This window comes from Phallusia mammillata, chromosome 3 (genome assembly GCF_965637545.1).
Source record: "Phallusia mammillata chromosome 3, kaPhaMamm4.hap1.1, whole genome shotgun sequence".
NCBI classification, from domain to species: domain Eukaryota; kingdom Metazoa; phylum Chordata; class Ascidiacea; order Phlebobranchia; family Ascidiidae; genus Phallusia; species Phallusia mammillata.
The window spans coordinates 3,738,167-3,803,327 of NC_137254.1; the positions used below are offsets into that span (position 1 = coordinate 3,738,167).

Here is a 65,161-nt window from a genome sequence, read left to right on the forward strand (position 1 = left end):
AACCATGTTTAGCATTTGTTGACAGCCATAAGCTTGTCAGTATAAAATTGTAACGTCCTATCCGCATTTTTCTTCACAGCATAGCGGGAATCGGTGATAAATGCATGAAAGGCAATGTGATTGTGATACTATTCGTTTTGACGCAACGCTTCCTTTCCAGAAATTTTTGAAAGGGCACTGGAAGTGAGAAAATTAGTAATCAAACATTTTAGGGCAAAAGAATCAAACAATTTGGCATTATAGAAATCATGCAACAAAAAACATGAATTTTAAACATTCACTTCATGTGAAAGAACATCTGACAGTTTGACATTCCATAACAAACACAAAAATAAAAAGACATAACGTGTAATAAACATTGTTTTCTTCCTTTCAGGCGGAGGAGTTCGAACGTGAAATGGAGGTAAGTAAAAATTTCACATTCTGTGGTAAAAAATGCAAAACAGTTGAGAAATAAATTTAAGTCCAAAGAAGATTGTGCTTCCGAGTAATCCGCATTTCATGCAGCATATGGGACTATTAACTGTGTTTAATAGTTGTTGACAATCGTAAGTTTGTCAGTATGAATATGTAACGCTTTATTAGCATTAACTGTTGTTAAAGAATTGTGGGAACATTTGTAATGTCAAAATGGCGATCGATTTTATGTCAAAGTGCGACAACCCAACGTGGGGGATTTGTATCCGTCATTTATATTCACATGCATTCGAATACGGGTTTTGTCGCCGTTGGTTTAAAGTGATTTTTGCTTTTAATATAGTTGAAGCCAAAAAACGTTGCGAGCTCCGAAGCAAAAAAAAGCATGAACCAGTATGAATCATTTTTTTATTCGAACGCAAGTCATATATTGATAATACCTCTTTGTATCAAAAATCAAGAACCACATTTTATGCACAATAGCTCGCTTCAATTGGAAACAACTATAACCATAACAGACCAAATTATAACATTGGCCACAAATTATATATATTATAACACTTTTATATAACACCAGGTTTCATAAAAATAAAAATTCTTTGTTAAAACAGTAAATCTATGCTGATCACTTCAATCATCGGTATTTCAATAGAAAAATCAAGTCAAAAAAACAAACATACGAAATAAGTTGGTTCTACTCTTATTAGGATTATCTCTTACAATACGATACGTATTTTTTTGTTTTCTAGCATTACGGGATTTTAGATCACACACCAATATCATTCTATAAGGTAACAACTAATATATGCATTTTTTGTGCTTAAATTTTTACTCTTATGTAAAGTTTTATGTTATTTTTGTTATTTTCGTTGGAGATCTCTAACCTTAATCTACTTATTATTTTAACTTTCTCCATTTAACTTGTTCGTTTAGATTTCAAAAAAGTTGAATGCGAAGAAGAAAATTTTAATCGAGCACCTCTCAACTTAGGCAAGAGTGTTTAAGATTTAATTTTCTGTAAATTGGAGCATGATACTGGTTTGCGATTTCAAGTATTCGTTTGTGTGTTAGACCGAATAGCCTTCGACCATTTCGACCCAGCAGAAGAACCAGCGCCAATGGATGGCGATGAGGTTCAAAACCCGGAAAACCAGTTGCAGCCGGAACGAAACCAGCCTCATAACAACTAATGTTACTGTAGATAACCTGCTACAGATGCTTATAATGTAAATATATTCGTTGAATTTTGTTGTATTGTCTAATGCACAGATTCTTATACTGGGATCTTCGATTCTTAAGCAGCCCGTAAAGCAATTCGAGGGTATTGCCAGTAGTTTAAAGTTACTATACAAGCTGTTTTTATATCTTCTAAAACTATGTATATGATGGAGTATATCAAGATACAATTTGAGGTTCGTCTTCATTAGCAGAACAATCATCCATTGCTGAAAATTTTAAATTGCGCACACTCTTCACGGTATTTTTTGTAAACTTTAGCTACCTTCGGATGAATAATATGCGTAAATTTTTTGATTCTGCGTGTTGCAGTAAAAATAATGGGCCATTGTTTATTAATTCAAGCTTGTGAAGTTTTTGAACCAAAGGCAGTGGTTCTTACCTAAAGGAAAATTATGTACATGCAGAGGGAAATCGTATTACTCAATAGTACGTAAAATGTTGTTATAAGTTTCTCCGAAAATGTAAGGTCACACATCTGCTTATTAGTCATCAAAGTAATGTATTTGTATTCAAATAAAGAACATTGTTGGTAATGTACGGAACAAAACATCATCATAAAAACTACAGAGGGTGAAATTCTAAATTGTTGATGGACTTGAGTTGGAAAATATTAAACCGGAGATTAATGGGATATAAAGTTTTCGTCGGGTTAAACGGTTCAAGGTGTGTCACCATTTTTTTATTAACCTGAAGCGAGTAAAGATCTTTATTACAGAGTTGTTTTTTATTTGACGTAAATTTAGATTTTACAGACCTTTGTTTTGCTACCCAGATGACTTGGAAAGGGTAGGTATGCTTATGACAAAACAATCTTAGTGCATGACGCACAATTGCGTTTCCGCTTTTCTGTGACGTAACATTGCGCAATGGTACAGGTATTGTTGTTTTGATTTATAGCCCTACCGAGTATTACTTATACAGTAAACTGAGAGTGTGTCGCGTTTTGCTTGTGTGTTTTCTCTTAATATCAGATATAGTTAACAGGTTCTGTTTCGTGCATTGTAGCTGGGTTTTCTTTCATTACGATACAGAACAATATGGGTGCATGTGCTTTATTATGTTTGCCAAGAAATCAAGACAGTAATAAACCGCCATCATACGTAAGGTTTTATAAGCGTTTTAATTTAGTGGTGGATAATATATCTCTGCATCACTCGACACAGATCGCTATACTATAAGAATCGATAAAAGACAATTAGAAAAACAGTGACACTCTATCTGAGCAATAGTTTAACTGAAACCTAAATGTGTTTTCAGTATTAAATCACTGGTTGTGTTTTTACTTAATCAAATTAAATACAAGTTAGGAAAAAAATGGTTTCAACCTAGCAGCATTTAACACGTATTTGTTTTTTTCCATTTGTATACTGCGAATATAGGAAACAGCTCGTCAAACACGGTAAACTTTGCGGATTTGTAAAGCCGTTGTTATTTTAAGCTTTTGATCACAGAGAACTTAATATTGCAACTGTTGAAAGTAAAGTAAAAGTATGTGTGCTTCTAAACGGTTGGTAAGAAGAAAGTAAGTCATATGCTACCATAAAACGATTTTAAAACCAGGGGCTGAAGTTTGAAAATGAGGGTTTGTCTCTGTAAAATTCTAAACCGTCACCGTAAAAATCTAAACACAGACTGCGTCTGCATACACAAGCAACGAACAAACAGCTAGTTGTAAGGTCCTCGCTTTAAAACTCCCCGAGGATAAGTGTCATATGTAAGGAGGTTTGTGAAACCTATTGTGTGCGATTTGAAAACAAAATGTTTAAAAAATCGTTCAACTTTGTTTATGTAAACTTGAACTTTCGTTTTATTACTTTACAATGTATTTATTGTAAGAGTCTATAGTGTTTGCATATCTGTCTATCTTTGACTATTATTTGAATATATATTGTCTTTGTTACCCAAGATAATAATCTTTGCAACAGCGTTATGGATCTAGAAGGTATGTCGAATTTGAATTCGAATTTTAATATTTTCTTACTGTGAGGTAATCTATCAAATAGTTATTTTTATGATGACATGAGTTTGTGTTACCTGCAGTCACTTAGTAAACAGTTGCATTTAGGCGTTTGTCAACCCATAGTTCTTACAGGCTCAACTCATTTGAGACCATTACTAAACGTGTTCGACTTCTTTTGTTTTTAGAGTGCTCGCAACAAGTCAATATAGCACTATCAGACCCGGTAATAGTGTTAGCAATTTTTTTTTGTGTGTTCGTTTTTTGCTACATTCAGTTCCAACCAAAGATGTCGCATTAATACCAATGTAGCAAATATTTAAACAAATACTAAACAATATCTAATAAATGTGGTGCCTGAATTTTTGTGCTAGTGTTTCTCTCTAGACTCCTAGATACTAAAACAGTGATTTCCAACCTTTCATATCTCTGTCCTCTTTGGGTCCCCTTCAGATCGCTTTCCTCTTTGGGTCCCCTTCAGATCGCTTTCCCCTTTAAGTCCCTTTTGTCACCTTTAGGATCCGTAGTCCCTTTTTTTATAACATTAGGATCTGTGATATTTGCAAAAAAATCTTAATGTCTTTTGGATGGAGTTTCTAGTGAGCCTACCCCCGTGGTCCTCCAGAAAACAGCACTATAAAGTTTAACCTTATCGTACTGCCACAATTCGATTTGTTATGCTTACCACTTAAGTTGAAATCAGAACAAAAGTCAATAACCTCGGTGCAGCATGCTCAGAGCGCTGTCAAAAAGAGCCGCTTTTAATAGTCGACTTGGCATTTTCACCTTGGAAAATGATAAACAGTAATACCATTAACTACCTAATATCTGCGCCTGCTGCAACAAACGTGTCATAGTAGGGTATAGCGGCACTCCGGTAGAAAACGTGAAACTTCTCAATATTGCCTGACATTTGTTTATCAAGCGCCGACTTGCTACGCGACACCAATGACGACACAGCACAGCTCAACAGCAAAACGAAGTAGAGAGGAAGTAATAAAGGGTGCAGCTAGGAAAAAGTTTAAGAACCACAGGTCTAATCACGTATGGTTGACTGCGGGATCTCTGTGTTGGTTTGTGTTTACCATGCGCCTGCAGCAAACTAGACAGCTACCTTCGTTCTCTTCTTCTCTGAAGAGTACTCGCTTATTGCGTTTCGCTTTGTGCTATCTTTACTTTTGTTTAAGCCTTAATTGTTTTTCATTTAGAGATTTGGTTCAGTCAACCACTGACTTACGTCATAATAATGACATCTAGGAGCAGTGACTTTAAGCTGTGTGCTACGAAATGTTCGTTACTTGTGCCAACATTCCCTGGAGTTTCAAGACTTCAGTTCAGTCTTTTCGTACTTGAAATAAAACCATCTTGTCATCAACAAAGCAATTGCAATTATAGACCTACCTACTTTACAAGATTTAGGTTGTTGGTGTGCAAAGAGTGCCGCTAAATTAAAACTTAGTTATTTATTGCGCCACAAACATGCTTTATAACCACGGTCTAAAAATAACAAATATACAGGGCAATGCGCAGGAAATTAGGTGTGGATTTTTTCTTTTTAACATGACCTGACCAATTTCATCGATTGCTTTTTACGTCAACACGTTGAATGAGTTGCGTTTATCTTGGTTAATCTAAATGTGGCATTGATATCAAACCGAGTTTGTCGTTTTAGTTGAATTCCATTTGCTAGTTTCAAATACGCTTTCCAATATTGTACGATGTGGAGCACACCTGTGGTACCAAGTGAGATGTAGATTAGATTTGTTGTAACGGATATTACTACGTATGTCAGTTGCACGAATAAGAAATGTTTCTGATAGATTGGATCATTGTGTGTGGTCAACATATATTTATGTACGAAGCACCTGCCATGTATATAGATATATTGTTATGTGTTGTTATTCGTTTTTTGATGATAATATTCTATACACGCCACGTAAACCACAGCAATGCGGTAACTTACGTGGGTTTAGTGACGTTCTAAATGACGCAACACAACGCACAGGAAAAGAGGCGTTGAATTCTCGCCGTTGTACGTTCCTCATTAGATAAAAAAACCAATCAGTCCAGTAACAGTAGCTGTTTGAAGTTTTACTGTATGTTATAGATGAAGAAGTTAAATTAGGGGCTAATGTCTATTTTGTAATGTAGTTTTTTGTGGCAAATAATGTCTGACATGTGTTTTGAACAAGTTTTATATTTTGTGTGCGGTATAAAAGCAATGTCGCACAGTAAAATCATGTTTTTGCTTGAACTCTGGACTTTGGCATACTTTGTAGAGTATCCCTACATTTATAGTGTAACAATCATCTATTGGATATAAACCGTTTCGTTTCAAAGTTTTGACTACTGCTTGTTTATCAACGTTTCGCCATAAAATGTTGGTGCTTCAAAAAAGTGGGATATAGGGGAATCATCAAACATAAAGGGTGAGTGATCGCGTGATTAGTTTAATTAGACCCTATTTGGTAGTTGTTACTAACGTGGTTTATGTCATACGTGTTGTAATAACGAAAGGTAGGGCTATTTTAGCCAACACAACGTGTAATTAGTTGCAGTTATTGATTTGATTTAAATTAAAAAATGCAGTAAAACCCAAGTATCACGGCTAGCATATATATATATTGGCAATTTTTCGGGTTAGCAGGCCATGGGATTTGCACAAAATCCAAGCAAAATGTGTTAAACTGCCAAAACAATCTGATACCCACCTTTGAAACAGAACCGAAAGCAAACTTTGTACTGATCAAACTATTCACGCACTAACGGCGTTGTGTTCCAGAAAGATTAAATTTATTTGCCTGTTGAGTTTATAAGAACCTTGAAAGAATTTCAAATAGCTGCGCGCATTCAAATGGAAAACCCGATGACATATTTATCTTTGGGAAAAGGTAAAATTGCAACTTAAATTGAAGGACGTGTTTCTATGACGACATATATTTTGGAAACGGCCAAATGAAAACATTTTTTTGCTGCGCGCACTTAGTGTAAGGTAAGGTTGGACCTAAATGATTAAAACCATCCCAGCTAACAATTTGACGTCGGCTCGACGTAGATTTTTGGTCAAGTTTGGTCGATAGGACGTTGCGACAAAACGTCACTTTTACGTAAAAGTGTCGACTCCAGAATACGTAGATAGGACGTTGGAAACTACGTTTTGCATAACGTAAACCCTACGTTCAGTTAACGTAACTACGAACGTTCTAAATTACGTTTCCAAAACGTAAATTTGCAACGTTATTTTTACGTAAAAATGTCGACTCCAGAAAACGTAGATAGGACGTTGTAAACAACGTAAATTCGTGATGTCTCAAAAACGTAAATCGTGACGTTTGTTTTACGTAAAAGTGTCGACTCCAGAAGACGTAGATAGGACGTTGCAGATAACGTACATTCGTGACGTCTTTAAAACGTAAATCGTGACGTTAGTTTTACGTAAAAGTGTCGACTCCAGAAAACGTAGATAGGACGTTGGAAACAACGTTTTGTCATGACGTTTGTTGCACGTCTATAGTTAAACGTCAATACGACCTCATTAAAACGCGTCTCCATGACGTTGTTGAATTACGTCAAATATGCCCTAAACCAAACGTAATAACGAACGTTCAAAATTACATTTGTATGACGTAACTCATGACGTCATTTTTACGTAAGAGCGTCTACTCCATCGAATGTATATATGACATGGTAATTTATGTCAATAATACGCACAAATAAACATGAGTACGACACCTAACAACGCTGATCCTAATTACGTGTTGAAATGTTTGCACTTTTAATTACAATGTTTAAAACGTTTGCAGCTTTCTATCTAACGCTAACAAACAAACATGCCAAGGAATTAAAGTAGGAATATAATATTGATGGTGACAAATCACAGTAGTACAGAATCAAAAAGGGTTAGCAGGAAACAGCAAAAAACGGCGAAAAAGTATGGCATTCACTGAACAATAGACAAATATGTATGACTCCTAAAGTTTTCATTGCATTGTGCTAAAACATTGCCTTATAATATCTGTTTGACATGGCTTGTTCATAATACAACACAATTATAGCAGAAACAAATAAACATTTCAAATAGTGCCAGTAAAATATAGAAAAATTCTAAATCAAAGTCCATGGCAATATCTGCCTTTAAAAACCAATCTTTACTTCTCACATCTGAAGTCAAGGATGTTGACAAAGATTTCCGCGCTTCCACTCTGCAAATCAAATTTGTCGATGAGATTAGTCCTTCAGGTATAATTTATTGCATCATATGTCAATTTTGTGAGTAAAGAACAACATGAGGTTGCAGATACAACTTTCACATTTATAACAATTTCTATGCAAAGGTATTAATATTTGACTGGTAAATGTGGTATTCAGGCAACTAGACAATCATTTGACCCATTTTGGGGATGGTGTGTCAATTGTTGTAAGGTAAACAAACAAAAACAAAATCTTATCTATTAAAGGTTTGGGTAGCAGGTGTTATCTAATTGTTTCAAACATTTTCTGCCAAAAGACCGTTTAAGGACAAACAACCAACATTTGACACTGTACACTGCGTCATATTTCAACACTCCAGCATACTAAATCAAGCAAATAGGACCAGAGCTTGGTCAGTCTTAGGGCCAGAATAAAATTAAGTTTGTACTGTTAATAAACTTACTTTGTATTCAGACTAGTTTTAGGTTTTTCTCTTCTGGTGCTTCAGGAATCCAGTGTTTTGCTTTGAACACCAGACTAAAATACAAAAAAAGTCAAATGTAAATACTCTGTACAAACTCAATAAGGTTTTGTTACACAAAATCTTCTGCAAGTAGAACTATACCTTTTGCTGTCCTTTGTTTGTTCCGATAATTTTAGTCATTTTCCAGAGAATATCGCAAGGAAACGGACCTTCCAGGTTTGCCAAGAGTATACCTAAAAATCACAAGCACTGTTGTAATTGTAATGTTCGTGCAGCAATGTTACACAGATTTTGGCTTTAGAGTGAGATTTGCACAAAAGAACTACACATAAATTAGTTTAAAACTTACTAGGATTTATTAAAAGATTTCGTCTTCAGTTTGCTTGCAGTCATAAGCCTCTAGTTTATAGTTGCCACTAGATTGGGGGCTTTAGACAGATTTTGCATTGTCACAAGTTTCCTTTTTTCTTCAACATCACTCCAAAATGTGTAACTTGTTGGCTAAAAAACAAAAACACAAGTAACTGGTAAATATAAAAAAATATTTCTATTTTTGGAAAGCAAAAGTGCCTCAATTCAAACAACTAAAATAGCAAATTAAAAAAAACTGTCTGCAACTACTCATTTATTGCACTACACTCTTTTTACTATATGACAGAATGAATTTGCAAACAGCAGCAAAATCCTTGATATACATGACCAGCATTAGATAATGATCATTTCTAACATATTTATTCTCATGCATAAAGACAAGAACAGCATGTAGGGTATTTTTTTGCATATTACAACATACATTGCATTCTGTATCATTTAGGCTAAACACTTATACAACTATTGGCTACTTAAAACTTACATAAAACTGAACTGATCCATCTGTAGGTGTTGCAGGGTCGTAAAGATACTTTTCACACATGGGTTGTTTATGTACTAATGTTAAGCAACCCTTTTGTGGTCTTCAATTATTTTGATTTTTTCTTTCCGATGACCAAAATGACAAGTATGTGTGTCTTCAGCACAAAGTAGTTTTATGACAAATTCACACAGGTTTAGAATGTACTCTGTAATGAATATTAACACTGCAATTGTAGATAAAAAATGATTTATTAATTATGATGGTACATGACCTAATTAAGTATAAGTGTATGTTAAATACAATCTATAATTTTAGTATTAAACTAAGTAATTTCAGTTGGCAACTTTTAACATAATGTATACATTATATAGCCTGCTTTCAAGAAAAGCAAACAACAGACAGACATCTAAAAAATAGTTCAACTTCAGGCAATTCAGGCCTACAGTCCTGTAAAACTAGGCGCAAAAACTAACATCTCTGGAATAACTTATACTCACACTCGAACTGCATTAATCGTGGGAATAAATAAGGAAACTAAATCAAAGTTTTACTGACTAACACGCATTATGGATTTCTGAAGTCCAAAACACGGACAACGCCTCTACACCTTTTGAACGAAGTACATCCATAACAGCGGGTTTTGAAATTTCAAAGTCCGAACCTGCGCGCCAAAATTCAAAATGTGCGCGAATATTTTGAATTTGAATGTTGCGATGTATGTCTTAACGATTTGCACATGTGTTTAAAAGAAAAATCGATCAGTCAAGTAATTATCGCACTAAAAATTAATTAAAGACTATATACAAGTTTTCTCATCAGAGCTCATATAAGAGCGGTTTGAAAACACTTTTAAACTGATCACCGAGCCCAAAATCAAACCTGTATGACGGATTTTGAAATGTAATGTTACGATCTATGGCGCAATAATTTATACATTTTCGAAAAAGAAAAGCGGTAAAAAGTTAAAAAAGACACGGAGGATCAATTGTAGAAACCTGCAATTTGGAAGTGACATTTCATAACATTGCAACATCAGTTTACTTGTCATATAACGGCAATAAAACGTTACAACTGACGTCGAAAACGGTTGCAGACAGGTTAAATTTGACGTCAGTGACAAACGTGAATTCTACGTCACGTATGACGTTTTAACATACTTGTATTGCAGTTTGTTGCAACATTACTAAACAACGTTAATAAAACGTTTGAAATGACGTCGAAAACGATTGTAAACTGGTTAAATTTGACGTCAGAGATAAACGTGAATTCTACGTGACGTATAACGTTTTAACATAGTTGTATTGCAGTTTGATACAACGTTAAGAATAAACGTAAATAAAACGTTCAAAATTACGTCAAATAAAGTTGCAGACAGGTTTTCTTGTAACGTCAATTTAAAACGTTTTTTTACGTTTCAAACCACGTCTGGAAAGGTTGTGTAAATGTTTTTGTCTGACGTTAGGTTTTACCAATCTTTAACGTCATGTATTACGTAACAAAAACTGTAGTAAGACGTGATTTGTTGACGTTCGTTGGAAAACATTCCCACAACATTTACTTTGTTCAAACAAATTGGTCCCGAACGTCGAAACTACGTTGTGTGTTAGCTGGGATGTACCTGACTGACTACACCGCTCGGGATAGATTGCCTTCTTCCCATTGTTTCTTAGTGTGTGACAAAGACGCATTCTACATTCATCTGTTCAAATGTAGCTTTAGTAAACATCTGGTCTAAATGTGTGATTGTGTTTAAATAAAACTAAAAGTAATGCGAGATTTGTTTTGACTGCTTTACGTACAGTATTGTTGACAGAGTTTTATAACGCCTTTAAATGTATATCAATGTAAAAGTTCTTGTCACACAGATATTTTATCATAAATTTACGACTTACTTCTATTATATATCTAACTTATTTACTTGATTTGAAAATAATGTTAAGTTGTTGTCATAAAGTTGTTCGTTTTTTTGGCATGTGTTAACACTGTAGAGCTGTTAAGACGATTTCTTCTGGTTTTCAACAAACAGCGTCAAAAGTTAGTTAATAATTAATCCCGGTGATACACCACTCCTCCCTCTATACTATTGTCACTGCTCCTGTATCAAGTCGTGTACAGAGTAACTAAGTAAACAAAAGCTGTGTCACCCTGCTGTGAAGCCGCCATTAAATCAAAAATAAAAGCTGATATACAGCACTATTCTCTAGGTGTTTGTAGCAAGCCAAATCTAAATCACCACAAAAATAGTTTAAAACACGACAGTTACAGTTAGTTATTATCAGCCTAGTTAATTGTTTACAAACTAAGAACTACGTTTTATTTTCATAGCAGAAATGTCGGCCCTTGCCCACACAGTCTTTCAAATTATATTTTTTGGCATTTGCTTTCAAAGCAGGCCCTTTCTGAACCTTTTTGTGAATTGAAGTCAAACGTTTACATTGCACTGTTTCAGAATTTTTTTGTCCTTTCAAAAGTAAAATATTAGGCAAGGTTAAAAAATGCAGACCGAACATATTTAAGTAAGGAAAGACTTAAATCTTTAATAAGTTTTTTATTTATTTTAAGCTTTATCCAAAGCACTTCTTATATTTTTTTGTATTTTTATACTTTTTATAACATTAAACTATTCCCATTTTGCACAGATTTTGTAAAAACAATAAAACATTGAATCACTGACATTGACTGCGAATTTTCATCTTCGAATTAAAGAAATATCAGATATGGCGTAAGTAGGCTATATGTGTCGTTACCGAATTAACAATTGGTATGTAATCAACAACTCGGTTACATAATTTATAATTTATCTTACCCGAGTAGCTTCCAAAGTAATTTATAGATATTAAGAACAATATAAGCATACAGTAGGGGTGATTATATGTTATCGCTTAAGTTCTTGTTGCTACTCTCTGCCTCATAGCAACTTACTGTCAACTGTATTTTGTATTTGTAATTTTGCGTTAATTTTTTTAAAAATTGGCAAAAAAATTTCTGATTTTTTATGTGCTTATTTACTAAAAATTGACGTCTTCGTTTTTGCTATAATGATTAATTGTTTTAAAAATACTTATACTAAACATCACTAAAAGAGTTTATTTTCAAACTCTTAGAAAAAAAAAGAAGACACCAAAGAAATCGACGAGGTACATATTCGTCGCGAAATCAAACAAAACTTTTTCCTATGTTTGAAGAAATCCGTTGATATTGCACTAGTGGTTGTTGTCATGGTATCTACATGTTCTGCACAACTAAATTTAGAAGATGTTGGTATTCCACATCAAAGCATGTCAGAAACATGTTTCGGTCCAATCATAGTGTTTGTCGCGAAGCAGGAAAAATCCAAAGGAAAGCAAATATATTGGACTAAATGTTTTCATACCAGACCCTATGGGCCTAACGGGAGTAAACATAATTAAGAATTATGCAAATTAAATAAATTTGTGAAAGTTGGTTGAATATGTTTTTGTGGTATGTGTGTTTTTGGTCATATCTTATATCTCCTATCTTATATGTGAAAACTTACTTACATTTAAAAAGTTTTTTTGTACTTTCCTGGTTGAAAGATCCGCTCAAAAGAAGACAAAAAGACCAAAGAAATCGTCCAAAGCAAGTATGTTATGAAATGATGTCTAAATTCACTATACACTCAAACTCAAATCATAAGTGTGTCAAAATATAAAATGTCCAAATAAATAAATAACGTTTAATTCTAATGGTAATATTCGATTTCACAAATTGTTTAACGCATGTGATTTTATTCTTATGTATCATAAGCTTTCAATTTTTGTCAAATTTAGCGAGAGGAATTGGTGCAGTAGTAGGGGTAAGTACAAAATTATTCGTGAAGTGAGTTTTAATATTTATCGTCATCGTCAATGAACATTGATTCCTTATTTTGTCTCATTTTTAACAATTACAAGTCAAATCTCTGCTACAAGATGCACAAACCATTTTCTTCGAACGAGTTGTTAAAACTGATTGTTTCAGGCCAAAAATGTGCCATGTGGTATGTCATAGCTCGGATAGATGCAAGGATTTGTTCAAAAACGTTTGTCTAGTTTCGTTTTAAAAAAACATTTTTTCGGTTGTCCTTATGGGGTCATGTTAGATGGCAACCCTACATATGATATAAGGTAGATGGTATTATAGAAAAAGATACGTAACTACCGGGGCATAAACGAAGCCATTTCTGGTAATATTTTTTTATAATAGTAGTAATATTTTTTTAGACGTTTATTTAACATCATTTTATTATGAATTTTAGAGTGGGATATATGTGACACCAGCTGCTCGTCGCAAGGTAAGAACAACATGGTAAATAAAACGTTTTGCGTTCAAAGATTAGGTTAAGTTTTTTTGTAAAACGGTACTCACAAAAAATTAGTGTTGCTCGTGTTTGTTAAAACAATGTATTCACTAGATAACATTTGTATTTAAATAACAACAGAACGTTTTCTATGCAAAACTTAATAGAATCTTTTTGTTTAGGCTACAAACAAAGTTAAGCAACTAGCAAATCAAAGACCACCGCCACGTGATATAGGTGGGAAAATTTGACCTCAACATAGCTGTATATGTTTGTACACACCACTTTGTTATGTTGATTTGTAATCGAAATATTTCAGCCCGAATTGCTTTTAACAATTTCAACCCAAGTGGACAACCAGCAAGATCATCGCAACAGAATGTTCAACGTAGACGAAATCAACGTAGATAAGTTCTATCTTGCACCAACTAAATCCTAATCGAATGTACAACAAAGACAATTGCATAATGTATTAATTAGAACTTTCTTATCGGAGCATTTCCAAATACATTACATAACATGTTAGCAGTGCGTTCGTGTGTTTTTAATTTGTTTTATACAGGAACATCAAACCTATTGTTCATAGTTCGCCAGGCCTATAAATCATGCCGAACTAGTCCGTGGCAAGGTGTAGGTCAAAAAACAGCCACCCGGTGGGATTCAAGCCCTAGACACGTGTCTTTAAACGCGTGTGTCCAAAATGTGGGTTGTTAATTCACCGTAGTCATACACTCCAGCGTTCGAATCCAATGCAAGAGATCGACAAAGCCACAGCGTATATGCTAAGTGGTCGGCCTGTACATTAATCATCCACTGGGTGTCCGCATTTCGCATCTATTCCGTGGTGGTCTACAGTATTATGTATTACTTTCCTATGCATATTTAACTTGTGCTAATAAAATAGATCTATGTATCATTCGACACAGAACGATTTCTGTGACAATAAACGTTAGGAAAATACTGACACTCTAGTCGACGTTTTGCAGAAAAATAAATTTGTGTCTTTCCTGATAAAAAATTATCATACCGCTGTAAATCTGAAATTGTTGTAGGGCATTTCAATCTTCGTATTGCCTCCACTTTTTCCGGCAAAGGCTTGGCCCCATAGCAGTGACTTGATGTCCATGAAAATCAATTTGTGTCTGCCCTAACCTGCAGTTAGAAGTGCTAATAACAAGACCATGGCTGTCCAATCTTTTGAATAGTTTTCGAAGATGATCGATATGATCACTTGAAGCTTTGTTGGTAAACGAGGTAAACAAACTCAAACGTCTGCTGAGTTTGCATACCACAATCCATGGCGCCTAACGTCGACAAGCAACCCGTTTGCATGCAAAAAATCAATGCCTAGGAAGGCCCGAGATTCATCGACTATTACAAATTTCCAAACAAATCTACCTATGATAAGATGAAAATTAAACTTTGAAGCCGTACGTACGTATAATGGTTCCACTGAGCGACGATCCCGTCCAGTTGCAGGTAGCACACTTATCACTGTCGATTAACAAGTTGACTCCTATGTTGCAGTCTGATACAAACAAGTTTTGGTTTTGCCTACTGACCGTCGCAGTCAATGTGGGGGGCTGGCTGGCTCGTTTCCTTGACAAATGTATGGTCGGTGGCAACGAAATGCTTTGAGTCTAAAGCACTGATGAAAAAAATACTATCTCCATGGCTTATGATCGCCTAATAAGACCAGCATTTCATCCATTAGGTCTGAGGGTTTTCGATTCCCTAAATCAGGGGAATTTAGACGACGAGCGGCTCTCTTTTGTTTTGAAAATGAATATGTTTCCAACAATTCCTGCTTAAGCGCTTTATATTTTGCGCTAAATATTTGTTACAACATATCAATCGGACTTAAAGCGTTAAATTTGAAGTCGGATGGAAGCAAATAGATTTTCACATGTCCCTTTAACAACAATCTTTAACAGTGTTTGCCTTTTGAGGATTTGTTTTACAGTTTTTATATGTTTTCAGTAGATTGGATTGAAACTGTAACAACAGCTAAATACAGGTACACTAGGTGATGCATTGAGTCGCCCATAAATTCGATTTGAACACAATATAGACACCGTTCTTCTTCATTGTAAGAAGCAATTCGAACTTGAAAACCAAATCCACCACGAATCACCTTGTTAGTTTTTGTTTTTGTTTTATGGCGTAGTAGGATAAAATAATACTGCAATAGACGACCATTTTCAATATTTTGTAAAACTTCATTATGCTTGTGACTGTTTTTACTAAACTTCTATTTAAATTTTGTCTGGTAGTTGTCATTAATTGTGGAAATTTAGCAAACGTTTTCAAAAACAGTTCATTTCAACTTGTCAGCTCAAACTTTTGGTACAAGCTAGTTTCTGTAAGTTGCTAACAATGTTTTTAACTCGTAATAATTCTTCTCAAAACTTAATTAGGAGACACATGCTACGCTAAACTCAAGTGTGCCAAGCACAAATGTGACTTTGGTGGCCATATAACCAACACACACACACACCCCACAATTTTAATTTGCATCTGATTGATTATATTGTTCTACAGTCATAGACACAAAACTCTTTGAACAGGTATTTTTCTAGCAATAATAAACATGAAATGTTGCATGTTGTGTATAGTTAGTTTTAATTTCTCAGGAACGTTTAACACCAACGTATTTCAGAATAAAACGCTACAAAATATGTTGTTTCTTGGTCAAATGCAAAACTTGGTAGTATTTTTAAGGGTTTTAATGTCAGGAGAACAATACAATGTTGAGTATTTGAGAAATTTTATCTACATACCAATTTGTTTAGATTTTTGATCTTGGGCAATTATGGCACACAGACAACCGGGTCCGAAAATGACAGCAGCAAGACGAACAAGCATTACAAGTTGGAAGATGTTTTAAGCTGCTTTATTGGCTCCATCTTTGTCTTCTGGAGTGTTTGCAATAAAACAGGTTTAACTTGGATATACATATATGTTATAAGCCAGGGGTGGGCAAACTACGGCCCGCGGGCCGCATGCGGCCCGGCAAAGGAGTTCATGCGACCCGCCAAGTGTTGGGAAATTTTAAAGAGAAAGTTGCCGAGCAACGCTGAATAGTATTATAACCACAGGCGTAGTTTTTAAAACCTACCGGGGATGTTTACGTGCTTTAACCTGTTGTTTCTGCCACGTTATCATGCACATATTCACTTAAAACAATTTCTTCGTTCGATAAAAGTAAAAGCTATTCACGTTTTTAATTACAGCCCACTTTGCATTGTTGACGCCAAAACTTTGGTCACTTTAGATCAAGTTTAGGTCGATGCAGTAAATTGCAAACAGACATTTAGAATCATTAACACAGACCACGACACTTAAGATGGATACTAAAAGCGGCTTGCTTTGTTTAATGTTGGCGCAAGGAATTTATTAACAAAAAAACGTAGTGTAGCCTATGTTGCAATAAATGCTTGTTTATTTTGAAACAATTACAAATGTAACGTTTCAACCAATGTTTGTGCAAACAAAGTCACAACAAACGTATTTCCACATAGCTGAAAATATACTATGTTAATATTTTGGGGTAAATCAGAGGTGCACAACCTGCGGCCGTACGGCCACATGCGGCCGCGGAGACGAGTTTGTGCGGCCGTGACAATGTATGTTAAAATACATGTACAGGCTGCCATGACGTAACTAAGTCTATATTGCCAAATATTTCGGTTTTCAAACTGCCAAAAACAGATTTCGTAGTGTTTTCTGTGTTTGAATATTGTAATTGAGTGTATTTAAATTGTGCAATCCATCTAGCACAGGCGACTTTTACATGTTATTGTTTCGAAAAAAATCAAAATGAATTTCGTTGCTTTCATTAGACTTAAAATTTAACGGGTTGAATTTTTGTGGTCTTATCCATTTTTACATCGTTATTAATTAAATGCTAAGGCGTTGATTTGAACCAAAGTGGCTAAACTAAACACAAAATGGCTAAACAACATCTTCGCGTTGTGAAGAAGGACACAATGTAACCAAATATTGTAAGGTACTACACGTGCGCACGGTGCTGCTGTTTTTAAATTGTATAATTGTTTAGTTTACCTGTTTAACATTTTCATAAGGCAAAAACTCAATGCAGAACATGGTTTAATTACGTTAAAGCAAACATTAGTTGTTATGAGGTTGGTTTTGTTCTGGTTGCAACTGGTGATCCGGGTTTCTACCCTCATCGCCATCCATATGCGCTGGTTCTTCTGCTGGGGGTCCATTCGGGTCGAAATTGTCAAATGCAAACAGGTCTAAAAAAGAACGGTTTCGTTTAACAAAAAATTGACAAAACAACGGTTTGGTTTAACTAAATTGGCAAAAAATTGTTTCGTTCAATTAGATTTACATGCAATCTTTAAGTAAATTATATTTCCCACCATGGTTTGGTCGGTTTTCGTTGTGAGGAGGTGGTCGGTTTACGTTTTGAAGAACTTCGACGAGATCGTGGACCTCAAAAAGAAAATTATAGGTTTTTGTGATTTATTTGTAATTCTTTAGTAAATAGGTTAGATAAACTGCCGTCCTGAAAACTGAAATAGTTTTCTATGAAGTAAGGTCATTAGAAGTTGCCTTTTCTACGGTTCAACTTCACCACCTTTATCGCCAAGACAAAATTTTACAAAAATATTATTTACAATACTAGGACTATGTTCTTTTTCTAACGATTTCACTAAATGTGTTTGGAATGATCCAAAACACAATGGCGGTTCATTGAGTTGTTTCGTGATTTATTATTATTTACGCAGGTCGTATGTTACTAGACTGATTTTAAATTTAACAGGTGGTAAAATTTTACAAATGATCAAAAGACTAAATAAGGATAAACTTTTATGCCGTATATATCCATCCATAGTTATTGGTTCGGGATGCTGCAAATAATGTGGATTAAAGGAAATTAGCACTTACAAATTTTTCCCAACGGTGTTACATTGTTTTACCACACAATGTACTTTTTACTTACTGTGCTTCCAAATGAAAAAACCTGAAAGAAATATAACACGGTGTTACGGCATTTATTACAACGTTCGGTCCTTTGCATATTGTTGGTTAATTCAGAAATTCTTTACTGGATAAATTCAATAACGTTTTCTCAAATATAAAAGTTTATTTGTTGATTGACGCAAAGTGTTTAGGTTATGAGTGATTTGTTTCAAGAATGTTGTTCGTATTATGCATTGTACCTTTTTTATCACTGATTCTGTACGGAATGGATTTTGAAACGAAATCGTGCCAATCTATAATTTGTTTAATTTAAATTACAGTATTGCGCAAAAATATCTTTATTTACACTTTTGTGTATTGGGTTCAACACCATACAAAATTGTTATGGCTGTTCTACACTATATCATTTTTACCAAAACGTACAAGCTAAACAATTTTATTACTTTGTTTGTCTGATTTTGTTGATTATTTGCAAACAATTCTAATCCATTAAAATTTTCCAACACAACATCAGTGGGAAACAAATATAAACAAATCTAAATTCTGCTGACAAACACACATCCCGAATATGAAATACAAAAGTCAATATTAAACGCTTTTTCGTTCAAGTAACATCTTAGGAAGTTACTTTTGTGATACACATTTTTTTCTTTCTAGGACCTAACACTACCATTTACGCTAAAAGTGTTTGACAAAATTCAAAATGCTTTGCTGGTTAATTCGGTTGTTTATATTTGGTTATTTACTGGAGGTCTCATGTCACCAGCTAGATTAAAATTTGAAGGGTTGGTCAACATTTTACAAATGATTAGTTAAATGAGGTATTGTTAATGGGTCGGAATGCTGCAAGTAATGCGGATAAATGGAAAGCAAAATCGTCGTTGGAATTAAAATTATGTCCTGACAGTATTGTATTTGTTATCAGAGAGTGTTAAATGTTTACTTACTGAAAGTTTTTGAAATGGCACCGAACTTCCCCGCGCCTGAAAGAAATAAAACACGGTGCTAAGGCATTTTTTACAACGCCCTGTTCCTTGCGGGTTTTAAAGCTCAGAAAAAATAAAACTTAAAAACAAACTAAATGCTCACTAAACAAAAAACAACAGACCTTTCAGTTTTTAATTTCTAAATTCATTAGATGTTAGAATTTGGGATGTCACAGATTGTTCGACTTTACATAAACCAGTCCCCAACGAGAGGGACCGCCCCATGAGGGCCCATGACAATTTACGCAACGGACATACAGCAAGACGACTTCCTAACATAAAAGACAAATACGACTTTCTCCATGTGCTTGTTGTACATGGATCGTGGCAATTTGAAACTTGTAACACCTTGAGAAGATAGGTGGATTCAATTAGAACTAAATACAAGCTTAACACAAGGTTCATACCATAGCTCTTAGTTATTATTTGTGTTATTTTTCTATCCAAACATCTCAAAAGTAATTTGTCACGCATTTGTACATTTGCATAGCCACACAATTTTTTACTGTTATTGGTTTCAAACAAGAACACAGCTAGATGAAAGAGGTGAAATATGTGTGCTTGTCAGATGTACATATTTTTTTGTTTCTGTTTACAAACAAAGTTTTATTAACGGGTTTGTCACATATTTCAATGTTTTATTTCAGTGATTCTCCACTGAATTGATTAGATAACGTTTTATTCAAATCGAAACTTTATAGGTTGAATATTTCGAAATAGTTTTAGGTGATGCGTTTTCTATTGACAAGAATGTAGCTGATATTATGTAAGAGAGTTTTTGATCACTAATTATCTACAGAATAGATTTGATAAATTTATGAAGTCCTGCAAATTTATAAGGTGTTTTGTTTAAAACAATATTTAATATTTTGCAAAAAACTAAATTTGGATAGATATTCAAGTGTCATTTGCAATTCAGTCTCAATTTGTGGTGAAAAATAACTTTTTCGAAATAGTTGTGAAAAAAAGTGTTGTACCAAAACAAATAGGATGAAAACCACCTTGTTTGCTATTTAATAAATTCCGGCAATTCCTAGACGACCTGGAGAACAATCGTACGCAAAGTAAGTGGTTCCGGTGGCTGCATAAAATGCGGATTACACGGCAGCAAAATCTTCTTTCGACTTGAATTTATTTCTCAACAGTGTTGCATTTTTACCAAATTTGTCTACAATGTAAAAATTTTTACTTACCCACTTTTTTTGTTTGAACTTCATCGCCTGAAAAAACGAAAACTGAGTAAAAATAAAAATAATGACTAAATTACCAGTAGATACCAGGGAGTCGAACCGCTTGTCATACGGGTTCAGGTTCGGTTCGGATTCACTTCGTTTTGTTTTTAGAGGTTCGGATTCGGTTCAGGTTTTTAAAAATATATATTTTCGGGTTCGGGTTTCGTTCCGGTTTGGGCAAAATTATCCGGTTCGAACTGGTTTGCGGTTTTTAAACCGGTTCAAATTTTCATTAGTTTCAATTTAATTCTACCCAAAAAATTTTTAACCATGCACTGTCATTATTGACACGCCCTATAAGTGTTATCTCGCGTATTCTTCAGTGCGTCGTTTTGAAAAAAAATCGCAAAACATGAAACATACTGGATTTTTTACTGGTTCAGTTCCGGTTCGGGTCCAACGCCAAACAAAATATGGGGCTCAACTCCAGTTCGGGTTTTTAGAAAATCGTAATTAGCGGTTCGGGTTCGGTTCGGGTTTAATGTAATTAACAGCTCAAACCGGTTCGCGGGTTCTGGTTCAGTTCCGGTTCGACTTCCTGGTAGATACCAACCCAAATCGCAATTTTAATCGCAAAAGATGTTCTAGCACATGAAGTGACAGTTCTAGTTTAAAATCGTGTTTTCTGTTGTATGGGTTTCTATTTGATAATTTTTTATATATGTCCCCACAATGATTTATTACTAATGTTTTCACTACAAATGCCTCTCAAAAAAATGAGGAAAAAAACGTTAAAACGATTAGTGTGAAAACCACCTTGCCTTTTTATGTATTTATCATCAATTCCCGCTATGCTGTGAAGAACATTAATGCGGATAGCACGTTACAGATTTAAACTAACAAGCTTATGATTGTCAATCAATGTTAAGGTTGGGGGTGTTGCAAGTAATCCGGATAAATGGAAAGCAAAATCGTCTTTGGTCGTGAAATAATCTCTTAGCAGTGTGACATTTTTACTGCATAACGTACTTTTACACTTTTACTTGCCTTCCTTTTACGTTCCAACTTAATCTTCTGAAATAACAAAATAAGGTATTAAGGTATTTTTTAACAATTTTCTGTCAATTGCAGGTTGGTAAAGTTTAGTATACATAAAACTAGTGACGAAATACCCATCATTCGTTATCCTAAAGATGTAAAACCAAAACTAAGCTTACATGTTTTGTGTTTGCTACACATTATCGAAGATGTTACCAACATGAAGCGAAAGTTCAAGACCAAACGTGTGTTTTTTTATCATAAGTTTCTTGTGTCCAATCGATTGTCTTTGACAACCTACACAAAAAGTCGAAAAAAAATCTTTTTTATTAACACGCGTATCGTTAAATTAATATGCTTGTGCTAATAATATTCTGCTGAACAATAGCCTTAAAATAAATCCACGCACAATGAATTAGTATTGAAAGCAATTCATAATATATACGTGTCAAACATGAGATATTTAATTAAACCTAGAAAGGTGGTTTTCAAATATAATTCCATATTATATATTATATACCCTATTTCCAAATTTACTATACACATCATTCGATCTACACATATGATTGTTTTTGCAAACAAAAACGAATGGGACCCCACACCCGTGTTTGTGCGGATTTACGGTAAACAAATGTTGCAGTTATTTTTGGTTCCTAGGGAGAAATTATTAGAAACCATGGATCTAACTTAAACAAAGTTTTGTCCGTATTCTTTTTGTATCATTATTGTCAAATAATTACAAAAACAGTAAAAAAGAAAAACAAACAAAAACATTCAATTTTGTCTCTTGCTTTGACCTAGATATTGTCGTCCAAGGTCAGTTTTAGAACACAGATTAAGTGTATAATAACGGTGGAATGAAAGTGTTCTGCCAAAACGAACAAGATCACATAAGAAAAAATACATGTTATTTTTTAACAATTCCCACAATGCTTTAACGAAAGTTAATGCTAATAAAGCGTTACATATTCATACTGACAAACTTACGATTGTCAAAAATTATTAAACACAGTTAATAGTCCCATATGCTGCATGAAATGCGGATTACTCGGAAGCACATTCATCTTTGGACTTAAATTTATTTCTCAACTCTTTTGAATTTATTACCACAGAATGTGAAATTTTTACTTACCTCCATTTCACGTTCGAACTCCTCCGCCTGAAAGGAAGAAAACAATGTTTATTACACGTTATGTATTTTTGTTTTTGTGTTTGTTATGGAATGTCAAACTGTCAGATGTTCTTTCACATGAAGCGAATGTTTAAAATCAAATTCATGTTTTTTGTTGCATGATTTCTATAATGCCAAATTGTTTGATTCTTTTGCCCTAACATGTTTGATTACTAATTTTCTCACTTCCAGTGCCCTTTCAAAAATTTCTGGAAAGGAAGCGTTGCGTCAAAACGAATAGTATCACAATCACATTGCCTTTCATGCATTTATCACCGATTCCCGCTATGCTGTGAAGAAATACAATTTTATACTGACAAACTGGCTGTCAACAAATGTTAAACATGGTTAATGGTTGGGAGTGCTGCAGGACATGCGGATTAGTGGAAATCAAAATTCTGTTTCGAAGTGAATTGATCTTTTAAGAGAGTGGCATGTTTACCACATAACGTAAGTGTTTTACTTACCACCCGTTTACGTTCCAACCCAATCCTCTGAAAGAAGCAAAACACGGTGTTAGGGCAGGTGCAGTTGGGACCGCGGTATGGTTTCTCGCACACCGGAAGATTTTCAGGTTCTGCAGAGAAAAGGTTTCAATTGAATGTAGGAAGTAAGCAGTGGTGGAATTTAAATTTTTGTCAGCCAGTTCTATCACAAACGTCTAATTTTCAGCCGGTTCTGTTTCAAAAAATCCATTGACAGTAACCAGTAATGCTAACCGGTTCGCTGATCTCACAAAATTTCGTGAGACGGTTCTATTGAACCGGTGCGAACCGGCCGAATCCTACCACTGGAAGTAAGTGATTAAAAGATGCAAAGAAACCTTGTGAAGTAAAACCACGAAAACGGTTAAGAATCACTGGCCTAAAGCAGGGAAACTTTCTTGCTCTGCGACCCCATTTTAGAAAAGAAATTTCCGCGCGACCCCTTGATAGGTATAGCCTATACACGTGAATGATGTTATTCGCACGTTTACCATTTATTGTCACAATGTCATAACAACGCATGATGTTTCGCGACCCGAAAATTATATTTCACGACCCCAATTTGGGTCGCGACCCACAGTTTGAGAAGCCCTGGTCAAAAGGATTGGATTGTTTTACAATGTATGAGAAAGCAGAAACTGCCGCCTTCATCGCACAGAACCTAAATCTACAATTGTAACATTATCTCGCTATTTGACAGTAATTTAATGCCGCCAATGTCACTGCAGGCCGCGACCATTTGTATATGCTATAAGATTGGAGATTGGGCCATTCAAAACAAATTATTTTGTACTCACAAGTCAATCAAGTCATCTTACTTTTATAGGGACGTGGAGCGATGCTAAAATCCTCTCCCGAACATTTACATTCCAAGCATCCGATTATACCAGACAGCATTACAAGAAATATTAGTAGCATCGTTGCTGTGATACCTGAAAAATACTGCAGTTAGTACACTTTTCTTATAACACTGCATGTTATATAGTTTTTTTAAACATCTTTATATAGTTGTTGGTTATATAGTCGTCGGTAAAAACAGACACTTATCCTAATAGTATTTCGGAACAAAAACTAGCAAACTAAATCTTAAACTTAACAGCAATGCGTTACTACCAAACAAAGTTAGCTGCAGACTGTAAGACCCTGCAAACTGTCTTACTTTAAGTGGCCAATGTCATGCCTAGGCCTTACCTTAAGTAGCCAAATGTCACAATCACTTGTGTAGTCGTCGATTTTAACAGTTCAAGTTGTAGAAAATGTAACAACGCAATAAAATTCCTGACCAAAACATTCAGAAAAATTGGGTGACAAAGTTACTAACATCTACTTGAGCAAACGAATACGCCTGCAAACAAACCCTAAACTATAAAGCTCTCACACAAAACGCTTTGTACATTGTAAGCACAAGAAATGGATTGCCGCACTGCACAAAAAGACATAAAATGTTCGCACTGTAGCGCAGAATGACACCTGGACAACGACATGTTATACCCGCGCCTTGTGAAGCATTCTGGCCTCTCATGGCTGGTTTAAAGGAATGTTTATTTTCGTTACGGTTGAGCGGGCCTTTTTTGTCCTGCCCAGGTAGGTTTGGCAGGGCTGCGTGACTTAAAAATCCGGTCAAGTTGCCGACGGGTTGACAAAACCAAACAGCTTTGTTATCTCTCTGCGCTGACCAAAATTGGTGCTCAAGATATTATTTTGGTAGAATTCGGATCTAGTTTGAAAGAACGCCTTTAGCTGAATTTTGTTGCAATCGGTCACATAACCCAATTGTCGCAATCTGTGCTGCTAATGGGAAAGGCAAATGGTTTACATTGAAACTTGAATTGTCGCCATCCTACACAAACAGTGGTATTGCGTTCTCTACAGTTGCCCGGTTAATTTTTGTTAGAATAACACTACCAAAACGGAGCGATACTTTTGTTCTCTTAATTAACTACTGTCTCGCACCAGTGATTATGACGTCGACGAGTCGCGCCTGCACATTTGTGATTGGCCGGAAAGATTATGTCACTTTTGCTGTCATATTTTGTGCTATATTTAGGACAGTGCTTGCCTGGGCCTTATGGTCATTGGAACGTTCGCATTGTAGTTGTGAAACGTGGTCGTGTCGTGTTTTGTTGTAACTTACTGAACTTTGGAGATAGCCAATTTTCTTTCCATTTTATATTTGTTATTCATATTAAACTTGTTTTAGTTGTTCGGTGTGAACATTACACCTTTGTCCTTAGCAGTAAGCCGTCAGTGCAGGAGAAATCTAGTAAGTTAAGGACCGTGATCCCGCTATAATCGTGGGTACGTTTGAGTAAGCTTAGTTAGTTCTGTGAAAGTTAACCACCTCGCCTTTTCCTAAAATCCTAGGCCAAATCCGGGATCATTCAACTCATTTCGGTCACAATTATATAAATTTTTAATATTTTCAGCTGAATCAAATGGCATCTCGGTGGCGTTGTGAATAACCAACATGTCTGCTTGTGCTGAAAGAGTCTCTGACATGTTCGACCGAACGTCAATTCACCAGTTTGATTACTTCCTCTTGTTGTTGACTTGTGTCTGTCTCCTCATTGGCGCCGCGTCGCAAGCTTGGCGCTTGATAAATAAATGTCAGGCAATAATGAGAAGTTTCAGGTTTCCAACCGGAGTGCCGCTGTACCCCAATATGACATGTTTATTGCAGGGGGAACAGATTTTAGGTAGTTAATGGTATTACTATTTATAATTTTCCAAGGTAAAATGTCAAGTCGACTATTAAAAGCGGCGCTTTTTGTCAGCACGCTGAATATGCTGCCCCGAGGTTTGTGACTTTATTGATTTTTTTGGTGATTTCAAATTGAGTGGTATGCATAATAAATCAAATCGTGGCAGTACGATAAGAACTTTATAGTGCTGTTTTCTGGAGGACCACGGGTGTAGGCTCACTAGAAAAATCCTCCAAGAGACATTCTGTTTGGGTTGCAAATATCACGGATCGTAATGTTACAAAAAGGGGGGCTACGGACCCTGAGGGTTATATAAAGAGGGAAGCGGTGTATAAAAGGTTAGGGATCACTGTTCTAGTATCTAGAAGTCTAGAAAGTAACACTAGTACAAAAATTTAAGTTTCACATTTATTAGATACATTTTAGTACTTTATTTTAAACTATTTTTTTTTAGTATTAATGCGACACCTTTGCGAGTTACTTTTTTGCTAATACGTTTATATCCACTAAAATATTGGTTGTGGCCAGCAAATGTGGTGCAAAGCATCGTTTAAATCTTGATATATATTTTCGTTTCTTTTTAATCATTTATAAGAAAGTAAACTGATTTTCAGATAATAATAGCGCTTTTTTTGCAGCTGAAACTGTTTCCTGGAATAATAAACAGAGTATCCATATCCATCTTTGCACTTCTTTTATTTTGTATGTTGTTTAGTTGTACACCAACCGAGTAGCATCCCAAAATTCCTTTGTGTTACATGACAATACGTTGTCATACGGCACAACGGGAGATGTTGCGTTATATTTTCGAAAATCAAACGATATATTTTCTTAATTTGGAATATGTTGGTTTAAACCAACAAATTGGGCGAAAGACGCGATGGTGGCAACACTGAACAAACGAACAAATACTGACAGTAACAACAAACGAATAATACCGACATGTGACATACAACAATAAGTTCCTTATATGATTGAATCGAAGAATAGTGAACTTTTGACCACAGCAGTGGAAACACGTTAAAGGAAGGTTAAATTAAAATGAAAAATCATGTACAAGAACTAATAATGTTTTCCCTCACACTTTTTGTTTATATTTCACGTTATTGCACTTCATAAGATTTAATTTGTATATACTTTGTCTACACGCACACTTTGTCTATATTTAACTTTAATTATGTTTTAATTTTTTTATAATAACACTTCCAAAATGTACGGCTACTTTTGTTCACTTAATTAACTACTGTCTCGCACCAGTGATTTAGACGTCGACGAGTCGCGCCTGCACATTTGTGATTGGCCGGAAAGATCATGTTACTGTTGAGCTGCCATATTGTGTGCTATATTTAGGGTTGTGCTTGTCTGGGCCTCGTGGTGTTTGGAACGTTCGCGTTGTAGTTGTGATACGTCGTCGTATTGTGTTGTAACTTGTTGAAACTTTGGAGATAGCCAACGTTCTTGCCATTTTATATTCATTATTCATATTAAACTCGTATTAGTTGTTCGGTGTGAACATTACACCTTTGTCTTTAGCAGTAAGCCGTCAATGCAAGGGAAATCTAGTAAGTTAAAGGCGGTTATCCGCTATAATAGTGGATAGTGTTGGGTAAGCTTACTTTGTTCAGTCAAAGTTAACCACCTCGCCTTTCCCAAAAATCCTAGGCCAAATCCGGGTTCACTTAAATGATTTCGGTTACAATTATACCGATTTTTAATATTTTTACCTGAATCAAATAGTATTTCTGTGGCGTTGTAAATGACCAAAATGTTTGCTTGTGCTGGGAAAGTCTCTGGCATGTTGACCGAACGTCAGTTCACCAGTTTGATTGCTTCCTCTTACTTTTGAGCTGTACTGTATCGTCATTGGCTTCGCGACGCAAATCGACCCTTAGGAAAAAAAATTTTTTTTTGGTAGTTAATGGTATTACTGTTTATAATTTTCCAAGGTAATAATGTCAAGTCGACTATTAAAAGCGGCGCTTTTTGTCAGCACGCTGAGTATGTTGCACCGAGGTAAGTGACTTTATTGATTTTTGTTGTGATTTCAACTTGAGTGGTATGCATGATAAATCAAATTGTGGCAGTAAGATAAGAGTAAACTTTGTAGTGCAGTTTTCTGGAGGACCACGGGTGTAGGCTCACTAGAAACATCATCCAAAAGACATTGAGATTGTGTTGCAAGTATCACGGACGCTAATGTTACAAAAATGGGACTACGGTTTTGATAGATACTTAAAGGGGTCTACGGGTCCCAAAGGTGACTTAAAGGGAAAAGCGATATGAAAAGTTGGAAATCACTGTTTTAGTATCTAGCAGTCTAGAGAGAAGCACTGGCACAAAAATTCAGGCACCACATTTATGATATTTTGTTTAGTATTTGTTTAAATATTTCCTACCTTGGTATTAATGCAAAAAATGCTTTCTTTGCTAATACGTTCATATCCATGAAAACATTGGTGGTTTTTAGGAGAAGTCGTGCAAAGCATCGTTTTCAACTTGATATAGATTTTAAATAGCAATATAAAGATTCACGCTAACATCTCTAAAATCAATCTAAAACTAACACCACATGGCAAATGATTCGATACTGCAAGGAAGGGCATACGAGTTACTGTTACGTCACAAATTTTTAACGAAAATATTGGTACATAAACATTTTATGTTTTTTTGTGCTATGTTGTATACTGTTCTTTAACAAATTGTGACAACCGGGCCGCAGTACACCAACCAAGTAGCATCCCAAAAACCCTTTGTGTCACATAACAATAGCTTGTCATACGACACAATGAGAGATTTTGCGTTATCTTTGCGGACATTGAAAGATACATATTTTCATAAATTCAAAGCTTTGGAATATGCTGGCTTAACCAACCAAATTGGGCGAAAGACGCCGTCATGCCAAAAGTGGTACAGGATGTAATTGAGCATAAGCTTATTATACTGTTTTACTTTTTTCAGTTTCGGACACACAGTGTGCAGTGCAAAATGTAAGCGCTGCTTATTATAATGCAGCAATTTCCCCTAACTGTAACACATGGGCCCTACGATTTGTTTCAACTGGAGTTTCCTCTCGGTTAATTGCGCATTTCCGTTTGGGACAGCTTGCTGCAAACAACTTTTGCAAGGTAAAACTTTACAAATTTTGTCCTTGCAATGAGCTCAGTTCAATATTCATCTGTTAGTTCCCCGATAATTTCGAATTTCATTTCTTACAATTAGGATTTATATACCTGTCTTTAACCTTACGCGTGAATCGTAAACAAAAAAATCTAGATTTACGAGGGATCTGACCACCAAGGTAAATTGGCTGGAACGTTGGAAGGTGGAGGCTTATCTTTTCCGGTTTTCGTTGAAAGCTCGTCTGCTTATATATCTTGTGTCACAAACCTCACATCGGAATCTGTGTCGTTTTATCTACAACAATGTAAGTCAGGCTTACGATTCATTTATAACCTACGGTTGTTTTCTAACCGAAGCGTAAAGCAAGTAGATGAAACATGTTTTCGGGTCGGTATCAGAAACAAATAAAATGATGTCAAATGCAGACAAAAATAACAATGAATTAAATGAAAGTATAATTTTCAAACACAGTTTTAATGTACAATAAAATCGTAGTTGATGGGCACTTTTTAAATATTGGTGATTTTCCATTGCGTATCGGATCGTCCACTAGACATAAGTCACAGAAAATTAACAACACGATGGTCAAAACAACTGCTTGAACTAATTTTACTAGATGCACTGTCTGAAGCTTTTTGTGCTTTTTAGTTACTTCGTGTGGGGAAGATGTTGCTGATATACCGTACAATTTACTCTCTCCAATGTTTCCTCGTAACTACCCCTACTTTGCTGGTTGTATTTGGAGATTTCAAATGAATAGCAGCACAACCTTATTGCTCCAATTCTCCACATTTACCACTGAGCTCAACTACGACATTCTATACGTAAGTGTCTTAAATTATAATGTATCCTAATCGATTTGAAAATGTTTATAACCTAAACGCAACGAATCGATTGGAAACTGTTTGGTATCTTTAGGAGATTTCCTGCCGTACGCACTGAAATTCATACATGTATAAGTTTTTTAAAAAAGCTGGATTTTTGAGTAACATATTTATTATAAACTGCTTTTCCAGTTTGCTTTTACTATTGAGAAAAACAATCAATATGTTAAGGTGGCAGAAATCCTATTTTTGTCGAGCGCCTAATTTTATGACGAGAAACTTGCGGCCTTAAGGAGGTATGCGGCCTTTTAGGACATCAAGTGTGGCCTTCGGGGAATAAATGTTAACATTTGTATTGTTTTCAGTTCAAGAACGAAGAGGGCAATGTGGACAAATTTTCGGGGGAGCTTGGGTCATTTGATTACACGGTGACAGCAACTAATCTCACTGTCTTGTTTGTGAGCGACTATAGTGGGGCGAGAACTGGATTTAGTGCGACAGTAGGTGAGACAACTCTCCTTTTAGGCACAAAATGTCAACATGCAAATTATTAAAATACACTTGAACTCAGCCAGCATGGGTTATAGGTTAAGGGTGGTCTGAAAATAAATTTTCAATATTTATTTTGAAAACTTGAATTAACAAATTTAATTTGATGTGCTGAAGTAAATTTTAATCCACAAAAGGCAGAATAGTGCTCGAACTTCTATATTTCGTTTAAAAATTGTTTTTTTTTATATACAGTAGAAACACAATCATCAGTTGAATGTAGGACTGAAAACTTGATCATCAGGTAGGTTAATACTTTCTTTTTGATACTTTTGTGAAATTTATTGATAATTGTTGAAAGTAATATTCAGAAGATTGTTGAAAAAATTGTAGTACTTCAAGCATTTTGTTGTGCTGTCTGTTTTGTCATAAGCCTGCAATTGCTTGTTTTTTATTGATTGAGACATCTTTTACTTATCAGCAATGGTTCTTCTAATGGGATGCCGCTAGAAAAACTGCAACATAGTATAGATGTTTGGAAAATGAAAAAAAATGACTGGTTGTCTAGACTTGTATAATGTACGAAAACTTAACAGTCTAATATTCGCAGAGTAACAGCTTATCAACAGAACAGATTAGAATACGAACTCAACGACACGCTTTACATCGCATTGGACAGGGAAACCTCCCTTTCTCAACTCAATGACAGCTGCAAAGTCACGGGGTCAAACCCAGTGTTTACCTTTGACATTGGCCAATGCAAAGGTGCTTTTAAGGTAAAGTTGGATTTTTGTTCCAAACACATAGAAAGTTTGTCCTTATTATTTTTAGAAAACATTAGCTATTAGGACCAATTAACAATACATAGTTAGGTATAATGATAAGTGTTATAATCTTTTTATTGCTGCATAATAAAAAGCTGCCAATTTGGAAATATGTAATTTTCGTGATCTTATACAGAATGAAAACGGTACGGTGTCGGTGTCTTTCCTGATCTGGAGATACCTAGCTCCATCCCCTGCAGTGATCCAGCGTGACGTTCAAAACAAGCTCAATGTGACTTGTTTATTTGACGCGGACCTTCTTATCTCGTCATCCAAAATTAGTACACAAATCGGGTAAGGAAAAGAAAAACAAACCATTATATAACAGCTATGGAGTGGCATTCGGCACAAGACAACATGTACAAGACACACAGTAGGCGTCATAAAACGTAACACGTGGTCTTTTGTTGACAACACTTGGAAACAAATTGACAAAAGTAAAACAGGATGTTGCACATGACAAAAACATCCAACCACTCCACGAATGGCATACGGCTGTGAACACATTACACAGGACATAGAACACATAAATCTACCCATGGCACAATACACCTGGCCCCCACGACATGAAATACGGTAAAACAATATCACATCTGCAACATGTCACAAAGCATGCACCCAACAGCACTTGACACACTATGTATGACACGGATCACAGTTTGTTTGTCCTTCCTTTTTTCGGTAATTTCGGTTGTTATGTGCACTTTGCCATATTAGGTGGCAAAATCGTTACGGGGTGGCTTAGTACTTCTCAGATAATGCCAAAATGTTGTGGAGAGTGTGTTTGTATTGCTTTCTTTTGTAGATACAATTTATCATACAATTAAAGCACAACATGATGATACAGAAAAAAAAGACAGAATTGATTCTGTACGTTTCTGAAGACATGGTTTTAATGAAGTTTGTTATTTTGCTTTTAAATAGTGACAAAGCATGTTTCACAAAGTATGAGATTTTTACAAGACATAAAGCTGCTTTAAATAAAGAATATAAATATTATTTGAAATACTATTCGGTGCAAGTCACTTCCACCCTCAACGAAAGTCTTTTTGTTTTAACTGTAACTCGTCAGTAATAACTTGCTTAAAAATAGTAAAGTTTTTGTTTGTACAAAGAAGCTGTGTGCTTTTAACGTTGCAAAATCAACTATTTTGAATTGCTTACCTTAGTTTTTGTATTATTACTGAGGTTTACCTTTAACTATTAATATATGCATCTACTCTACAAAGGTCAGCAAAAAAGAAGAAAAAGACTTCAAATAAGCGAGTAGACACTACTCAAACGAGTTAGTTGTTGGATAGTGGTTAACAAAACAGTTGACAATCTTTAATCATAATTTTGTTTCAGATTTTCAGCCGCCGTCCAAAGAAACACCAAAATACTCCAAGCGGGTGAACGTTGCATAAGTTTTTAGTGTTATATAATGTAATATTTCTATTAGTTAGCTGGCATAGAAAAGGAAGAACAAAATTTGCAAATGTCTATTCTGTTTGAACTTTTCGTACATTTCAGATTCAAATATTTGTCACAGACTATTAGCTGTGTTCAAACAAGCGAAAAAAATGGAAATCTACAAATATACAAATTAAAGTTGGCATTTTGTGAATACCAAAATCTCGCCTTAACAACTTAAATCAAATTAAAGAAAATCGTGATACAATTTCAAACTACTGCCCACCAACATCTGTTAACAAGTCCTGTCAGTTATTATTATAAGAAGTGTAAAACCCATCACGAACAATCCAGCGATACACGATCTCCTGTATCATTAAGATATATTACATACAAAAAGATAAATTATATCTTAATACATTTGGTGGAATTTCGGATTTGAAGGTATGGTTACAATTATATTAATGTACACATCCTTTCAAGTTTGTTTCAATTTGCCCCAGTTTACACAAGCAGACTTTCAAGTTAAGTAACAACACAAAGACCACGAAATCGTTGATTGTGTTTTCATTTAATCGCACAAAATATGTGGGAATAAGCAATCACTTAGCGTTTTCATTTTTGTTTTGTTTTGCAGGGAGAAGCTTCACTATACGATTTGCCCACTTATTTCCAAGAGGTATTGTTAGCCAGAATTTTAGATTTTTTTATCATTTTTTTTCCTCTTCTGATTTTGTCTGTGCTTGAGATTTTGTGACTAAACTCAAGTTACCGTTTGGATTCACGCATCACAAAAATATTATTGTTTAGATTCCAAATATGATTCAGAACCAATATGAACTAAACGATTTGGACCGACCAGCTCAAAACCCACGTAAGAAATATAATTAAAAGTTCGCTTGTAAACATGGTTGGACGCGCATTTTTGTTGTTACCAATAAATTGGACTTTTCCAGGCCCATTTGCATTTGACAACTTCGATCCCAATGGACCTCTAGCAGAAGAACCAGCACACATAGGTGGCGATAATGGTCGAAACCCCGACAACCAGCTGCAACTAGAACAAAACCAACCTCATAACAACTAATGGTTGTTTAGTACAAATATAAAAGAACTAAACAAACGATTTTAAATTTGCTCTGGTTTCACTTGCCCCTGCAGGGCACCGGATATATTGCTATCTTTTTTTATCTCTCCAATCGTGAAATGCTTTCGCCTTCTGTTTTATACTATATGATGTTACAGCTTCTGTTGAACATGCAGCAGTAAACAAAAATTTAATTAATTATCAAATTTATAAAATGTCAATGTTTTGTGCGTTTATTTTAAAAATGTAGCAATATTTTTCCGTATGTTTCTAGCTTGTTTTGAATTTGCTAGTACGCTCACGTTTTGGCAAGGGACTTTACCAAAACTATACGCGTTAACTGCGCAAACGAGCTGCCAAGCTAATTGATTATCAAACTCATTTATGTGGTAAAAAATTCTAATGTATTCTCTAAAAATGTTGATGTTTAAATTTTAGCCTGTTTTATGATGACGAATATTTAAAACTAGAAAACTATGTGGTTGCTTTTTTTTGTGTATTTATATATTGTTTATAAATTACTACGCAGTACAAAAATATCAGAATAAAAACATTCATTCCTATTAACTGAAACTGAAACCAAATGTGTTGTGCAATTTTCTATTATATCTTTTAAAAAATGTATTTTGCAGTCAATCAATCCGCTCATTACATGCACGACTTTGCACACTTAAACTGGGTATCCTAACGAACATCGTGCAGTCAACCATATAGATTGTTGCAAGCACGTCTTTGCATGCTTAAAAAGCGTTTTCTAACAAGCTTCGTACAGTCAACCACAGCGCTTTAACCATTGCGTGCACGGCTTTGCACGCTCAAAGCGGAAATTCTAACGATCGTCAGTGATAACGCTTGTTATATTGTAGTTACAACTAAAAGAATTTTTTTCAACGAACTTCGTTAAACAACCAATTAACTATAGTTATTTGTGCCAGATTCTAGTAGTTAATTAAAGAATTTGAAGTAAGCTGTAGACAATGTAAGTGTCAATACAATATCCACATTAGTTAGTATAGTCACATTACGGCAATTAGTGGAGAGAAAAGTCGTGAAAATATGATACACCTAAATTTATCTTGAAAGGAATAAAGAAAAAAATTAAGCCCAAAATAACCATTAGTAGCAGACATTTAGTTGTCGATCTTTATTCTTCGTCATATAAGCGCGATCTATTTTAAGACCATTTTAGAAGCGTGGATTTCCTGATGAAAATTGCTCTGACCTATTCACAATGAGTTTAGGAATCACGATGCACATGGGTACAGTAAAAAAGCCATCATTGCAAAGTTATTGGGCATCAAAGCATCGCTTGTTGAAGTGTTTTGTCCACAACACATGGGTCGGAATAGGTTTTTAACCGCCCCGCATGTTTTGCATGTTAATAATAATTTATCACACATTCAAGCTCGAGAAGATGGCCATGACCAATTGCACAAAATCCGTCCAGTTGTTGACATACTGCAAGGCACATTTAATTTAGCAGTGAAACAGACTCAATCAATTTTCTTGGATGAGGCAACTTGTCCTTTCAAAGGAAGATTTAGATTCCGCAAATTTAATCCAAATAAACCACACAACTTGGAAATCAATATATATATATATGAGCTTTATGACAAGATCTGGACACTGTTTTTCTTTTCGAATGTCTTGTGACTCCCAACAAAGTGACAGTAAAGGGTCAAAAATCCATATTCTATTGATGGACTTGCTAAAAAATTATCTTGACAAAGGTCACATTGTGTATCATGGACAGGTTCTACACTTCACCAAAAACAAATCCGTAGTACATGACACAGAAAGGAGAAAAGGTCATGACCCTGCTGCAGTATGTCATGGAAGTCTTAAGCTGTGTGAGGAAAATAGTACATCAAGGAATGGCACCCCAGTTGTGACACCATCATTAAAAAATAGGCTACAGGGTGCCACTTTATACAGAAGATTTCACCAACAGGGAAATCCAGTATTATGCAGAGAGCATTTAGGGTCAACTGCAAGGTCATGGGGTCAGACCCGGTGTTTGTGTTGGACATTGGTCAGTGTGAACTTGTCTACAAGGTAAAATGCAATTGCTTTATATATCAACGCTGTATGATAATATTTACAATGCTTAGACATACTTGGTTGATTTCAAACAAAAAAATGATAATTAGCAAAGACGAAATCTAGTTTATCGCACAAAACAAACAGGTATTTCCATTGATTTGTTTAGTAAACTTTATTGCGTTCGTATAAAACATGATTACGTACATTTTTGTATGAACAGAATGAGAACGATATGGTGTCAGTGTCTTTCCTGGTCTGGAGATTCCTAGCTCCGTCTACTGACGTGATCCAACTCGACGTTCAAAACAAGCTCAATGTGACTTGTCTATTTGAATCCGATCTACTTCTCTCGTCATCCAATGTCAAACCACAAGTTGGGTAAGGGGACAACAAGGGCACATGCCATATGTTACACGGCACACGACATCAGTTGGTAATAGTTTCCACGAGCAATGTTGGCTTTATCATCACTAGTACTAGCCAAACATTATGAAAAGTAACAAATAAAAACAAGAAAATGAAACTTTAGTTCTAAATCAATATAGAAATCTGTTTAATTTTCTTCGAAATAACAATGTGCAGATCCGTTGAAATTTCGGCTGAGAAAACAGGAAGCTTTGACGTCGCTCTAAATCTTTTTACAAACGAACATTTCAACGAAAGCTTGCCCGGGGAAGTCACTGTGCCCAACTACATATTTGCTGAAGTTAAACTTAAAGAAATTTCTCCACGCAACGATGACTTCACTGTCCAGGTAAATCATTAAGGCAACAAAGGTTACTAAATTGTAGTTCGAGTTTTGTAGAAAATGCACATTACACTTGTTGCATTATTTTGTGTGTGACGTTATCCATCTTCTTGAGTAAAGATTTTAAAACTGTAAAACACTTTTGAGTTTTTATTCCCATGATAAATATTTAAGCATCATTTAGGTGCTATAGGGGTTGCACATTTGATTTCAGTACAATTTTGTGCACAGCTTGAAGAATGTTGGGTCACACGCGTTGAAAACTCCAGTGGTTTGCCGAACTACCCTGTTGTAGTAAGCGGGTAAGCATTACTTGCATTGGATTTGTAGTGATCGAATGTTTATGTTAATGTTCGTTGATGAGTCTCAAGGGTATAACCGTGTCACTACAAATTAAAGAGTTATACCACCGTCCTTAATCTCCCAAGCTCCTGGGCTTGTCAGGACCAAGTCCTAGAAACACTCGTGTCTTGCACTTCAGTTCGTTTGTTTATTACTTCAATGCAAGTAATTGAACAGTAAGCCAAAGAGTTAACTGCAGTAAGACTAAAACTGTTATGAGCCATTACATCAGCGGTACGTTTTATAAATTCATAGCACGTGACATTAACTGCACAACTATGCCTTTGCCGTTAGCGCTTGCACATTTTCTCACACACAAAACAGCGCCAAATTTACCGCACAATACCAAAACATACGATTAAAGCGGGTAAACACCAGATAGCAAGGTCGAACAACCTCCTAATTTAACTGTAACAGGGAATATTATCAACTCGAGCAATTTAGCAAGTAAAACCAGCTAATTTGGTAAATAACTATTGCAAGGTTTGCACAAATTATTACGTAATCGCTACAGATTTGTAGTGTGTACTCTTGCTTTTCATAAAACTGAACGGCACACTGTTTTAGCCTTGCGTAATTTTGTGCCAATATGAGTAGATGTGTTGCGCCACCCAGTGGAGGCGAGGCTGCCGACGCGAAAATGTTGATGCGAAATTACCAAGCCAACTTTGCGACGTTCAAGCTGATGAGCTTTGTGTGGACAAACTTTACCGACGCAGAACAATTTATCTACATCCACTGCGACGTGACCGTCTGTCAAAACTCAACTGGACAATGCCCTGGACAGGTGAGTTGAGTTTGTTTGTTTTGATAAACTCACTATAAGTCCGTTCTCGAACTGCTTGCACAGTTTGCTGGATTATATTTGACTTAAATAGTTTTCAATAGGTTTGCTTTAGTGGAAATACACCGGGAAAAAACACGATATGTCTAAGGTTTTTCAGGTTCTAGCTTCTTGATTTTCACAGCTGTGTGATGATAAAAATTGTTAATATAAAACTTATCTGCAGATGTGTGGAGGAAGAAAAAGACGATCTGTTGACAACAATGGACGCAGCCAGCGACTTTCTGCAGGGCCAGTGCACATCTTGCAAACTACCAAGTATTTGCTTACGCAAGGTACCAACTCAATAAGTAAACTCTTCATACTTTAGTTGCCTATGTTGTAACTACTCAAATTATTGTATTTACCAATTAAAACTCTTAGGGATATATTTTTTTGGGCTATTTTAGGCCTCAATTATCAAAGATTTCGCCTGTTTGTATGACTGACATTACTGCGCCTTAAAGTGAATTTGTTGTTTGTTTTATTTTAATCCTCAAAGAGCCTGCAACACCTGAATGCGTTAACTAACAGTCAGTCCACGGTCGAGCTGCTAGATTTATAGCAACTACGTTATAGCGGAGGGGACGTTAATGTAGTGCAATCCGTCGGGTTTCCCTGGATTAGAGCAATTCCAAAGTTTCTTGCCCAGTGAAACGCAAGCTGCCGTCACAGGATTAGAACCCACAAACTATTGAATACAAGTCGGTTGAACTTGTCAGTCGACCATCTTGGCAAACTTATGCATAGCTTGACTCCTAAAGTCACTTTTCGTTTTGTTTTGTGTGAAAGAAACATACATTGCCTTAACCAGGAATCAAAATTTAAAGTTACTTCTCGAATTGGCTTTCAATCTCGCGCAAGCTTGGCCTACTTTGAAGTTTATACTAGAGTGGCATTATTTTTAGTCTGTATGAGGTGTTAATCTCTAGTTCCAGTATCAAATGCTCTCGTACACATATGTTTATCTAAGTTAAACATACTTTTTATCGCAGACACTCCAGGAGACAGAGGTGAAGCAAATGAAGTAGCTGGCAACATCTTCTTACTTGTGATGTTTGTTGTTCTGGCTGCTGTAATTATCGCAGCCGGTTACCTCGTACGGGGCAAAATTGCCCAAAATGTAAATTCTAATCAAATTGGTCTGTAGATAACTTTTCACAAATAACACTGCACTGTTTTTCACGACATTAAGTCGCTATTTTCATCAAAACAACAAACTAGGCATCGATTTATTCTAAAATTTGTAAATGTTAAATTTGCTAGAGTTTTCAAAACCAGTCATTACAGTACATGTAATATTTACTGCTTTATTGTTGTCCGAAAAATACCATGTGATTTTGTTTGTATGACTGTAGAACAATATAATCGGATGCAATTGATACTGTGTGTGTGTTGGTTATACGGCCACCAAAGCTACATTTCTACTTTTCACGTTTCATTGACCGGTTTGAGTAGGATGTGTCTTCTATATATATTGTGATAGGAAGCATCAAGAAGTGTAAAACATTGTTCGCAATTTACAGAAACTAGTTTGTAACACAATTTGACTTCCTTTCACAGGAGTAGTTTTTTAAAAATAATTGCTATTAAATAAAACTAGAATGGAAGTTTAGAAATGACAGTCACAGCCAGAATAAAGTTTTATGGTGAAAAAATTTACTGGTTAAGTATTAATAACGTTTATGAATGTCGAGAGGAAATAATCTTAACAAGCTGATTTGTGGTGGATTTGGTTTGTTTGGAGTGTTTCTATTGATGACTGAATATAATTTTATGGACAACTTAATGCTTCCACCTGGTGTAATGATTGTATACAAAATATTCTATTAGTCAAGTCTATAGAGCTCTTCTGGCAAAAGTATTTTTATTCCGACGTTTCGACGTCCTTCAATATTCTATTAGTTTCAGATTCAACCAAACTACTGAAACATCTACATTATCTGATGAAATAAATCCTCACAAACACATTGTTATTTTATATATTAATGTTTCGAAGAAAATCAAAAAGAATTTCGTTGCTTTCGTTAGACTTCAAATATGGCGGTTTGAATTTCTATGGTCTTACCCATTGTTACATCTTGATTACTTAAATGCTGAATTGTTGATTTTTGTACTACTTTGAACCAAAGTGGCTAAACTTCTAATCAATCTAGAACACTTTCAGTCAAAGATTGTAAGACGGTAAGGTAAGTGCAACAACAACTTCGCTTTGTGAAGAAGGATGTAACCCAATATTGCAAGGTACTACACGAGCGCATGGTGCTGCTGTTTTTAATTGTACAATTGCTTAGTTTGCCTGTTTAATATTTTAATAGTTGCAAAAACTCAATGTAAAACTTCGTGTTACCGCAGGTTTGCTTGGTGCTGCATGGTTTAATTGCGCTGAAGCAAACATTAGTTGTTATGAGCTTGGTTTCGTTCTGGTTGAAACTGGTTGTCCGGGTTTCTACCATCATCGCCATCTGTTCGTGCTGGTTCTTCTGCTGGGGGTGCACCAGGGTCAAAATTGTCAAATGCAAATAAACCTGAAAAAGACGCATTAATTGGCTACAAATGCGTGCGTTTAACTAGATACTCAGGCGATCTTCAAATATATTTCCGACCTTGGTTTGGAGGTGGTCGGTTTAGGTTGTGTGGATGTTCCACGATACTTGTTATCTATATGAGAAAATTTAATCTGAAATTTTAAATGCGTCAAATTTGCATTTTTAACAGCTTTAATTCATAGATTCTTTGCCAAGGGATTTACTATTTTACCTCTTCAGACGAGCTGGACGATGATCGCTTGAAGGACTGCACAAAAAAAGTTACAGTGCTTAGTTAAAAACGAAGATGCACACTCAGACATTGTTGCTCCAAGGGTCTGTAACGCCATCATCATTTTAATCAATAATATCAACCTAATGGTATGAAACGGTAATTAACCCGGTAAGCTTTGATATTTCAGGGTGAAATGTAACATGCATTTTTTGCCCCAAAATTATCTCTTTAAAGTATAAAAAATTTTAGGGGATAAAGTACTTTTACTTACATCAGATGAACTATCACTCACATATAAATCCTGCCAAAAGAAATAAAACACAAGGTGAGTGCATTTATTACGAAGTTTTGTGCTTTAAGTTTCGTAAACATGAAATTGGTGACTAAATGACCACCAAACATTAACCAAAGGGGCATAAATCCAAATATATATTTTTGTGTTTGTTACTTAAGCGAATTCTTGATAAAGTGTCAAAGATGTTTTCACATGAAGTAAATATTCATGATCAAACTTTGGTTTGCTTGTGTGTGGTTTCATTCTATCGAAACTGTAGGACAGAGACAGCTAAAACAAAATTGCTTTAAATTTTGTGCTTCATTTCAAACAAAGATAATTGATTTGCTTTTTCCTGGACTTTTCCTGAAGTGTAATCATTTCTAATATTTATTTTTGTAACTTAATGGTCCATGACATAAGAACATTTTTTTGTCTTATCATATATTCTCAAATGCTTACGTATTGATTGCTGATTCCCAAGCAAATGTATTTAGTAGCAAAGGAATTTTCCAAGTTCGAAATGTGGTTAATATTATTATTTGGTCTGCTATGTTTATTGTTGCTTCGATTTAAAATAGGCGATTGCGCATGATTTATTTATTGTTGCATTGCGGCCCATTATTGCCAAATGCAGCATTATAGAACTTTATTTTTGATACATGGCTTTTGGGGTTTATGGCTCTAATTTTACTATTTCTATGGTTTCGCCAAATTTCTGCAAAAACAATTATCATCGCATTTTTTTTAGATATATTATATTTCTTTGATTTAATGTATGCGTCGTTTGATTTAATGGAGTGAGTTTTTTTAAGTACTAGTGGAGGTCGCATGTCACCGCCTAGAGTGGTTCATGTTTTTGCCAAAGACCAAAGACATCAATGAAATCGTCGAAGAATAATACCGACAATAGTATGATTTATTGGTTTGGTGTACATAATGCGACCTAGAGAAAAGCAAACCGATTTCGCTCAAAAATTATCTCTCAACATTATGAGTTTTTATACCGCAGAATATAATTTTACTTACCTCATATACATATGCATCATCAATCAGACGCCAATCCTGCTAAAAAACCGAACACAGGTTACGAATTTTGTGCTTTGCGAGTTTTTATAAAATTTAGTAAATATAAAATTTTGACTAAATATCCCGGAACATTTACTAGGAAGGTATAAACCCAAATAACTATTTTTTTGTATTGTTATTTAAACGATTTCTTGATAAAGTGTCAAAGATGTTTCTTCACATGAAGTAAAAGTTCAAGATCAAGTTTTCTTTTGTACAACATATTTCCATCCGAACTGTAAGACTGAGACAACCAAAGCAAAATTGCCTCAAATGTTGTGTTTTGTTTTAAACAAACATATTTTTTTTACCGGATGCTTAAGTGTCATACTTTCTAATATTTATTTTTGTAACTTTATGGCCTGTGACATAAAAGCACCCAAAAATCATGCTACTAAAAACCATAGATTCTTTGCTAAGGTTTTTACTACCTGGTGATTTCACCTGTTCAGACGAGCTGGACGATGATCGCTTGAATTAAAAAAATATATAATTAAAAATACGGTTTTCTTCACATGAAGTAAAAGTTCAAGATCAAGTTTTCTTTTGTACAACTTATTTCCATCCGAACTGTAAGACTGAGACAACCAAAGCAAAATTGCCTCAAATGTTGTGTTTTGTTTTAAACAAACATATTTTTTTTACCGGATGCTTAAGTGTCATACTTTCTAATATTTATTTTTGTAACTTTATGGCCTGTGACATAAAAGCACCCAAAAATCATGCTACTAAAAACCATAGATTCTTTGCTAAGGTTTTTACTACCTGGTGATTTCACCTGTTCAGACGAGCTGGACGATGATCGCTTGAATTAAAAAAATATATAATTAAAAATACGGTTTTCTTCACATGAAGTAAAAGTTCAAGATCAAGTTTTCTTTTGTACAACTTATTTCCATCCGAACTGTAAGACTGAGACAACCAAAGCAAAATTGCCTCAAATTTTGTGTTTTGTTTTAAAAAAACATATTTTTTTTACCGGATGCTTAAGTGTCATACTTTCTAATATTTATTTTTGTAACTTTATGGCCTGTGACATAAAAGCACCCAAAAATCATGCTACTAAAAACCATAGATTCTTTGCTAAGGGTTTTACTACCTGGTGATTTCACCTGTTCAGACGAGCTGGACGATGATCGCTTGAATTAAAAAAATATATAATTAAAAATACGGTTATGTCATGTTTGCCCTGTGTGTATTCGTAACATGTATTAAAATTAGATGGCGGTGTGGTTGTATGTATTTGGAGGTCTAGCTCTGCTAAAATAGGTTAACATTAATTTAAACTTAAATTAGTATACAAAGCGTAAGAGTGAATTCACGCTTGATAGGCTAACTAGAAACGTTACAGTGGTTGTTTTACTTACCGATGAGTGAGGGTGCAACTCATGCTGTTCCTTAATAGAACAAAAAACGATGTTAGGGCATTTTATGTCACAGAACGTAATTGGTTTACTCACCTTCTTTCTACGTTTCAATTCAACCTGCTCCTGAAAGGAAACATAGAAAAAAATCAATCTTAGGGCTTTTTTATCACAAAACGTAAATGGTTTATCTTCTTTCTACGTTTCAACTCCCCTTGAAACATAAACATAAAGCGGTTATAGGGCATATAACAACTTGTTGACCTCGGCGGTTTTGTGAAGGTCAGCAAAATAAAACTAGTGACCAAATACACAGCAAACAGTAACATAACACGGGACAAAACGAATTCGATAAGAATCTGCATTTCATGCAAAGAAAAGTTGTTTTTTGCCCCAAATTATTTTTCAAATGTATTGCATTTCAACGCAGAATGTATAGTTACTTACCCTGTGACGTTTCAACTCCATCTGAAAGAATCAAAACATGGTGTAACAGCATTTACTACAAAGTTTATTTAATCTTTAAAGCAAAAATTTGCTATCCATCATAGCCAAGTGTAGCATTATGAAATGTTGTAAGGGCCTATGTGCTAAATATTTTACAAAGAACAAAACTAGGATAAATTATCATGTCATATTGTTTCACATGTTGACATTTGTAATTCAGTCTTAACTTGTGGTGAAGAAAAAATAACTCATAAAAGAAAAGAAGGCCAAAACGAATAAGATTGAAACCACCTTGTTTTTATGAATCAAACGTTCCAGATTCATACTGACAAACGGAATGATGCAAGTAATGGGGCTCGATGAAATACAAAATCTTTGTTTGACTTAAAGTCACCCTCAATAGTGTGGCATTTTTAACACGGGACTTAAATATTTCACTTACCTTTCTTTTACGTTCCAACTCAATCTTCTGAAAGGAACAAAACCCGGTGAAATGCATTTATTGCAATATATTGCCCTAAGCGGCTTTCAAAGATCAGTAAAGTAGAATTAGTGACTAAAAACACAGCAAGGGCCGATAACCTTATATTAACTTCAACTATATTGGTATAAAATTCCAAAGAAATAACTAAACAAACAATGGTTTTGACAAAAAGCAACTCCTCAAAATTATGTTACCATGGATGGTTGTGATGCCGGTGAAGAGGCTGATCCGGAAACATTCTAAAATTTAAATGTAAATGCTAAAAGCATTTTTTTAGAATAACTTGCTCAGAAATTGTGTTCCCTAAACACCATCGCCCAAAGTTAACCAAAAATGGCAAAAAAATAAAAAAATACACACGATAAGCTGGGATTCTTGGTTCCACAAACTTGTTTGTTGGTTTATGTTACAGCAATGTAATTTATACAACAAAGGTTCTCTCAGTATAAAGTTTTATTTGTTGCTTATATCATATTTTTTGTTAAAATTCACTCAAGTTTTGGAAGGATATTTTCTTTCAGAAAATACAAGTTATAAATTGCAAATTCAACAATTTTCCATTTAATACGTGTCATGAAGATGTAATAAAAACGGGGAAACTAGAATTGTAACTAATATATTTTAGTAGCCTACCGTTTTTTCTTCGATAAATTCGCCGCTTGTACTTGAAGTGTGGATTGGCTGTTCCACTATGTTATCTTTCAAAGTTATTACCTTTGCTTTTTCCGCTAAATCAGATGAAAAAAGAGTATATTCTTAAAAATACCACTGCTTGCACAAAAAATACCAAACTTGTCTTTAAATTGTAACTGAATCCTTTATTATTCTGTTTGTAACCTACATTTATTTGAAAAATCCAGGCCTACAAAATAACACAAAACTTAAATAAGGTGTTGTGTTTAAATTATTCTTTGAAAGTTAGACATTATATCTCAACTCTCACGCAAATTTATTAATTATAACAATTATTAATTTGCTTTGCAATATCTCATCGCCAAGAGAGCAAAACTTGTTGGTTCTAATCCCACCACACTTGTGTTTTACGTATCAATTAAAAACATCAATCTAACTTATTGGAAACCTGGCGACACGAACCGATTAAGTTTGTCATTATCCTTCTTCTATATATCACGAACAACATAAACAAAAAACTAACCTTTTTTTGTTGGTTCCCCCATATACGTCGAAGCTTCTCTTTTGCAATGGTTTAAAACACATGCACCTAAAATTGATGCAAACAGAAATATTCTATCCAATATACTGTAAAACAGACTAAGTAAAGTAAATACAAAGACGCAGATTTGGATTTTTCACATAATCGGAGAATAAATGATGTCACCAATACGATGTAGGCTATTCAGCTTTAATAGTTGACAGGTTGAAAAATAAAACTTAAAATCTGAAAGCTAAACAAGTTACACGGATGTTTTGATGCTTCAAAATCTATTTAGCTTATTGTCATGTCGAGCCACATCTATGTTGTAACAAGCAAAGCTGTAGTATTTGGTCAGCATTATTTTTGACATGAAATTAGAACAAACACTGAACGGTAAGTAAAGGTCTAATAACAAATGGTTCGGGCGTACAAACATATGATCAAAATGTATTTAACATGTAACATTTGTTTCTAGCTTAGTTCTTACGAGGCTGGTTTCGTTTGATAGGTAAATTGCACCATTTAAATGCACTTAATTACAATATTCAAACACACACAAAAAACACAACATGCAATCACAACAATGTTATAAAACCACAACTTTAAGGCAAGTAACGTACCCTCACTTATTTGTGCCAAATAAACCAACTTTTAAAATCAGAAATCCACACACAACCATAACACAAACCGTTTTGCGCAGGTTCAAGCTGCTTGATAGGCAGAAAGCAATCGGTAGGCGATCGTTCGTTCATTTCTACGGGATATGAGCGCCGGAATCAGTCAAGCGCGAAACCAGAGAGCAAAAATGAAACAAATAGTCTTACGCAGGTTTGAGCGAACGCGATATGCTCAGTGCAAACGGGCTGTCAGGACTCGTTCACGCAAAACCTCATCTCAGTGGGGCACATGAGGTTTTGCGGTTTCCGTTAAAAGCCTTAGGTTACCAAACGCTGGTCTGTTGCCTAATACAAAGGAAATCGGTCATATTTTCAGTAATATTTTCCAGGCATCAAAATTTTTTATGAATTTTTTTCATATCAGAGATACATGCTTTTGTCATCCGATTGATTACTTTTGTAAAAGCACAACTCAAATCTTATAAAGAAACAACGGGTACCCGACTACGTCACACACATAATGACGTCACTATGACGTCATCATAGAATTATACAGACCTTCCAAAAAACGCCAATTTGTGAAATATACATCGTAGCGTACTCAAACTTTACACATGACGTCATCATACCTTCTGATGACGTCATACCAGAAATGACGTCAATCGCACATCATTAACACAACTTTTTTACATCTTAAACTAAGTTAACTCTGTGATGCTACCAATGCAAATACAACGTAGCGCCTCTGTGGTAAAACAGGAGTTAGGTACAGTCCCGCAAAAATACTTAAAATGGCGATGATGAATGAGTGCATGTTACGACCCTAGTTTGCCAAGATAATTAAGATGGCTATTTAACCTAGACCGTACGTGAGTTCTGTTTAATGTGTTCCCTAACCTGACATGGCTCAGAGTCTGACAAAATCTCACTCTTGTTTGGGTTAATAAGACAAGGTTGTTATTATGTAAAAGTATCCACAACTGTTAACAAATATACAACTGAGAGCTATTAAGTCATAAGATAAACGCAAACTAAACACACATCCGAACACACAATCATGTCAGAACCAAACTTACACTCTACCGTACATCTACAACACAAATATATATACGCCATGGTCGAGCAATTACGCAATTTCATAGAAACATAAAGAAACATGTTGTAAGTAAGAGAAACAAGCATTACGCAAAGAGGAAGGACGAGAAAGAGAGAGTAGCTAGCAGACACGAACACTAACGCCTGAGGGCTATAACATTAACTTTGGTTGTCCAGCTAAAAGCATTGCGTGCGAACCAAAGATTGGCAACTGTATAAGAATGCGATTAAAAAGTCCATTTTGCAACGGAAAGTTCCAGAACGAAATCAGCGCTTTACCGAATTGTTTAAAACGGTTGCGAAATCCTGAGATGCATGACATAACGTGACTATTTTCGTGACCAAGTTCAAATGACGTAATCATGTAACGTTAAACACGTTACAGTGCATCCAAAGCAAGAAACCGTGCATGGAAATGCCTGTTTATATGGTTACACCCGCGTGTGATCATACTGACCCAATTACAAGTCACCAACAGCCGTAAATCAAATGAAAAATAATATGTCGAGATGTGAATTGTAATGCCCAAATATAACATTGTAAACATTGGATCAGGTTCGATGGAAAAGGCAATTTTTTACAAAGCGACAATCCCGATATCTATGTAAAGATCGATTCCTCCTCTCAACCTTGCACCCCTTACTTTGCCCAACCAAGTACGTGCGCCATCCAGCGATTGTTTAAACAAAGGAAGTTTTTATCGCATTGTGACGTCACAACGGATTATGGTAAAACTATGGGACCGCGTTCGATGGAAAGAGTAATACTTCTTGATAGTTCATGCAAAATTTCGAATTAGTACCTTGAAAGGTTTGTTGTTAATAGCTGCCCCAACGGTGGCATTTCCAAGCCACGCAAGCGCTGACTTTAACAGCGTAAAAGGCCTATGCTTGCACCATGTGTACTTTCTTGGCCAGAAATTTTGCGTACCTTCTACTGGTTTTTCGGCTGGCAACATTGAATGTTTTTTAACCTAGGAACCGTCTTATAAATTTTTATGTCAGATTGTGTTTTGTAAAACATTGCGCAACTTTTTGTGTTTGAATCTAAAATGCCTTGTTTGTTTGTTTATTGTTTTTTGTTTAAAAACCCGTTGGGCGGGCAACGTCTAAATGCGTTTTGTCACGATGGTTTGTAAAAAAGCTGCCTGTGTGACCGGAGCAGGTTTAGATCCCATTGGATTTTGAACACAAGTCGATTTGGTTACTATTCGGCCAAATTAAACGTATATTTGCTTGATTTGATTTCTGACGTCGCACTTTAGTCTCTTTTTATTTTGGGAAAATCAAAGTTGCTTGCGAAAACTAAAAAAGGTTAACAACTGGATAATATTGTTTCGAGGTTACGAAACCCATGACATGCTGATATTTTTGTCTTCGCCTTGTTGCAATAAAAATATTCAGAACCAGGTCGATTATGTATTAAGACGCTTGCTGACTTGTCATTGCGCAATGTAAATAGTAGTTTAACATTATTATTGGGCAGCACCAACATTTAAGAACGGGTTCTGGTAACAAATGCTCTCGCATACTTATGCATATTTATTGCAGACACTCCAGGAGACAAAGATGAAGTAAATGAAGCAGCTGACAACATCTTCCACCTTGTGATGTTTGTTCCTGTGGCTACTGTAATTATCGCAGCTGGTTACCTTGTATGGGGCAAAATGGCCCAAGATGTAAAATCTAAACAAATTATCCTGCAGATAACATTTCACAATAACTTTCCGCAAATTGCATTGTAGTGATTCTCACGAGATAAAATCGCTTTAAATTTTCCCCAAAACAACAAACTAGGCAGCGATTTATTCCCAAATTCGGTTTCAAAAGAGGCTTCAAAAACTAGTCACTACGGTACATTTTATATTTTTTCGTGCTTTATTTTTATTAGAAAATTTCCTCGTCAAAGTTTGTTTGTTTCAATGACTGTAGAACAATACAATCGGATGCAATTGATACTGTGTGTGCATTGGTTATACGGACACCAAAGTCACATTTTTGCTTTTCACGTTTCAATTAGCCATTTTGGAGTAGCATGTATCTCTTAATCAAATTGTGAGAGGAACTACTACGAAGTTTGTAACATTATAAGCAAATGGCTGTTTTTTTAATAGTTGCTACATTTGAATGATTCATAGGAACCACTAAGTAAAACTAGAATGGAAGTTTAGAAATGGCAGTCACAGCCAGAATAAAGTTTTATGGTCAAAACATTTACTGGTTAAGTATTAAACAAGTTTTTGGATGTCGAGAGGAAATAATCTTAACAAGCTTATTTGTGGTGGATTTGGTTTGCAAGTTGGGATTGTTTCTTATGGTGACTGAATACGATTTTATTTTTAACTTAATGCCTCCACCTAGTGTATTGATTGTTTCCAACGTTACATTTAGTTTCGGATACAAACCAACCTACGACAAACATGTATAATCTGTTGAATCAAATCTTCACAAACAAATACACATTTTACATATTTATGTTTCAAAGAAAATCCATGAGTTTCGTTGCTCTATTAGTCTGATATTTTAACGGTTTAGATTTGGTTGGTCTTATCTATTTTAACATTTTTATTCATTAAATGTTTTGACCAGTGGAAACACATATGTTTATATTTAACTGTAATTGTTTAATAATTTGGATTTCACCTTATTTTTTATTATGGCACCTTTAAAACGTACCGCTAGTTTGCCATATTTATTAACTACTGTCACGCACCAATGATTTTGACATCGACGAGTCGCGCCTGCACATTTGTAATTGTCCGGTGAGGTCATGTGAGTTTTGTGCTGCCATGTTTCGTGCTATATTTAGGGTAGTTCTTGCCTGGGCCTTATGGTGTTTAGAGCGTTCGCATTGTAGCTGCAAAACATGGCGGTGTTGTGTTGCAACTTATTGAAACTTTGGAGATAGCCAACGTCCTTTCAGTTTTATATTTATTATTTCTATTAAACTTACATTAGTTGTTCAGTGTGAACATTACACCTTTGTCTTTAGCAGTCAGCCGTCAGTGCAGGAGAAATCTATTAAGTTAAAGGCGGTGATCCGCTATAATAGTGGATAGGGTTGGGTAAGCTTACTCTGTTCAGTCAAAGTTAACCACCTCGCCTTTCCCTCAAATCCTAGGCCAAATCCGGGTTCACCTAACTAATTTCGGTTACAATTATACCGATTTTTAATATTTTTACCTGAATCAAATGGTGTGTCGGTGGCGTTGTAAATGACCAAAATGTTTGCTTGTGCTGGGAAAGTCTCTGACATGTTCGACCGAACGTCAATTCACCAGTTTGATTGCTTCCTCTTGTATTTGAGCTGTAACTGTGTCGTCATTGGCGTCGCTTTGCAAGTAGGCGCTTGATAAATAAATGTGAGGCAATATTGAGAAGTTTCAGGTTTCCAACCGGAGTGCCGATATACCCTAATGCAGGGGTTCCCAACCTTTTTACGATCTCATACCAAATGACGCTCTCTACTGCCACGCGTACCACTTCCTGCAGAACAACTAATTGGCTCGACATATATTTAATTGAGAATAATAATATTGGCCTACTAACCACTAAAGCACCACAACCAAATTTAACGAGATTTTTGTGTTTGTTTACTGTCTACCAATTGGTCGATGCGCGGTGTAAATTTGCTAACAGCGCATCGAAAGTCATTTCCGGGCGCACCCAGTTTTTGTGAAAAAAACGGAAGCTACTGGCGTACCACCTGAAAAACCTTCGCGTACCACAGGTTGGGAACCCCTGCCCTAATGTGACATGTTTGTTGCAGAGGGTGCAGATTTCAGGTACTTAGTGATATTGCTGTTAATTATATCTCCAAAGTAAAAATGTCAAGTCGACTATTAAAAGCGGCTCTTTTTGTGAGCGCTCTGAGTATGCTCCTCCGAGGTTAGTGACTTTATTGATTTTTGTTGTGATTTCAACTTAAGTGGTATGCATGATAAGTCAAATTCTGGCAGTACGACAACATTAAGCTTTGCTGTGCGTTTTTCTGGAGGACCACGAGTACAAGCTCAGTAGAAACGACCAAAACAGTGGTCGGCAACCGCCGGTACGCGACGAGTTCGTTATCAGGCTGTATAATCTTTAAGGTTTTAAATGGTCTAAAACATTTTGTCCATGTATCCCGGGGAATACAAACTAATTTAGGTTTTTTCATTGCCAAATATTTGTAGTTTTTTTTAAGACCGGTCCGCGATAAAACTTTAGTTTCAAAAACGGTCTGCAGTAGAGAAAAGGTTGCCGACACCTGCTCCAAAAGACATTAATGTTGTGTTGCAAATATCACGGATGTTATATAAAGGGAGCTATGGGTCCCGAGGGTTACTTAAAGGGGTAATCGATCTATAAAAGGCTGGGAATCACTGTTCTAGTATTGAGAAATCAGAGAGAGTAACACGAGGACAAAAATTCAGGCCCCACATTGATTAGATATAGTTTAGTATTTAAAAAAATATTTTCTACTTTAGTATTAATGCGACATCTTTAGGCGAGCATTCTTCTTGGCTAATACGTATATATCAAGGGAAATATTGGTTGTGGCCAGGAGAAGTCCTGCAAAGCATCGTTTTCAACTTGATATAGATTTTCGTTTTTTTTTAGTATCCTATAATGCCGCTTTTCGTATTTTTTGCAGCTGAAACTGCTTCCTAGCATAATAAACAGAGTGGCAATATCCATCGTTGCGCCTTTTTTAATTTTTATGTATTTTAGTTGCACACCAACCAAGTAACATCCCACAAACCCTTTATGTCATACAACAATACCTGGTCATACGGCACAAGGGGAGACTGTCCGTTATATTGTCGAACATTGAAAGATATATTTTCGTAAATTGAAAACTTTGGAATATGTAGGCTTAAACAAGTAAATTGGGCGAAAATACGCCATGGTGGCGAACAGGCTTGTATGAGAGCTAAAGCTTGTTAAACAGCATGTTATACTGTTTTACTTAAAATGGTGCTTGTATCATTTAGTTTCCGACACACTGTGTGCAGTGGAGAATGTAAGCGGTGCTCATTATTATACAACAATTGCCCCTAACTGTAACACATGGGCCCGACGATTTGTTTCAACTGGAGATTCTTCTCGGTTAATTGCACATTTCCGTTTGGGACAGCTTGCTGCAAACAACTTTTGCAAGGTAAAACTTTACGAACTTAGTCCTTGAAATGAGCCTAATTCGAAATTCGTCCGTTCGTTTCCGCGTAGGTTCGAATTTCATTTCTTTCAGTTAGATTTTAAATACTTTCCTAACCTTATGCGCAAATCGTGAACAAAAAACATCTAGATTTACGAGGGATCCGACGACCAAGGTAAATTAGCTGGAACGTTGGAAGGTGGAGGCTTATCTTTTCCAGTTATCGTTGAAAGTTCGTCTGCTTATATATCTTGTGTCACAGACCTCACATCGGAATCTGTGTCGTTTTGTCTACAACCATGTAAGTCAGGCTTACGATTCATTTAAAACCGAAACTTAAAGCATATATTGTAGATGAAACATGTTTTCGGGTCGATATCAGCAACAAATAAAATGATGTCAAATCTATTATTTTGCAGACATTGAAAAAAATAATAATTTGCAAACATAGTTTTAATGTAAAAAAATCGCAGTTGATGAGCACTTTTTAAACAGTGGTGATATTCCATTGCTTATCGGATCGACAACTACACATAAGTCACAGAAAATCGACAACACGATGGTCAAAACAATTGCTTGGAACTATTTTACCAGCTGTGTTGTCTCAAGCTAAACTTTTTGTGTTTTATAGTTACTTCGTGCGGGGAAGATGTTGCTGATATACCGTACAATTTACTATCTCCGATGTTTCCTGGTAACTACCCCAACCTTGCTGGTTGTATTTGGAGACTTCAAATGAATTGCAGCACAACCTTATTGTTCCAATTTTCCTCATTTGACACTGAAACCAACTACGACATTCTATACGTAAGTGTCTTAACTTATAATATAACCTAAAAATCCAGGAGATATTGACAACGCATATAATCGAGTGGAAACGGTTTGTTATCTGTGGGACATTTCCTGCCGCACGCACTGAAAGTAATACATGATTAAGTTTTTTTTTAAATGTATTTTAGAGTAACATATTTATTATAAACTGATTTTGCAGTGCGAAAAAGTTCACTTCTAATATTGAGGAAAGCAATAAATTTGTTTAAAGTGAAATCCTATTTTTGTTAAGCGCCTAACTAAATGATGAAAAACTTGCGGCTTTAAGAAGGTATGCGGCCTTTTATGACAAAAAGTGCGCCCCCCCTGCGGCATAATGTTAACATTCCTGAACATACGAAAAGTAACTAAATGGAGTATTGTTTTCAGTTCAAGAACGAAGAGGGTATTGTGGACAGATTTTCTGGGACGCTTCGATCATCTGATTACACGATGACAGCAACAAATCTTACTGTTGTGTTTTTGACCGACGGTAGCGGGCAATACAGAGGATTTAATGCGACAGTAGGTGAGGCAAATCTTCTTTCAGGCACACAATTTTGACATGCAAATAATAATAATACACTTGATCTCAGCTAGCATGGGTTGTGGTACGATGTAAAAAAACTTCAATATTTATTTTAAAAACTAAGATCTAGTCAATAAGATAACACCGAATAATTGCGACAAGTGCTATAGATTTCCTTTTGGTTTAGCTAATTACATTCTAGAGAGTTCCCCACGGGCTCTTTTGACATCAAGTTCTTATTTTTGGTTCTGTCTCACCAAATTACATCATTTTGTTAGTTCGCTGATGCCAAGCTGTACCATTTTATATGATAAAAATGCGGGGTAAATAAAATCCATTAAATTATTATCACAATATAAAAGCCATGAAATGTTTGAAATAACAAATTTAATAAAAGCAATGAAATAACAAATTTAATGCGTGGAAGTAAATTTTAATCCATAAAAAGTGGACTAGTGCTCGAACTTTATTATCACGGTTTAAGAATGCTTTTTGTGTAGAAATACAACCAACTGTTGAATGTAGGACTGCAAATTTGATCATAAGGTAGGTTAATACTTTCTTTTTGATTCTTTTGTGAAATTTATTGATAATTGTTGAAAGTAATAATCAGAAGATTGTTGAAAAAATTTGAAGTATTTCAAGCATTTTGTTGTGCTGCCTGTTTTTGTCATAAGCCTGCAATTGCTTGTTTTTCATTGATTGAGACATCTTTTACTTATCAGCAATGGGTCTTCTAATGGGATGCCGCTAGAAAAACTGCAACATAGTATAAATGTTTGGAAAATAAAAAAAATGACAGGTTGTCTAGACTTTTATAATGCCCAAAAACACGACAGTCCAATTTTCGCAGAGTAACAGCTGATCAACAGAACACATTAGATTACGAACTCGGTGACACACTTTACATCGCATTGGACAGGGAAACTCCCCTTTCTCAACTCAATAACAGCTGCAAGGTCACGGGGTCAAACCCAGTGTTTACGTTTGACATTGGCCAATGCAAAGGTGTTTTTAAGGTAAAATTGGATTTTGTTCTGAACTCATAGACTATATGTCCTTATTATTTTTTTAGACAACATTATTCGTTAGAAGTAATAAACATTGCATGGCTAGGGGTAATAATAAAGTGCAATAAGCTTTTTATTGCTGCATAATAAAAATGAAATACCAATTTTGAAATATAATGTAATTTTCGTGCTCTTATACAGAATGAAAACGGTATGGTGTCGGTGTCTTTCCTGATCTGGAGGTTTCTAGCTCCATCCCCTGCAGTGATCCAGCGTGACGTTCAAAACAAGCTCAATGTGACTTGTTTATTTGACGCGGACCTTCTTATCGCGTCATCCAAAATTAGTACACAAATCGGGTAAAGCGACGAAAAACAAACCATTATATAACAGCTATGGAGTGGCATTCGGCACAAGACATCATGTACAAGACACACAGTAGGCGTCATAAAACGTAACACGTAGTCTTTTGTTGACATCACTTTGAAACAAATTGACACTGGGAAAACAGAAATGTTCCATATGATACAAAACATCCAACCACACCACGAATGGCATACAGCAGTTAACACATTACACACGACACAGAACACATCAATCTACCCATGGCACAAACCACATGACACGCACGACACATTTGACATGAAATACAGTAAAAGTATACCACATCTGCCACATGTAACAAGACATGCACCCAACAGCACCTGCCGCACTATGTCTGACACGCATCACAGTTTGTCTTTCCCTTTCAATTTTTATTAATCGCAAACATTTTATTTATTGTAGATCTGCCGAAATTATTGCAAAGAAAAAAGGAAGTTTGGATGTCGACCTAAATCTCTTCAGCAACGAATATTTTACCGAAAGCTTGCCCGGAGAAGTAACTGTGCCCAACTACATTTTTGCTAAATTTAAACTAGATGGGATTTCTGTAGGCGATGATTACTTTATTGTCCAGGTGAATTGAAAACAAAATGCTTTTAGTGCAAGAAAACACTGCATTTACTAGTTTAGTTTTTAATAGTTCTGGCATCGTTGCACTGGTTTGTAAATTGAACTGTTAAAGTGGAATACCTTTCTTACAGCTGGAAACCTGTTGGGCGACACGCAGTGGAAACTCCAATAGTTTGCCGAATTATCAAATTGTACAAAGCGGGTAAGATATACTTGAATTACCTCAACATTTTTTTCTCGTTTGGGAGCTTATTTCTTCAATGATTAATTTTCCACACCTGTATTTCACTCTGTTTAACTTGGAATCGAAATATTTAGATGCGTAGTGCCACCCAGTGGAGGCGAGGCTGCCAACGCTAAGACGTTGATACGAAATTACGAATCCAACTTTGCAACTTTCAAGTTGATGAGCTTTGTGTGGACAAACTTTACCGACGCAGAACAATTTATCTATATCCACTGCGACGTGACCGTCTGTCATAATTCAACTGGACAATGCCCTGAACAGGTGAGTTGAGTTAAGTATGTTGCTTCCAAACTGGTGTGTCCTAGGTTCGCTTGCCAATACGGTATATTTTCTGACACCAGCTGCACTCATGAGATTTTACTTGTTTAATCAGTACAAAGGCCGAGTAGTCTGGCGCGTCTGACCCAAAAAGACCTAAAAAAAACTTGATCTGGATTAGTCCCCCATCCCGCCGTCTCGGGTCCGAACCACATGATAAAAACGATGTTTACTGTCCATAGCTTACATGCAAACTAAAGAGTATTTGAACCCTCTTGTTTGGTTCAGCTGATAGAGTAATAGCACGGATAATACGCGGTGCCGTGTAGGAATGCTTGGGAGACCGGCCTTTAATCGGCCTGACGCACTGTGTTTATATATATGTGTGTAATTCGGTATGACGCCTTCAATAAAACTGGTGTACAATGAAATATCAATATGAGTGTAATTGTTTTGCAGACTTGTTCTGGTAAGAAACGGCGATCTGTTGAAGACAATGGTCGCCATCAACTGCTTTCTGCAGGGCCAGTGCATATCGTTCAAGGTACCGGTTATATGCACTTGCTTGGTAACGCAATTTAAACATCATTTAATCTATATTCTAGATAATATTGCTGATACACGAGCTTTTGCTAAGCAAATTTGTAGTTCTAGCAAGCAGGTCACACCTCTTGGGGCATAATAACTTAAGTTTTCGAAATATTTTCCCCATTTATTGTACTGTGGCTTGGTGACTACTTACATAGATGTATATGTGATTAACTTGACTGGTAACATTAACAACCGCACCTTTGTTAACTGCCTTGACTTACTTCAAAAAAAGGCTATGTTTGCATCAAAAGACACATATAAATAGGTAAATAAAATTAGACAATTACCTTAAAACATATTTCATGGGTTCGAATCCCATCTCTAATTTTATTTTCTTGTATCCGTTGCTGTAACAACGAGACTGGTTCGATGGCTTCTTGCAATCTTGACATATACTGCGATTTTTATTATAGCGAACACATGACCGTTTCATGGTTGGCTACATCAATAAATAAACAATTCTTCACACATTTTGTTTTTGTTAAGCATGACTTTTTTATCGCTTATACAACAGGAGAAAGAAACGAAGCTATAGAAGGAGTTGGCAACAGCTACCAACTTGTGATGTTTGTTCTTCTGGCTGTAATTATTATAGGAGCTGGTTACATCGTATGGGGCAAACTGACCCAGGGTCGCAATGCGAGACAAAATCGCCAGTAAATGAACTTTTTATTATTCTCATCATAGCATTGTTTGTGTGCATGTAAATAACTATTTACTTTTGAAGATAAAAACAAATAACAAATTAAAGCTGTTTTTCATTTAAAAAAACGCTGTTTAAAATTTTGTAAATAAATATTATGCATCATTTCACTTAATACATGCATCATTCATAGCTAAAGTGCTGACATGAAATTAGTTGTCAAAGTATTGTTGTGTATCTGTTTAATTGTTATGTACAATATAATCACATAGGGTCAAAACTGTGTCTTTTGGCTTAGCTTATGCAATGAATCAGGAAATAACATTTTCAATTATTTTAGCGCGGTAGCCTCTGTTGAGCGTGGTTATATTCACCTTTGAATCTCATTTATGGTATTTAATTTAACACAAATTAAACCCATAACAAAATGATTTTTGTCTGGGGGTCACTAACCCTATGCCCGCTAGACTAATTCTTAAAAGAGCCGGTTGGGCACCGTTGGTAAAACCAGTCAAGTTGAGAACTAAAGCTAACCACCCGTGTTAGGAAAAGAGGGTGGGGTTTAACAGGAAAAGAAACCACCCAAAGAAACCCTGTTGGATAGTTTCAGGCGCCGAAAGAAAGGATGCAGCACAAAACACAGTGACGATATTAAACAATATGTAGTTTTACTACATTACTAAAAAATGGCACAAAAAATGCAAGCAGAAGTTTCAAAAGAGATTGGGCCCTGTTTTTGTTTGAATGAAAATCATGACATGCTAATTTGAACAAAGCCACTTTGACAATAGCACAAAACAATTTATATAAACGCATTGCTTCAACACGTTTATACTTATGTTCTGAACTGGTAGCCTTTGAACCATTTGGTTATCTTAAGGTAGCACTCGGGTTTTAAAAAATGTAAATAACACGATAGTTTTGAAAGCCTAATTTCCGTACGAATTTGAGCAATAGATAGTGTTTGTTACAAACAAGGTGTTGCATGCTTATATTTAAAGATTTCATATTATAATCTTGGCTAGTTATATTTCGATGTATATGGTCGATTCCAATTTCTTCTTTGTAATCCATTTCACACACGCAAAAATCAATATCTGCCGGTCTGGAAAATGCAGTAGGCCTGCGTTCTGAAGATTTCTGTGTTTCTTCTTCCAAGGCTTCTGTCGCCAAGTTGGTCCCCATTGTATTGATAAATGCATGGCTTGGCTCTTGATACACATTAAACATTATTCATATTTTGTTGTGATGTGTGGTTGTGTAATGCAGTAAAAACAACTATCTGATTTTTCTGTGTTTTATAGCTCTTGTTAATTCAGTACAACAGGTTTGAAGTACCTTATGTAGACCTGAAACCGCTTGTTTATTTGTTGGTCTGAACAATGTGTGGACATTTCTGATTAGCAGTAAGGAAAACCTAGACAACCAGTTGCAACCGGTACGAAACCAGCCAAATTACAACTATAATTTGCTTTAAATTTGATTATTTAAAGAAGAATATATTTTTTGACATTGCAGATTTACATGTTAGTACAAGTAGCTTTCCACCTACAATTTTTAACGTTGTATTGAAGGTGTTATCTAATGTCGCGTATAAACCAATTTAATCGTGATATTTATTCATCAACGCGGGAAACACCTTTTGTATATGGCACAGTATACTAAAAGGTCATGCATGTCTGTAGGCAATATGCTACGTTGCTTTTGAACTCACTCTTTGGTGAGCACCCTCACTCAACAATTCTGATACAAAAATTGCAACACAAACCGAAGTGTGTTGGAAATTATGCGGTATATTTATAACGTTTTCGGGTAGAATGCCAGTTTACAATACGATAAAAACGATCTCAATTTTTTTTTTCGATCGAGTTATATCACGTTCTCGTACATTGTTTTGACTGATTTCACAAAACAGAAACATTTTAAGTCCTGACATTGCAGGCATTTATTACACAAATCGTATACAGCATAAGAGTTTCTGTATAACAACCACATGTTCTTGTTTATGTTGAAAGGGACAGTGTAAGTAACACATTTTGAGTGTGACACATTGCAAGATGAAGTACTAAGCCACACTAGAGCAAAGAGTACCGGAAGTCAATCGGGAAAACTTTTCTCAAAAATTCAAAGTAATAAAAATTCTGTTATTCACGATTTAATGGAGATTTATTAATTGATTGGTTAGTTTTATGCCACAGCAAATACAAGACTAGTATTTTCGATCTTTTTAAATTTGTTTCCAAAAACATTACAGAAAGCAAAATGTCGCACGTGCCGCAAAATTTTAAAACTGATCGGTATTTGGGAAACTAGGTAATGATGTAGAATCACGTTTTGTACAATTTAAAGTCTATGTGCCCAGGGTTTTTTTAAGATTTGGTTTGGGTGACCGCTAAGTAGTTTTAAGAGACCGCAAGTGTTTCATTTAAATACCAAAAACTGTAGTTGTAGTTGCAAGTCCAAATTTTGGGAAACCGCTGGAGAAAACACCTTGAAAAAACACTGCATGTGCCCTGAAATTAACGATAACGGGTGGAGCCCCGATATATTCCCTAATGCAGCTGGTTGTGGCGAATTCCTCCCCTGTTCTCATCCCTTTGCATTCGCTCTTGTGCTGGGGCTCCATTGGGGTCGAAATGGTCAAAGGCGATTCGTGCTAAAATATGAGGAAAAATTGCTTAAATGAAGAGTTTTTATATTAAACATGGTGTTTATTACCCTTGTTTTGTGGTGGTCGGTTATGTCGGTCGGATTTTACCTTGGGTAAAACCTAAAACGGAAAATGTCATCAAAGTTTTTATATTAAACGTATCCAATGTTTTTCTGAGATATTGTTGCAAAGCTATGACCACTAAAAAATCTCAATCAAAATCATTGAGTTTGCAAAACAAATATTTTTATTTGTTAAATACTGATAATAATTCAATACTTCATGAGAAAATGTAATTCTATTTCAAAAATGTTAAAGCGTTTTGTGGGGAGTAGAATTAAATTCCCAGCAAAAATAAACTGAAACATCATTTATTTTCCTACTTGATCTACGGTAGCTTAACTTTATGTGGAATGCAAATATGCTGGATAAATCAACTAACTATTGTAATGAGTTTGATATGACTGGTCAAAATAATTCAATCAGTTGTTAAACATAATAACTGATAAGAATGTATAGAAAATCTGGTCTGAATACAAGGTCAGCAAACACGAAAAACCTTAACCAGAACTGAACTGATTTGTGTTTTGCAAGAGCTATCATAAAGGGTATGTTGACACCTTCACAAAGTTTTTAACTAGACATTTTGAGTAAGTTGGTTACTAGTCTACGTTGTCACTAGTGTTCGTGTAAATTTAGAGCTACAGCATTTGCCTGTTTATGCAAATAAATAGTTTATGTAATTAATTTGTGACTTAATGAAGTCATACGTTTGTTTGTTTTGGCAGTGATATACATGCACGACAAAATGCACCACACTAATCACTAACTTTTAAACTTATTTACTTACATTAGTTTCCAAATCCTAATCCCCGAAGCAGTTCCCGTCCCACCCAAATTCACTGTCAACATCAAAATCATCTGGAAAATAAGAGTCGAGGTTCTTTGATTTTGAAGGAACCACTTTATCTTTTTTCTGACAAAAACACAAAAAAAGAATGTTTAGATCTTTTTTAAATTTTTTTTCGAACACTATCTGTTTGAAAATTTAACGGTTAACAAATTCATTTTCGAACACTATCTGTTTAAAAATTTAACGGTTAACAAAATAGACGTAAAAAGCGACATGCTTTATTTTTCAACCGTTTCGGCTAATGCTCATTTCACCATCAGTGACGTGAAGGGCCACATCAGTTACACCCGTTTATACCCACTTAAGTCACGTAAAAGAATGACAAAAAGGTGAAACAAGTGTCGCTTAAGAATAGTAGATAAACAAGATTTGGGCACTTATTTTTGTCGTTAGATCATTTTAGTTTTATAATTTGAATGCATTCTAGTCAATTCGAGAAATTCGAGAAATTCGAGAAATTCGAGAAATTCGAGAAATTCGAGAAAACTCTTCGTGTGTTTTCCAGAAAAAGGGTTATCAGAAGCGGTAACCAAATTACTAGGAACCAATCAGTTTAATTGTTACTCAATCAACCATCATCAATCGTGAATATGGTTTATTCTAATTAAATATGTCACTATCGTCAAATACCAACGTGTGATCCTCGGCTTTTGCGCTGCTGGTTTTTTTTTGAAATTATTTTCTGTTTTGCTGAAAACAGAAATGCTTCATTAAATACTGACACTTTTTGATACGTTCGTGACTAATCAAACGCAAAATTATGGAAGAGATAATGACACCATACATCACGACAGCTTCACACTTTGCATAATTCAGATAAGTGGCGCAAAGAGCTGGGTTATTAATTTAACAACTAAAGAGGGATAGGATTGGGAAGTACGTTTCTTTTAAATTTTAAATTGCGAACTAACTTTTTAAGTTAGTGTTATTGAACTGGTGATGATAATGCCTTACCCCAACCAAAATAACCCTATCCGTCAGCATTTTTAGAGATATATACAATCAGAATATTTACTCATAATTACGTTTCAAGCAAGTTCAAGACGACGTACAAATATTCAAGCGGCTTTTTCCATCGCTGGAACAAGAAGTGTTTGAAAATGCAGCAGAGCACACTCCTTATGGAAACACTAGCCATGTACAAGTCTGTTAGAAAAATATGACCATGAACTCTTTATAAAGTGTCGTTTTTCTCATACTTACTTGAACCTGAACAGAAACCCACAAAATTATTACCAGTATACGTACAATGGCTCCTTAACTTTGATGTTTCCTGGTTAATGATTTTCGGATTCACTGGTACTTGTACTAGCAACAAAAAAAGCTTCTATTTTTTTGAAAAAGATATTTTTTATTACTTCTTTATATGTCTCAGAATTTATTCGCGATCGATGTTATGTTTGAAAAGCAGCTAATTTTAACTTTCTATCTTTTGTAATTTGATTTTTATCAAACAAGCCTTTTTCAACGAAACCCAGTGTGTTTGTTCAATGTACGCAAATAGACAAAAAATCTACGAGCCTGAATTTCCTATTACCTGTGTATTGTGGCGGTGAGGACATGCTGTATTCATTTTCACCGTATTTGACATTGCATGAAACCTAGATGACAAATCATTTTTTTAACGTTTTACTTTTATGTTTGATTGCTAAATACAAATTAAAGGAGAAAGACAAATTTTCTCTTAAAATTTCTTTGCATTTTTTACTACAAAGAGCTTTCTTACCCATGAATGATTGTTTTGGTAATTTAATAAGCAACGTAGGTCCTCGCAGTATTGAATTTTACTTGTTTATTATTATACGTGATGGTGGAATGAAAACAAATGAAGCATAATTGTTAATTAATAGTGTCATTATTTTAATTTCTTTACCGGTTTTACTACAACACTTTCGGTACCAGCATTCGGAATGTTGATTGGTTGTTCCACTGTTTGATCTTTTAAAGTTAATTTCACCGTTTTCTTTTTCGCTATATTACAAAAAAAGTTTACTTTTTAATGCTTACATTAACCAATGTTTTGCTTTTCAATAAACAACTTTAGATCATATAAAATGTGGAAAACTGACCTTTTTTAGTTGATCCCTTCATATTTTCCGAAGCTTCTTCTGTTTGTGATCGTTTTGAAACACGTGCATCCATAATTTAGGCAACAGACTGAGCAATGTGAATACTAACACGCAATCAATGACTTTGCCGGTTTAATGTTGACTACTTAGGTTTTGTAGTTGACAGGTTGAAAAATAAAAATGTCTAAAAAGCTAAGACGGTCTTGGAACACTGCAGCACAAGAAATTTAATTAAAATTAACCTTTTTCGGACCAATGATTTTGGACACAAATCAGGACCGTGTCAGTCTCTTATTTCGCGAATGCCTTTGCACTCAGAAACATGATCCGGGGCTTAACGTCGACACAGGGTCTTTGCGTCTATGAAACAACTAAGCCTTACCTCCCGTCATCAACACTTGTTTAATCGTCGATTTTAACTATTTTTAAAAATGTAAAAACGCAATAAAATTCTGGACCGAAACTCGCAGAAAAACTGATAACAAAGTTACTAAATTGACTTGAGCCAAATCCACAAACAACCTTTTAACCGTAAAGTTCTTACAGAAAACGCTTTACACATTGTAAGCACAAGAGCTGAACTGACGCACAGCGCAGAAAAACACAATTGGTCGCCGACATGTTACACATCAGCACGTCCAAACGTTTAATATCGTGGGTGCGTACGGGACGTAATTTGATCGTTGAAACGAAAGCTTTTGTTTGGAGCTGTTCCAAAACATTTTTCTGATGCCAGACGAAACGCTCTCTTTTAATTCATAACTGTTAGGCAGAGCAACGGCTTGAAACACTATACAGGAGATTAAAAGCAATTTAATTAAAATTAAGCCCGTGTCAGGCTCTTATTTCTCTCAGCGTCTATGTCTTTGCGTCTGCTCATCACCTGACCCATTTTCCTGTGCTTATCGTTTCGTTAGACCTACTTGTGTAATCGTCGATTTTAACTGTGCAAGTTGTAAAAAAATTTAAAACGCAATAAGGTTAATTCTTTAGCGAAACATTCAGAATAAAATGGTAACGAAGTTACCAAGATCTACTTGAGCCAAGACAATACGCCTACAATCAACCCTTAAACTATAAAGCTCTAACACAAATCGCTTCATACAGTATAGGCACAAGAACTGAATTGGGGCACAGCGCTTAAAAAAACAATTGGACTACGACATTTAATACTTCAACGCCTCCAAACAACCTCATACCGTGGGTGTGTACGCGAAGTAATTTAATAGTTGAAACGAAAACTTTGTTTCGTTGTTTTGGCAAAACATTGTTTTCATTGCTGCAATAACGTTACGTTTTCCATATCAAAGCTTGTGCACAAGTTTCACATAATATATTTCATTTGGGGTTCAAACTAAGACTTCTTTGAAGGCCAGAAAATTCGTGGCAGTACTATTAAAAGTGAGCTGCATCTATAGAAACATTTGTTGCAGTAATACATGACAACGAAAGCATTGCATAGTTATGGTGCAGCATAATGAAAGTACTAGCTGTGCTTTGTAATTGTGTGAAGCTGACACACACTGACTTAACTGTTGAAAAGTATGACCCAACCATCGCAATTTCCAATTCTCGGATAAGCCATTTCCATCATGTTATAAAAACGTTGGACTTATTTCTGGTAAAACACGTAACTAGCAAAAATAATTCGCTGGTTGCAGAAAAACCTTTCTAATGACCGCATTAAATGTTTTCGCGGTCATGAGTTTTTGTATACAAACATAAGTACGATTCTATTTGATGTTTTTTTATTGGGCAGATTAACAACCCACATCCTACGAATGGCATGTGACAAGCAACAAAGACAATGTGCATGGGATTGGAGGCAAAGAATCGGGAACTATAGGTCAATGGCAGGCTGAGCTAAAATTGAAACACGTTTTAAAGGTTAAATGCTAATTTTGTTTTAATGGCGACGTTCAGTCACTTGATCGAACTTATATATCAGTACTAATAAAAGATTGTAGCGACCTCACTAGCGTATTTGCTTATGTGCATCAAAGCGTGGTATATGTCTTGCAACATGTAATCACCGCCTTATTCTGTAGGGTTCTACATTGTCAGAAGATGTATCACAATTCTAATCAGCAGTCGACACGCTACAGTTCTGCATGTATTGTGCAGCACTGTACGTTGCTCCTTTGGCTGCTTACCAAGCGGTATAACAGAGAGAAACAGAATCAATCTAATAACTGTAGATCCATTAATATAATGCATAAATAAGTTTTACAAATATATTTCACAAGGTTTCACATACATTAAACAGTTTAGGGATGGATTTCTGGGTAAACCAAGCCACTTAACCCAGTTGCAATGTAGCAGTTAACATTGTAATGATTAAAAGATCCCACCCTGGTTTACAAACTATTAGTGCATAGATGCTATAAACCTAGGTTGAAAAGCGGAACGTGCTTTTCGCGTAGATTTCTGGCTCGAATTT

At 35.4% G+C, this 65,161-nt stretch overlaps 2 protein-coding genes and 3 long non-coding RNA genes across 5 annotated transcripts; 3 read left to right on the forward strand and 2 right to left on the reverse strand.

Moving 5' to 3' along the window:
• Positions 1-5,896: 5,896 nt before the first annotated feature.
• Positions 5,897-13,932, forward strand: LOC145219153 (uncharacterized). The gene is made up of 8 exons (XR_013857867.1): positions 5,897-6,042; positions 11,781-11,863; positions 12,246-12,278; positions 12,699-12,745; positions 12,933-12,958; positions 13,400-13,435; positions 13,624-13,678; positions 13,761-13,932. It is a non-coding gene; the product is annotated as an uncharacterized LOC145219153 (long non-coding RNA).
• Positions 7,592-8,696, reverse strand: LOC145218585 (uncharacterized). The gene is made up of 4 exons (XR_013857662.1): positions 8,638-8,696; positions 8,430-8,521; positions 8,268-8,341; positions 7,592-7,815 (listed from the first exon to the last, which is right to left on the reverse strand). It is a non-coding gene; the product is annotated as an uncharacterized LOC145218585 (long non-coding RNA).
• A 13,968-nt stretch (positions 13,933-27,900) lies between the features above and the next one.
• Positions 27,901-38,796, forward strand: LOC145219262 (uncharacterized). Its single transcript, XM_080086647.1, has 21 exons — positions 27,901-27,961; positions 28,907-29,073; positions 29,222-29,372; positions 29,717-29,892; positions 30,258-30,396; positions 30,637-30,685; positions 30,992-31,157; positions 31,342-31,499; positions 32,435-32,490; positions 32,553-32,596; positions 33,235-33,276; positions 33,408-33,471; positions 33,554-33,616; positions 35,090-35,199; positions 35,438-35,644; positions 35,948-36,105; positions 36,310-36,481; positions 36,707-36,777; positions 37,415-37,604; positions 37,828-37,936; positions 38,636-38,796. The coding sequence occupies exons 1-21, from the start codon at positions 27,901-27,903 to the stop codon at positions 38,788-38,790; spliced, it is 2,508 nt and encodes an 835-aa protein (XP_079942773.1). The 3' UTR covers positions 38,791-38,796.
• A 4,295-nt stretch (positions 38,797-43,091) lies between these two features.
• Positions 43,092-44,036, reverse strand: LOC145217604 (uncharacterized). The gene is made up of 4 exons (XR_013857441.1): positions 43,999-44,036; positions 43,557-43,577; positions 43,206-43,235; positions 43,092-43,142 (listed from the first exon to the last, which is right to left on the reverse strand). It is a non-coding gene; the product is annotated as an uncharacterized LOC145217604 (long non-coding RNA).
• A 3,999-nt stretch (positions 44,037-48,035) lies between these two features.
• LOC145219263 (CUB and zona pellucida-like domain-containing protein 1) lies at positions 48,036-57,399 on the forward strand. The gene is made up of 13 exons (XM_080086648.1): positions 48,036-48,072; positions 48,459-48,586; positions 52,198-52,348; positions 52,679-52,854; positions 53,248-53,386; positions 53,887-53,932; positions 54,240-54,405; positions 54,598-54,755; positions 55,183-55,354; positions 55,482-55,552; positions 55,669-55,858; positions 56,315-56,399; positions 56,961-57,399. The coding sequence occupies exons 1-13, from the start codon at positions 48,036-48,038 to the stop codon at positions 57,104-57,106; spliced, it is 1,665 nt and encodes a 554-aa protein (XP_079942774.1). The 3' UTR covers positions 57,107-57,399.
• Positions 57,400-65,161: the final 7,762 nt, after the last annotated feature.

What these genes read in the sequence shown, in the direction of transcription:
- LOC145219262 (XM_080086647.1), top strand. Translation starts at nt 27,901, where the DNA reads ATGTCAAGTCGACTATTAAAAGCGGCGCTTTTTGTCAGCACGCTGAGT. An exon ending in AATGCAAAGGTGCTTTTAAG is followed by an intron (nt 31,158 to 31,341) that starts GTAAAGTTGGAT and finishes GATCTTATACAG; the next exon opens with AATGAAAACGGTACGGTGTC. An exon ending in TACCCTGTTGTAGTAAGCGG is followed by an intron (nt 36,778 to 37,414) that starts GTAAGCATTACT and finishes CAATATGAGTAG; the next exon opens with ATGTGTTGCGCCACCCAGTG.
- LOC145219263 (XM_080086648.1), top strand. Translation starts at nt 48,036, where the DNA reads ATGGTTTGTAAAAAAGCTGCCTGTGTGACCGGAGCAG. An exon ending in GGGGCAAAATGGCCCAAGAT is followed by an intron (nt 48,587 to 52,197) that starts GTAAAATCTAAA and finishes AAAAACATCTAG; the next exon opens with ATTTACGAGGGATCCGACGA. An exon ending in AATGCAAAGGTGTTTTTAAG is followed by an intron (nt 54,406 to 54,597) that starts GTAAAATTGGAT and finishes GCTCTTATACAG; the next exon opens with AATGAAAACGGTATGGTGTC.